Below are 72089 nucleotides of genomic sequence, written 5' to 3'. Positions count from 1 at the left end.
CCCAGAGCGGCGCTGCGGGACCAACCGGCAGCGCCCCAGCTGCTCTGCCCCAGGGTCCACAACAGAAGCCTGGTCTGCTGGGGGGGGGGGCACACTAGCTGCGCCCCCCCCCCCCCCCAGCAGACCAGGGACACGGGTAGCAAAGCCACAGCAGCGGGGTGCCTGCCTCTGAGGCTTTGCTCTGGCGCGGGACCTGCCGCCACTGCGGCTTTGCTCGCGGTGCCCCTGGTCTGCTGGGAACCGTCTCCAGCAGACCAGGGGCACCGCGAGCAAACCCGCCGGGGCTGCGGCTTTGCTCCCGATGCCCCTGGTCTGCTGGAGACGGTCCCCAGCAGACCGGGGCACCGGGAGCAGCTTTTATCGCCCCGGAGGTCGAGGTGGCTGACCGCTGCCTTTGAGCTCCAGGGCGAGAAATCCCCGTTCGTAAGTGCAGATCCGACGTAAGTCGGATCCTCGTAAGTCGGGGACTGCCTGTAATTCATTTAGCTGTTAAGCATTTTTTTTCTTTTAAACCCTTGTTATTATAAATTAAGTTAAATGTTGAAATAAACATCTGTTTCAAACAAAAAAACCTGAAAGGTTTGCTTACAAAATGTTGAAATGGGAAGTGACGAAAATATTGGTACTTTTTTCAACTTTTTTGAGTCAGGAGATTCAGCTAAACTGAATCTTTCCCACAAACAGGGTCAGATTTGTTGGGCCTACATTTTTTTTAGGAGAAAAATTAGTTGCAAAATTCCTAATCAGTGTGGTTATGATTCCTTTATGTAAAAGCAGCCACTAATCCAGAAGAAAGTGACTATTCCCAATGAAAGTCAGAAGAAGCCAGTGGTAAAAACAGCAGTTCACCACCCAGCAGCAAGAAATGACATATTCCCAAGTATATTTTGGTAGCCTGAAGGGGGAGAATCAGGAACAGGAGCACTAAATGTGAGGTAAAGCTGTGTTCACAGCTTTTACAAGTAGACCAAGAGAATAAAATCATACACCTGCAATTGTGAGTATCTTATCTCCTGCTTTCTTCCAAAAGTACTTTTCTTATTCCTCAAGTTATCACAAAGGATGACATTTTAAAGTTTTATAAAAACCTAAGACCTGAAGTGGAATCAGATCTTCAGCTGATATAAAATGATATAGTTCTAATGATTTTATTGGATTGTATACCATATAAGGATCTGCCTATGGTTTTGGAGGTCGTTTTTCATGTTTGATTCCTGTTCTGTAGAACTGCTGAGAGTTGTACTCTTTCTAGATTACCTCTGCTTAGTTCAGTTTAGGTTGAAATGAATATTACTGTCATGCAAAAATATAAAACTGGAATTATAATGATCTATCTAGTACTTATGGGGAAAAACTCATTAGAAAATCTAACTTTCTCCATGAACACAAACATAATGATAACCTGAAAATTCAAAGTTAATATTATACTTTTAATAAAACAAAAAATATGGAAAAGCAAAATTATCCAGTTAACTGTGAGCTTGTTTCCTCATGACTTTTCACCTTGTGTTCTTTTCAAAACATTATTGTAAGACAAACATTTCCATTAAAGAGATTTTTAATTAAGACTTTAAGATTTTTGCAGGTTGTGGAGTTCTTGAATTGGAGTGAAAGAACACTGAAATACATTGCTCTATTTTGATATATATGAGTATGATACATGAGATTCCTTTTCCAACCTTTGTTCTGGTTGGTAAATTACTTAATGATTGCTATAATAAAAAAGAGCATTAAGATAAGTTAAAGATAGGTCTATATTAGTTAGTCATAAAAAAATGCAATATATGAAATGCCATCATACATAGGAAATTGTCCATAAGCATTATCCTGAATGTGGTCACTTTTACTTAAGAAATATTTTTAAATCATGGCTCTTCCTCTTGATTATGTATGGCCTCAAGGAAAACAGAAGTAGTGTGTTCTAATAAAGGTAGATGCTTTAAACTTTACAACTACAACCAGTTTCAAATGCACTAAGTACAACCTCTCCATCATTAACACTATATTTCAACAGGCCAGCAAGTATAATAAGATCTGGATGCATCCTCATTCAATACACTGGATCATAATTGATTTTGTTTTTATACAGAAGCAGGATCTTTGCAATGTCAGGCTATCTCAGGTCGTGGCAGGTGGTGATGGCTGATCAGACCATAAAGTTGTGAGAATGCCCCTTCGTTTTGTTCTCAAGCAACATAGACAGTGACTCAAATCAATGAAGAAAATCAGTGTTTCAAGCCTAGAAAACTGTGACCAACAGTCTGAATTCTAACTGAAATTTATGGAAGTCTTAATTAATTACATCTGCTGATGTTGAGACAGTTTTTTTTTTTTTTTAAGGGCATCACATGTAATAAGACTGTTGAAGTTCTCAGCTTCATTCTCTGGAAACATCAGGTCTGGTTTGATGTAAATAACCCCCAAATATGTTGGCTTTTGAATTCACTGCATATCATGCATTGAGCATTTGTTTTGCTTGATCATGCACATATATAGATAGCAGATAAGAATTCAACAGCTAGAAAGGTTGTGTATGATCAATCAAGCAAAACAAATGGTTTAGATCAAAATTCAGCAAATGAAAAATTAGTGTTGAGAAAAGAAAAAACTTGAAGTTGCAACTTGTCAGGGGACCTCAGAGGCAACAAAAGCTTTTTTTATTCCTGGCCTTCATACTGTGAATGGTCCCAAGTGCAATGACAAAGCAGCTGTATCCACATTAGACTGCAATCAACTCTCAACTGACAAAGAAGAAACGCATGACTGATAAAGGAAACATTTCAGTTTCTTTCTCAATCATCCTTCCAACATTCAATGAACTAATTAATGCTCTTCCACAACATTTATTAAAAAGAACTTTCTTTAGTCCCCATATTATATGTGACGATGGCAGCAATCAAGTAGATGTTATAAGAGAAAGCAGCTAGTTCTTCTGTGGTATAAGAAAGAAAGAAAGAAAGAAAGAAAGAAAGAAAGAAAGAAAGAAAAGCTATGTCTAGACTATGGGGAAGATTCGAAAGAGGATATGCAAATTCTGCGGGAATGTAAGTCATTGCCATATGACTTGAAGGATGCCAACATTATCCATCTCTATAAACGGAAAGATGGTAGGGCACACTGTGATAACCACTAGGTTATTTCCTTAATCTGTTGCTGGGAAAATCTTGCAAAAAATCATAATGAATAGACTTTCTGAATCTCAGAGTGGATTTCCAAATCTTACTTCCAAATCTCAGTGTGGATTTCAGTCTGGATGAAGACACAATAGCCTTGATCATCACATCCCATCAGCTTTAGGAAAAGTGCCAGGAGCAAAATTTTGGTCTTTATATGCATTTCATAGACTTAGATCATCTTTGTGACTCTGCAAATTGTGACTCTGGAAACTTTTGTTCATCTTTGGTTAAGTTTATTTCTGTCACTTAGTCTTCTGATGGCTGGAGTTGGGGGAAATTGCATGATAGCAAATGCCTCTCCAGTTATTAATGAAATCACACTTTCATTTCCACCCTCTTTTGGCTATGCTTATGGATGCCTGTCATTACATTGATAGTGGAGTGTTTATCCAGTTCTGCACTGATGAGAAGCTGTTTAATCTGCAGCATTTCCATGCTTGCACAAAAGTGGCAGATTTACTGTTTAAGGAGCTTTTATTTGTTGGTGTCTGTGTACTGGTTGCTCACTCAATTGATGACATTCAGTTTATAACTGATCACTTTACTCATGCAGTCAATCATTTCAGTTTTACAATCAGCTGAAAATACTGTACGAGTCTGTGCTGGAGGATCCAATTATGTCTATCCAATTATGAAGATCAACATCACTCCTCTCAAGTCCATAGAGATGTTTTCCTACCGAGGGAGTGTGCTGTCACAGAATGCCACAATTGATGAGATTACCTATTGCTTAGCCAAGGACAGCACTGCATTTGGAATGCTCTCATGCTGCCTTTTGGAATGAGAGGGGTGTCAGAATAAATTCCAAATTAAATGTCTATTGGGCAGTTGTGCTTACACTGCTTCTATATAGTTGTGGTCCCTGGACTACATATTGCTGCCAGATTAGAAAATTTGTTCAGTCCCATGTGCGCTGTCTTCAGTTTTTGCAGGATCGGAGGATGGGGGGAAATTCCAAATGTAAAAATCTTTAATTGTTGTATGTCTGGCATTTTAGCATGTGATAAAAGCTCAGCTATGTTTGTCTGGACATGTTACTTTTCTTGCCAACTCGAGCATACCCAAGGCTATATTTTATGGTCAGTTCTCATGGCAGCCATCATTAACAATGTAAAGGCAAGGTGAAGTCAGGCTTGGAAGCATGTGGGTGTGATCCCAGGAATTGGGAAAAAACAGTCCGTGATAGAGTAAGGTGACAATAGAGTCATCATATTGCTCTTAGCCACTTTAAAGCAAGAGACATTAGCACCTTATGTGAAAACATGAACAGCGCAAAGCAAAGATGCAATAGCCAACAATGTTCGTGGACATTCCTGTTAGTCCTGCACATACCCATGTTTGTAGTTCTTGTAGTAGTCTGACCTTACATCTTCTACACCAACACTGATGTGAGACTCTGTCACTATGATCATTTCTGTAAAATGTGTCCATTGGAGCAAGGATCACTAGTTAGATCATTTCTGTAAAATGTGTCCATTGGAGCAAGGATCACTAGTTAGATCATTTCTCAATTTCTAGAGTCATTGATGCAATAAAGATATGCATATTTTTGAATCCTGGTTTCTGTTCAGTAGGTAACAACAATAACATTTGTTGGATGAACTTCAATGGTGAATTTCCATATATTAGCTCTGTTGTGGTAGTTTTTTGCTTTCTTTTGTTAAAAACAACATAAACTCTGAGTTTCCAGGCTTTGTAATATTTTGTTATGAATGGAAACGGCAATATTCTCTGAAGATATTTTTTTTTCCTTTTTAAGTAATTGACAGAAACTTACAATCTGAATTCCATTTTAACAAATTCGATAAGGTCCATCCTAACTCATGGTTTGGCAACTCAAGGGCTGTTTGTGACTCAAAGTAAATAATAGGTTTCAGCAAGAATGTTACTATTCAGCTGAAGGCTGTGCTAGTCAGATATACAAAGCGTTGTCATGATATCTAGTTTTTTCTAGTCTATCATTTCTGAATCCACCATAGTCTAGGGCAGGGCTAGAGTAGAAACTGTTTAAGTGGAAATATATACAATAAATTTTAATATTGTAGGATAATTTTCTGCAGATACAGGGTAATAATGGGTATTGACAGGAATATTTGGTTGAAAGACAATACTTAAATTAATTTTGCCTACCCAGAATATGAGAAACACAAGATTTTTATGTAGCACTGCTAAATTTATCTTTAAAGGGTCATTTTCTGAAGCTTCTGGAGAAGTTTTGATGAGGCATAGGGTAGGTCCAGTTGAGGACAATGAATAGATATGGAGATTGTGGGGCTTCTTTGTGCCTGCAAGTTTTTGAATCCCCAAAAATATGCTCTAACCATGAAGGTATCCTTTTCACTTGCTACCAGAGAACAATAGCACATAGGCCTTGTCTATACTTACCCAGAGATCAATCTTCTGGGATTTGATTTAGTGGATCTAGTAAAGACCCACTAAATGGAATGTGGACGGTGCCCATGTTGACTCTGGTACTCCACAGAGTTGTGAGGAGTAAGGGAAGTTGATTGACCTACCACAGTGGAGCTGCTGCAAAAATTTGATTTAAGGTGTGTCAATTCCAGCTACATTATTCTTGTAGCTGGAGTTACATAGCTTAAATTGAATTTCTCCCCCAATATAGATCTGGCCTTCAAAACAGACTAGCTACCCCCATAAGTAGAGCTGTCACTGAAATCATGTCTTTGCGGTCTAGGATATGTGGGCAATTACAGTTAAGCAGAGAAGGGAAATATATTGAGCCAACTTGAAACTGAAAAGAATTTCATGGCCCCTCAACATCAGATCAGGAGGGAATTTCCCCCTGAGGTTAATCATGGGTCAAGGTGGACTAAAATAATTAAGAAAGGGGATAAAAAAAAGTGTGAAAAGGGTTTAGGTCTGATGGTTTTTTTAAAAAATAGAGAGCTTAGGGGACAGTCTTAGAGTGGGAGGCTGTTTGTGAATATTGGATCCTGCTTAGAGCTAGGGAGTACTCAAGGTAACTGTTTTAAGGTAATGGGTCACTCATCTTCGAAAAGGGATTTTATTTACTATGAAAATGCAAAGCCTGAATTTATCTTTGTTTCTCTTCTCTTCTTCACTTTTCCTTTCTATTTCATCTTTGTGTCTGTTTTATTATTATTATTATTAAATAAATGCTTTTGCTGGTGTGCACACTGTGTGGAATCTGTGTGCTAAATGGGTGAGTGGCTGGTTTCACGCTTTTAGGGATGACAAACCAGAGGGGAGAATGGTCTGAGTGTCAGTGAGAATGAGGATATATCTGGGGAGTCTTGGGTCTGAAAGCGCTGTTGATCTTTTCCTGAAAACGGTACCTGGGCCAATGAGAACAAGGGGGAGGCCTTTTGCTTGTGACCTGTTTACTGGTGTCAGGGATCCAAACTATAGCTGTGAAGCATAAAGGCAAGGTTATAAGGCAGTGGTGAGAAAACTGCTTAGTGGTCTAGGTGGGCCCCAGAATGTCACTTTGAGATCTGTCATTAGCTATTTCAGTCACTGCTCCCAAAAGGGAACTCTCAACAACACTACATGTTGCAGCAGAGTGGTCATTCCAGAGTTGGCATTGAAAGTAAGAGAGTAGAGTCAGCATAAACAATCAACAAACTTAACTAAACACTTCACTGAGATATAATAGTATAGCTCTATCAGGAGTGTTAGTATCAATAAAAAAAGCCATTTTAATAACCTAAGCCAGAAAAAGTGACAAGGAGTCCTGTGGCACCTTATAGACTAACAGAGGTATAGGAGCATAAGCTTTCATGGGCAAAGACCCACTTCGTCAGATGCATGTTTATGCTCCTATACCTCTGTTAGTCTATAAGGTGCTTCAGGACTCCTTGTCACTTTTGCAGATCCAGACTAACACAGCTACCCCTCTGATATAAAACAGAAAGGTCAGACATATTCAGGTGTGATAGCTACTAAAAGAACAGTAAGTGGCTGGCTGATAAAAAGTCCAAATTAAGACACACGCAGGTTATGTATACACTATGGGACAAAATTGACTCAAGATATGCAACTTAGCTACATTAATTGCGTAACTGACGTCGTAGTAGCTTAACTCGGCTTTTGGCGCAATCCACACTGTGGGAAGTTGAAGGAGGAACATTCTTCCTTCAACTTTCCTTACTCCATGTGAAAGCAGGATTACTGGCATTGATCGGAGTGTCCCTCTCACTTAGAATTAGCTGTCTTAACTAGAACGCTAATTGGAACCCTGGAAGATCGGCAGCTTCGATCTTCCTCTGTATTGTAGATGTACCCACAGGGAAAAGTCTATTTAAATAGTTGTCTGTGCTCTGGGTTGCTTGGAATGAAATCCAGAGCTAACCCTAGGCATTTTGCTGGCCATGACAGAAAACATATTTTAGCGCCCTCCTCCCCCGGAGTGTCCAAGCATGCACACATAAGTAAATAATAAAATAAATAAATAAATGGAGAGACAATCACAAAAGCAAACAAAAAAAAATCTCGCAGCCTATTATCTCCGGTACAGCACTTCCTGGAATCAGGCACACAAGGCCCTGCTCACCTAGCCCAAAAAACAGTCCTGATACCTTAATTTAAATCAATGGCAAAACTCCTGATGACTTCAGTGGAGCCAGGATTTCACTCTTGGTGATAGATAGATAGATAGATAAGATTAGATTAGATTAGTTTTATTATTTTAATATTATTTTAATCCTCTTTCTGCTTTTCCCTTGCAGTAAATAAATTTGATCACTGTTTTTCCTTCTCGAAGAAGCATGTTTCATGATTTTTTTCATGCTATTTTTGTCACAAATGCTCTGAAAATATTCAGAAAGCTGCAAACAATTTTTTGGCTGCCCTATTGCTGCTGTTGATCATTTGCTTTACCCAAAATCTAGCTATGGCCGTAAATATTTAACTGTTTCAATAGATTAAATTAATAGAAGAAAAATATTCTCAAATGTATATTTTTCATAAGTAGCTTATTAAAATAATATTTTACAGGAGACATCAGTCATTTGTACAAAATCATACTTGACGTCAGAACCTTTGTGAGAGATGGTTATTTTATCGATAAGGCACTTAGATTTGTTTTGGACAAGAGAAAGCACATTGTTGTCTCTAAGCAATTTAGCCAAAGTTTTCAAAAGTGACTAGCACTTGCCTTCTAAAATCAGACCTTTTAAGTTACCTCAAGCTGAGTATCCAAATGAGTGGTTGCTTTAGAAAATCTTGGCTTCAGTGAATTATATCACAATCTTCAGCAAGTATTGTGTGTTCAGATCTTGATGTAGGAATTTGTTGTTCTACTAATGAGAAACGGGGCACTTCAAAAGTGTCATTCAGAGAAACATCCAAAACTTTAGAAGCTGTAAGAAATTATCCAAGCCTTTTAAAGTTTTGTGTCTTTTTGAATGGCTCTACTGTTCTCCCCTACAATCCTTCTAGTTGAAACAAGACCCAGAAACATTCCCAAAGTGATTTAAGATGGCCAGTGCGGGGACCTGTCAGCCCCAGACTATTGAAGATTAGTAGCCATAGGAGTGGGATTGTATACAGAGCAGAGATTAAACTCAGAAATCATTAAACAATAATGCATATTACTTTTCTGCATTATTATTTAAATGAAGCGGCCTGAAAGGGGGTTCATTTTTGTTGGTTTTTTTTCGTTTCATTTCTTATTCTTTTCTGTGGTTTTTCTCTTTACATCTCAGTTGGTATTGGTTTTTCTCTTTACTTCTCAAATGCTGTATTCAGGGTCCTGTTCACCACCCAGACTGTACCATTTGCTATCCCCCAATTAGTGCTTTGAGGGATGTATTTGGGTCTTAGTTTAGTGTCTTGCAGCCTGGTGAGACGAAGGTCTTGTGGGAAAACAAGACCATCTCAGGCTCAGGTTGGGTAGGTTAAGTATGGCGGCTGAGTTAGGAAGGAAGCACACAGTTGCTGCTACAAGGAGCTCATGGTCAGGAGAAGGTGGCTGCATTGACTCAGCTTTGAGTTAGGTCTGAAAATGACTTAACCCTCTCAGTGTTGGGTCATCTTGTGTTGGGTTTGGGTCCAAGCTGAGCTTTAAAATTAGGCCCCATCTGATATCTATCCCAAATGGTGTATTTGGGGCCTCCTTTAGGGACAATATTGTTTTGGAGGTTCCTGTTAATGCCTCAAATTGCAAATGTTTTTGTAAAAGTACTTAGTGGTGAGTCTGGGTGATGGGATAGAGGAAGGGTAGAGTCTACAAGCTGTCCCCAGAGCATGACTGGCACAGCACTCTTTCTGATAGCCAGATCATCGGAGCATGCTATGCAACTAACCCAGCAGAATCACAGTCACAAGGGAAGCCAACATACGGTAAGAATATTCTTGCTGTGGCTTGTAAAATCTCTATCCAGCAAATCGAAAATTCCAAATTTTCATCAACCCTTCCTTGTTCTGTGCCCCCTAATTGTGTATTTTCCAAATGGGTTTGATTGCCATCCGCTCTTGGAGGCATTCCATAGGACATGTGTTCCGTTGATAAGTGATACTTGGGAATGAATCCTCCATGTTCAGGTAATTTCTTATTTGAATTTTACACATTCATTGGCAATTTTTTCTTTAAAGACTAAGGAACATCATTTGTTACACTGTAGATCCAAAACATTTCTGGAATAAGAAGTCTGTAAATTGGCCACGAGTAAATGATTGACATTTAGAAAGGAGTTTCTTTTTCCAAAGGACTTCCTGGAAATGTTTTTTTTTAAGAGTAAGAGAAGTGAAAGTGTGGGAAAGTCAGAACCACTGTGCCCTTTTCCACCATGGCATAGAAAATCTCCTGATGTTACACCAAGAGTACTGTGACTGTACCATTACAGCTATATAACACAACCCTTAATGACCATGGCAAGATTCTTTGTGAATTCCAGGGGAAAGATATACTATGCTATGTCACAGCAAATTTGTATATTGCTAAAGCCTGTGAAGTATCTTGTCAGTTGCGCGATCTTGTACTACTTTTAAAAATCCTATTTCTTTATAGTTTTGATCCAAATCCATGCATGCTTCTAAGTCAGAATGGAGCATGTCCCGTGACATGTAAGAAACATCAGTTTTCAACAGGAGATAGAAACAATAATTATTCACAAAGCTGGATGTTTTCCTCATTGCTTTAGAACTTAGATTGAGGTTCATCATGTCTTTTAGAAATGAGGAGACTATCTCTATGGGATTTCCTACTGTTTGTTACTCCTTTTTCTTTAAATTGTATCTTCAAAAGGATTCTTACATTTAAGAACAGGAGTATCTCTCTATTTCTGCATGTGGCTTATGCATAGCTAATTAGTGTTCTTAAAACTGCTTAAAACTGTTTTCACATACATTGTAAATTGTTCCTTGTAAACAATAATAATGCATGTAAAATGATTATTTGTGCTTCTGCAGCTGTTTTTTTTTCCTGTCAACTTTCTGCCCTGTTTACATATCAGGGCATACTTTTCCAAAGTTCATCCCAACTTATTTTTTACTCAAGCAGTCTACGTTCTAAAAAGCCATAGCTATCCACTTGTAATGAGAGTTAACAGCAGTCCTTAGTAGATTCAATTTCACAGCTGTATTTATATGATCATTAAAATGACCCATATGAAGGAAGACAAAAGACTATAAATAAATTTCATTGGAAAAGTTAGTGAGAAATGGGACTAAAATGTCAATTGCTTTTTACATGGCTGCAGGAAATTATTTAAAATAGGCAAATTCATACTCTGGTACTGCCTTTTCTATTGATTATTCTTTGTATTTAGTATTTAAACAGTATGCTTTCCATTTATTAGGTTTATCTAGCCATTAATGTGTTCCTCTTGACATCTGCAGGACACTTTAATGGAAAACATCATTGACACAACTGTTTTTTCAAGGTGTAAAATCTAGAGCGGGGGGAAATGATTAGTCACGGTGACAGCATGAACATTTGGGAATTACTTTTCTGTGCATATCATTAAAAAATCAATAAGATGAATATATAGAGGCCAATACTATTTACTGTAGAAAAGCAAGGGAAAACAGAACAGCCATGCTTTGCATTACTGAGTTTCTCTGTGGTCTAGTCTTCTTGTGCAATGAAACTTTAAGAAGGACGTGTATTAAAGGTCACCTTTATTGGTTGTATCTCCTTTGTCTGTGGAAGCCTAGTGCATCCAAATCCTAGGCAGAATAAAAGACTTCATTACTTAGGTTTAAAAACAAAGTTACATTCATAAATTATGTGTGGAAAATGATTTCCTACAATGAACCAGGAGGAAATAGCCTTTTTATGGGCTATTTATCATTGAGCCTGTTAGGTGAGTAAGCGAAATTTTATTTAAACTGTGTGGCTTTGGATTTGGTACTTACAGTTGAGATTGGTCTTTGATGTTGCCTGTTCAATCCTTTTTATATACATGTAAGTTTTAATTAATACCTTATTGGCAGTGCTATAGAAACTGACTTTCCATCCTCTGGAGAAATGGGAGCGACTTTGGGGCCCATTAATCAGATGATTAAAATTGTGCCTAATGGTTCTTGGAGACAACAATTTCTTGGTCACATTTGATACATGAAATAACATAGAGAGAAATCAGACAAAAACCCAAAAGCTACTACTATTAACTGCAGTCCTATGCGGTATATAGAAGATAATGATTCACCAGCATTCCAAACAAGTTATTAAGAGTCTGCAAGCTTTGATTCATGGGCTGTGTGTCATTTGCCTCTTGGGTTTATCCAAAATATGATTATTTTGGTTCAAAATAAGTAAGTAACGGAAGGCTTGAAGGAAGGGAACACTATAATAAGTAGGATTGTATTTTTGATCTTTCTCTCTTTTGAGAAAAAGAACCAAAATAAAAGTAAAATTCTGCACAAGAGAAAAAAAAGGAATAATTACAGTCTTTTCTGTAAGGACGCCCACAGCTGACCATCATTGTCAGTAGAACCAGAGGTCTTTATTTCATTAATTCAAGCATTTATGGCTTAAAGGTTTTTTTTAAGTATTACTCTCTAGTAATAGTGCCTGTATTAGTTAGGAGCAGTAATAGATTCTTATCTTCCATGTGAACAAACCAATTCAGGAGCATGTGGCATACTTAAGCACTGCGTTATATTGCCATAATGCAGGCATATTACCCAAACCTATGGACAGTGTTTTCAAAATTCAGAACGTATCGTTATGTCCGCAAACTTTTGTGTGTTTAATTCATGTTCACAAAACACCTAACTGGGAATATGAATACAGAAATCCTGATTTCTTCAAGCATGGTTAAATAGTTTTGTATGTTCATTAGGCCCATGCAAATACCCATACTCAGCTGCATGCACCTAATTTAAAAAAATCTGGTTTATAATATTCATAGACTTTAATGAATGACTGTGCCTGAGAAGAGGATGACTTACCCCTAAGCATAAATTAATTATACAATTTGTGGTATATTTGCCTGAATTACTGGGATAATCTAGCATGCAATAATGATGTCAGGTACTTTTGGAAATGTGTTATTTTAGAACCGACATCAAGGCTGCTACCAGGTAGGAAAAGAGTATATATATTATCTTCAGATAAGAAAATAACAAAGTATATGTGTAGTGATACCAAAAATATGACGACACAAATAAAAATATATGTTTAAATCTACCTTACTGGAAGTTTTTAAATCTCTGAATACTGAATACTGTTTCAGAAATGTGGTTTTGTTAAAATCTTAAGATTTTAGAACTATGTGGAAGAGCATTATCTGGCAGAAGTTCTGCTGATGGTATGTTATACAATGATCTGTTGAAATTCTAACCTTATATGCTACTTCTAAATAGAGGGACAATCCTCTAGTCCAGGGGTAGGCAATAATTTTTAAGCAGGTGCCACCCTGGAAGGGGTAGGATCTTGGTAGGAATTTAATAGTAGGACTTGAAAGGGCTCATGGGGAAGGCATGTGCCCTTTAAATAGAAGTTATTGAAAGGACTTGCAGCTCTGCCCCACACTAGGCCATTGTCTGGAAGCCAGGGATATGAGCCCTTTCAACTGTTTCTATTTAAAGGGCTTGTGCCTTCCCTAGATGGTACTGGGTCCTGCCATGAGGGCAGGGGACTGGACTCGATGACTTCTCGAGGTCCTTTCCAGTCCTACTGTTCTGTGGTTCTATGATTTCCCATAGCTGTCAGGCAACAGCCTCAGGGAAGGCACGAGCCCTTTGAATAGGAGCTGTTGAAAGGTCTCACGTGTCCCTGGCTCCCAGGCAATGTGCTAGCAGCAAGGCTGGGAGCAGTGAGCCCTTTAAATAGCAGGAATTGAAAGGGCTTGCAGTGCCCATCTCCAGCTGACATGAAGCCTGGCAGCCACAGGGAAGGTGCAAGCCCTTTAAATAGAAGTTGTTGAAAGGACTCATGCTGCTCTGGCTTCCAGGCAATGCACTAGGGGGTGGAGCCTGGAATAGTTGCATTAGGTGGGCCAGATCCAGCCCACCGAGTGACTTTTGCCCAACCCTGGTTTAGTCCCTACTTACATATGAAAATTTGGCCTCTACATAAACTGCATAACATATTTCACAATGGATGTACGTGTATGCGTGTGTGAATGCCATACACTGTAATTTTGTCTTTCCCAGCCCACAAAATGGTAGTCTAACATTTTTAACTCTGATGGTGTTTTTTTACGGTAGGCAGAGTGGTGGTGTGGCTCTCCGCTATCCTGGGAGGGGAATTTATGGCAGAGAACATGACACTAAAAGTACAGTTTCCCATGGATCTCTCTGGCACAAATGCTGCTATTTATGAAGACTGCTGCCTCCTGCTTCCCTGGCCAGCTTTGCTAGGAGGGAGGGAGCCAATGAGTGGATAGATGGATATTGCACTCTGGCCCTTTCACAGAAGACACAAACTGAGGACCCTCGTTGTATCTTCCCTTATGCCCCGTGTGGGGGTTCGGGGTGCGATCACCCCCTCTCCATGGGAGGGGGGGGGTCTGCGAACCCTCTGACCCCTTCTTGATCCCTTGTTGGGTCCCGGGTCCCTGCTAGGGGGCCCCTGATCTGGGTGCGATCACCCCCTCCCAGGCGGAAGGGGGGGTCAGCGAACCCTACGATAGCTACCCGTCCAAGCGGGGTGGGGCGCTGAACCCTGGTCTGGGTTTCCCCTCTCTGCAGGGTCCGCCTCGTAGTTCTCCTTGCTAGGGTCGTTGGGAGCAGGTTGCTCCTACATGGGAGGAAGGGGGACCCGGTCCCCCCCCCTCTCTGGGTCCCAGCCCAGGGCCTTGGGCACTGGGGCTTGCTAGTGCCCCGGCGCGGTGGATGGGGGGAGGAAAGATTCACTCCCTCCTAAGCTCGTCCACCCACGGCCGCCAAAAGCGCCCTGCCCCGGGCTCCTTCCTCCCTCCGGGTGCCTCCTGTGGATCACGCCCGGTGCCCCTGAACCTACCCTGGTTCGGCGGTCCGCGGTGTCCGGTGTCCGGGCGAGGTCTCCGGGGCGGGTTCTCTGGTCCCGGTTCGCCCCTGGCTGTCCCATTCCCTCCTGGTCCAGCGCGGCGGGGTCCGTCCGCCGTCCGAAGAGGGGCTGACCGATCGCCAGGGGCAGTGGCTGTCCCGGAGGCCTCGGGACCAGCGCCGGGTCGACAGCCGGGCGGTGTGGCGCTCGGGCTCCGTCCTGTTGCAGGGGCTGCCCCTCCGCCGCTGCGAGGAGCTTGCCCCCTGTCCCGTTGGCAGCGGGCCCTTTTGAACCGGCCTGCCACTCCGCCCGCCGCCCAGGGCTCCGCCCCTTCCGGGCACGTCCCGGCATGCGGCCCTGCCAGATAGCCGCGTCCTTCCGCCCCGCCATCGCCATGCAGGGCCTCGGGGGACGGGCCGTGCTCACGTTGCCGGCACAGGCGCGGTGGTAGTGCCCCCGTTCGCCGCCCCCTCCTGCTCGCATTTGGGAAGTACTGGGGGATCCGAGCCTGGCCGTCAGCCCCCTGCCGGCGGGGACTCCGGCCGTCCTAACCCCCGGGTCAGTGACGGCCCGTCACACCCCTATATGAGGGCAGTCACATTTTGTGTCCTTGCTCTTCTTCACAATGTTGATTATTTGAAAACAATATTTTCACCCTGTCTAGTTTTCAGAGCTTGAAATGTTTGGATTTAGGTTCCTGGTAGCACAGCTGTTTATTCATTGCAGTTACTTACAGTTTTCTATTTCTCTTACTTTTTCTGTAGTATTTACAGGCTTCCTGGAGTCAGTGTTTTCTTAAGAACAATTCCTGGATCATCCAGGAGCTCCATGATCCCTGAAGTTTGATTTTTATCCTGATTAGCTGTGTAGGACTCAAACTGTGATGTAAACTCACCCTCAGTTCCCCCCTGGTGTGTTGAGCTATGGTGCTATTTGTTAACTCATTTAAAACTCAGCAACACAACAGCAAGATACAGAATATTCTGCAGCTAAAGAAAACATATAAATATACTACTGCCATCTTTAAGGGAAAAATCCCTCCCTTCGCACAAAATAAAATTGGGGTTAACAAATGTACACTATAGCTAACATTTATCACACTTCTATACAAACTCGTCTACAGAACAACCCTCCACACCATTGAAATTACAGTGAATATTTTATAATAGGAAGTGACACATATTTCAGGCTACATTCAGAGTACTTCATAAAAGAAATGTAAAACTTTGAAACTCTGGCGTTCTTTTTTAGTCTCTAATGAGAACTCATCTCATTAAAAATTAACACCTTTTTATTATACCTAATTTACTTATAAATCTTATTGCCCCTCATTATCAAATTTCATGGACATCTCAATCAACCTCATGATTAAATCTGTTTTATTCAGGCTATTCTTTCCCTATGATTTTAATTCTACCTTAATGACTTTTTCTTTATTCTTTGAGAATTCATTCAAGTTGATACTTTCTACTAGTTTTATGTGCATACCTTTAAGCTTTTATTGGTTCATGTAGTCACCAATTGGTTGTTTTATTAAACCTATACTCTGTATGTTGTGGGGAAAAAACTTCTTGCTCTAAATAGTGACACATATAAGGACATTCATCATAAAAAGTTGTTAACTTTATCAGAAAGTTAAATGTAACTGACTAGCAGCAAGTTAGGTCCTTCCACCCACCTTTCTGGCAGGCAAATGAGACCCTAGTTGAGACATTGTAGTTAATGGAGTCAGTAGATATTGAGATAATCATATGACAGCCAGGATATTAACCTTAGTAAATCTGACCAAGGTCAGGTGGAAGTTAATCTGAACTAAATCCTTAGTTTGGATTAACTGTTACACCTCATTGCAGGAGGAGTAACAGTTAATCCAAACTCAGGATTTAGTTTGGATTAACTTCTGACTGCCACGTGTAGTCAGTTAGAACTAAGGGGATTTAAAAATGGTGCCCACCCAGGAACATGCAAATGAAGCCTGGGATATTTAAATCCCGGTCTTCATTTGCAAGTTTGAATGCCTACATTAGCCACCCTAGTTCGAACTAGGAGGCTAGTGTAGACATACCCTGACAGATCACACACTCTGAGCATTAGTTATAAAGTGCCTTTGTTTTTAATGGACATTAAATCATCTGTTATATAGAATGCTTTCTTTTTCCTTGGTGTATCACATACTTCCATCTGACAGGCTGGGTCTTAGTGCTTTCTAAGACAAAGGTGCTTCTGATTCTTTGGTAAGGTAAGTAGAAATGAGTCAAGCAAAGGAACTAGTGATTGAGAATGGCACCATTCCAAGAGCTGCCTTTTTCAGTTCTTCCAACCAAGATGGCCAGGTGTCTGCTTTTCAACTGAACCCCCAATTGAAAAGGCACCCTCCCCATACTCATGCAGCCTGGTGAAAATGAGTGATTGAATGAGAGTATGGGAGAGTGAGCGAAGGAGGGTGGGAGGGTGGAGTGACCTTTGGTGAACTAAGGGGCAAGGATGTTTGGTTTTGTTGACTCAGAAAGTTGGCAACCCGAAACAGAGAAGGTAGATTGAGTAGATTTTTTCCTCTCAGTTGTAAATTTGTAGATTAAAATAACAGTTTATCTCCATGTAGTTATTCAACTAGGGAAGTAAGTGAGACCAACATTTTTATCATTGAGAGCAGATAAAGAAAGATATAGCACCACCACTAGTGGAAAAGACTTCTGTGAAAACTCTTTTGAAAAGAGAACATCTTTAGTGCACACTAGCAGGGTCTACATGGACCAATTAATGTATAGCACATTGCTGCACTTGAGAAATCATATCCGGGTACCACATCTTATGCCACCATGTAGACAAATCCTAGTCTCCCAAACAGTCACCACTTCTGTTGGTTTTTCTGTAGAGCAGGTACTGCCTCACAGCTTCAGGTTTTACCTTTCAATAGCAAGGTAGAAAAGTATTCAGCTTCTGGCCTCATATCAGTGATGTGACTAGAGAACAGTGTCCCCTATGAGACATGAAAGGATATGTTTCTATTATGATCCTTACATGAGGTGCAATGAAATTTAAATGTTTGAAGTTAGCAAACATCCCTGCTTATCACCCAGTGCGCTCCGGCAGGTCGTTACTGTCTAGTCTGCATCATGCCCCAGTCTCTAAAAAGCATACCTGACTGCTGCTGCTGTTTAAACTTTAGACATATCTCAAAATTGCCTCTTGCTATTTCTTTTTTAATAATGGCATTTTGTGATGGGATAGGAAGAGTTGTTAGTTTTAGCCTTCCCTCTTTTCAATAAACCATCTCTAATTGATCGTTCCATTTCTCTTTGGGACAAAAAGGAAAGATATTTATTCAAAAAAGGAATGAAAATTCCTAGAATTACTTTTAAGTAAATATTTCTATAATGAATATATGAGTAAAAATATGGATAGGGGCTTGCAGCAGAGAAACTCGGACACAGCTCCGCTTGAAGGCTATGAAACTGAGACTTATTGAGACTTTCTCCACAAGAACTTGAATACCAGAAATTACCAACAAAAAAAATGCTTTGATTCTCCACTATACATCGGGAACAAGCAATGCCAACAATTGCAGTTCTGTTCTCTAAGTGCTGCCCAAGCATGTACTCTTGTCATGAAATTAAGCCACTTAGAATGAGTATATATTTGCCTAATTGTCTAGCATGACAGTTAGACAGTGCACTCTCCAAGGTTAGCAAAATATTTTACAGACTACACACTAAAAATAATTTTAAAATAATGAGTTGTATGTGTACATTTTGGAGGTAAAATGAAGTGTCAAAATTAAGCATTTTATTCTGATATAGTAGAGCAATTATAGGTTATATCATTTGATAATGAAATAAACCATGTACAGTATGTTTAATAGGTGTACAAGAGATCAGCTGAGATGGAAACTTAAAGTCATATTAGCAATAAATGTGTAATTACATTCACAATAATGAAGTAAATTCATCATGTTGTTTCAGGCCTGTAATTGGCATTTATTCATAAATGTAATTCTTTGAGACAGCTCCATTGCATCTATTATTGTCATATAGGGACCTCTAAATTATTTTTATCATCTTGAATCAGTATGCCAAGGAATTTATTAAATAAATACGACTTGCTTAAGGCCAAAGCCAGCAGTCTGGAAAGCAAAAGGAATCAAGAGATGCGGGACCAGAATCAGCCCTGGTGTAAGCAGGTACAGCTAGTAGATAATAGGAATTGTATCTGAATATGTCAAGGTAAATTTTGTTCCATAGTATGTAATTTTTGTGTCAAAGAAGAACTATGGTAGAGAGATTTTGATTCTTACCTTTACCATTCCAAGGTCATTAAATTGGTTCCACACATTTTACCATGGAGAGATTTGTCAATGGAGTCATTAAATTATTAGTTCCTTACTGCTCAGTGAGGTCATTAAAATACCATGACAGATTTTTTTTATAAGAGGAGGGAATAGTACTTGTTACAATGACCAAATAGTTTCTATGCTATCCACGTTAGGCAATGAGCTATATGTTAGCCATCCACCCAGCTGCTACTAGGTGACTGTGTTGTAGTGGTACCATGTATACATTTTAAAGTATTTTTTATTTTTTTTCCAAATGAAAGGCACTATATAGAGAGTTGTTGTTAACGGTGCTAAATCCTGCTGGAAAGGGATAACAAGTGGAGTTCCGCAAGGGTCTGTTTTGGGACCCGTACTATTCAATATCTTCATCAATGATGTAGATATTGGGATAGAGAGCATGCTTATTAAGTTTGCAGATGATACCAAACTGGGTGGGGTTGCAACTTCTTTGGAGGATAGGGACATAATTCAAAATGACCTTAGCAAGTTAGAGAAATGGTCAGAGGTAAACAGGATGAGGTTTAATAAAGAGAAATGCAAAGTGCTCCACTTAGGAAGGAACAATCAGTTCCATACATACAAGATGGGAAGCGACTGTCTAGGAAGGAGCATGGCGGAAAGGGATCTAGGGGTCATAGTGGACCACAAGTTGAATATGAGTCAACAGTGTGATGCTGTTGCAAAAAAAGCAAATATGATTCTAGGTTGTATCAACAGGTGTGTTGTAAGCAAAACTCGTGAAGTCATTCTGCTGCTCTACTCTTCACTAGTTAGGCCTCAGCTGGAGTACTGTGTCCAGTTCTGGGTGCCACATTTCAAGAAAGATGTGGAGAAATTGGAAAGAGTACAGAGAAGAGCGACAAGAATGATTAAAGGTCTAGAGAACATGACCTATGAAGCCAGGCTTCATGAACTGGGCTTGTTTAGTTTGGAAAAAAGAAGATTAATGGGGGACATGATAGCGGTTTTCAAATATCTAAAAGGGTGTCACAAGGAGGAAGGAGAAAATGTGTTCCTCTTGGTTTCTGAGGACAGGACAAGCAGTAATGGGCTTAAAGTGCAGCAAGGGAGGTTTAGATTGGACATTAGGAAAAAATTCCTAACTGTCAGGGTGGTCAAATATTGGAATATATTTTCAAGGGAGGTGGTAGAATCTCCCTCTCTGGAGATATTTAAGAACAGGTTAGATCGACATCTGTCAGGGATGGTGTAGACGAAGCTTGGTCCTGCCTTGAGGGCGGGGGGCTGGACTCGATGACCTCTCGAGGTCCCTTCCAGTCCTATGATTCTATGATTCTATGATATACATTTGTGGCAATAAGTAACTGTTATCACACAGAATGTGAGTGGGACTTCACACTAAACTGAAGACATTATGGTCTTGTCCACACTGTCAAATGTGACACCCCTAATTCATTACTCAGAGAAGTGGTAGAAGCAATAGGGAAAGCTACAGGACTAAATGATACAGAGGCACATAAGCCTAAAATCATATAAACCCTGTCTATGGTGGAGTTCTACCATTGCTGCTAGTGGAGCTGTAATCAGAGGTGCAGATCCCATTTTTTACTTTATCTATTCTGATCTTTAGTTTTAATACTTAGGGGTGAACCCTGGAAGCTCTTATCAGAGTGGCTATAAAATCAGTGCCTGTTTTAGGGGGCAGTATAGAAAAAGAAGTGGAAGGAGAAATATGTAACATGGAAGACAATTTTCATTGTCATATTATTGAATTTAGTATCTACATTTTCACAAATATAATGCAAAGTAAGGCTACCATAGTTAAGGTGAAAAACAATCACTTTTAGACTTGTCTATGTTGGCCCAAATAGGGAAATTAATCCAATTTAACAAAAGGCGTGAATTAGCTGCACTTCATCAAATCCTTGTGTGAATATTCTCATTCACAAGTGAAGTTGACTTAGTTCTGGAAAATGAAATAAGAGGAGTAAGGTTGTATTTTCTGTCCTTTCAATAATAATAATAATTAATAAGTCTACTGGCGCTTAGACAGCATGAGGGAACAAAATGCTTGTTTCAAATGCAGAGGAGACAAGAACCAAACTTGTAGGAAATCAAGGAGAGTAGATTGAGTGTGAGACCAGTGGCTCGCTTTCAAGTTCATATACTTATCTTCTGTCAGCATAACCCTGTGTACGTGAGGGGAAGAGGGATCAGATCAGTATAATTATGTAGCTCGGGGCATGGTTTTTTCACATCCTTCAATGATGTAGTGACACCAGTCTAAGTCTTTAGTGCACACCTGGCCAGTGACCAGAGCCTGGCAGTGTGAGGGACAAACGAAACCAGGATTAGGAGTTGGAGTGAGGAGGCTGGTCAAAGAGAATGGAATTGGTAGCAGGGTGAAAGGAAACTATGACTTGCTGAGCAAAGGGGATGTAGGTTGGATGAGATGGCTCTGGTGGAGACTGGAAATAATATGTGATCATGTATCTTGACCAAAATCTGTATATGTCTTCTCTCTAGCCCAGTGTGTACTTCGGTTTTCCTGACTCTAAAACAGATATTCTAATACCCAACAAAGATGTTATAAGGTATTTTAAAGTATTTTATATTTTCATCAGTAATCTGAGTGTATTATATGGCCATGATTCTATCTGTCTAATCTATCTATCTAATCTACCTATCTATCTAGATATTTTCTCTGGCTCTTATGAAATGGAAGACTAAATAATAAACTTCAGTCCCATTGATTTCATGGGACTTAAGCACAAGCTAAAAATTGCTTAAAAGTTTTGCTGAACCTAGGCCTCTTTGCCCATACTTATGTTTAAGCACATTAGTAGTATAGAAAGTATTACTTTTCACTAAATGAGCACAATAACTACTCTATTTTTGCCAGGCAAGGAACATAACAGATTCTATTTCTGAGACCATTTAAGTTTTTACCCAGAGACACTTTACACTACATGGAGAATCTCTCTAATATGTGAATGTGTTTTTTCTTTAAGGATAAAATGTCGCAAAAATGCATTAAAGTCAATGCAGCATTCGGTGAATCATTGGCTCCAAATAAATGTCATCATTTCCCAGAATGTAAATAGCAAATTGCTAGTCTGTGTGGGCTTGAAATCATAACATTACTGAGCCTAACTATGGAATGATTCTTCCATTTAATATAAATTGTTGCCACTAGACACGTATTCTTGCATATTCTCCTAGGAAGGAAAAAGAGTGAAGTTATAAAAGATTTTAAAAAAAGTACATAAAAAATCCCTATAAGACTATGGCTACACTAGGAAACTATTCCAAATTACTAAATTTGACTTAATAACTCATGATTTTACAAAATTGAAATAACATGTCCCCACTACGGGGAAACCTCGAAATTAGTCTGACCCAGGCTCCCTTAATTTGGATATGCTACTTCTACTTAGAGCCCCAGGAATCACTGGGGAGTAATTAGTTCGAATTAGTCTAGGGAATGATTATTTAAAGAATAGTGGCATTGGCATGTCCACACTAATGCTATTTCAAAATAACTATTTTGAAATTGGCATTATTACCCAAGAAAAACAGAAGTACAGATTTTGAAATAAGTGGCCCCTTATTTCGAAATAACAGGCTTGATAGAGTGGATGCTCCACTTATGCATTTGACCTAAAGGGGACTATTTTGGGATAAAGCCCTAGGGCTACGTCTACACTGGCCCCTTTTCCGGAAGGGGCATGTAAATTTCATGAGTCGTAGTAGGGAAATGCGCGGGGGATTTAAATATCCCCCGCGGCATTTAAATAAAAATGTCCGCCTCTTTTTTCCGGCTTTTAAAAAAGCCGGAAAAGAGCGTCTACACTGGCCCCGATCCTCCGGAAAAAGTGCCCTTTTCCGGAGGCTCTTATTCCTACTTCAAAGTACTACGACTTCAAAGTAGGAATAAGAGCCTCCGGAAAAGGGCACTTTTTCCGGAGGATCGGGGCCAGTGTAGACGCTCTTTTCCGGCTTTTTTAAAAGCCGGAAAAAAGCGGCGGACATTTTTATTTAAATGCCGCGGGGGATATTTAAATCCCCCGCGCATTTCCCTACTACGACTCATGAAATTTACATGCCCTTTCCGGAAAAGGGGCCAGTGTAGACGTAGCCCTAGTGTAAACCAGGGCTAAAAGGAATGCTGTATTTCCTATTCATTAAACATGTTCCATTTGGTGTCTTTTACCTATGAATGTTTTAATTGACAAACTTTGGAATGTAAAACATTTTGGTTTTCTATATATTCAGCTCATATGCTTTATACACAAGGCTGTTATAGGCATAGGCTTATGTGCTACAGTCACATTCTTATGACTGCAGCTGGTGGAGCATATGATGACATAGGAAACACAGCTTTCTTTCAACATAAAATGTTTCTAGCCCTCATGGTTGTGAAGAAAATATTGAACATTTGGGATCCCTTTTCACTGATGCAATGTAGTCATAATAACCAAAAACTGTATAACTTATTATATAATCACTGAAAATGATGGTAAGTCTGAATCCAATGCATGTACAATGCATGGATGGTATATGTATGGATAAACAAATTATTCACCCACCTATTAAATATAATGGAAGGTAAGTGATTACAAAAGTTGTATTTTTTACTGCAACAAACATAAGTATCAGAAGTAAGCATGAGAATTCCACTTTTATTCACTCATGCTATGTCTAGACTGCAGGGTTATACTGGAAAAAGATTTGCATATCTTTTTCTGCTTTTTTTTTTTTTTTTGACAAGGTTTTTCCAAAATGTGGCCCATCTACACGGGGCCAAATTTCAGAAAAACCTCCTCTTTCAGATCATTCCTTATTCCTCATACAAAGAGGAATACAGGAATGCCAAAAGAACGCATCCACTTTTTTGGAAATTGTTCCAAAAAAGCGGATGCATTCCTTGGACCCAGCAGACATAGCCAAAAACACTCATGTGCTCACATTTCACAAGTTTGTGGGGATAGATTTATTAAAATCTCAGTAGCCATCATTTACATCCTTTCCACAAGGAGTCATCATTTACTTCCTTTCCACAAGGAGAACAAAGTGACTGTACAAAGGGGACCTGCCAAAGGCACATCCCAACTGTTTTTTTTGCAAACTTCATTCCTCCCCTTTTTTCCTCCCTTGAACATTGCAAAATTCATGGCTGTGTTAAACAGCACACAAATGCTTAGGTGAGATTGAACTGTGTGGAGAAGAGAAAGTACAGACAGAGAATTGGTAAAACAACTCTAAGTAACTGTGAAAGGCCAGTTAAGGTGAAACAGAAACAGTCCTAATAAATAAGGGTTGGATCTCAGTTGGACTTGGATATTGATTGTGAAATGCAGGTGACTTACTAACAGAAGTGAAAGAATTAAATCCAACATGCCATTGAGTCTATGAAAAAAGGGCTGTATGAAGGAGGAAAAATTAGACCTAGAAGTGTGTATTTTAGATGAAAGTTGCCAAGACATGCCTTGCTACAATGCGCTGTAGTATAAATACTTATTATTTTGGCATACCTACTGCCAATGAGAGCAATGCATTTCCAGGAGTTACTACTCCAGGGTATGTCTACACTACCCCGCTAGTTCGAACTAGCGGGGTAATGTATGCATACCGAACTTGCTAATGAAGCCCGGGATTTGAATTTCCCGGGCTTCATTAGCATAAAGCCGGCGCCGCCATTTTTAAAAGCCGGCTAGTGCGAACCCCGTGCCACGCAGCTATACGCGGCACGGGCTAGATAGTTCGAACTACGTAGCCATTCCGAACTGTTCCACGAGGAGTACAGATAGTTTGGAATGGCTACGTAGTTCGAACTATCTAGCCTGTGCTGCGTATAGCTGCGCGGCACGGGGTTCGCACTAGCCGGCTTTTAAAAATGGCGGCGCCGGCTTTATGCTAATGAAGCCCGGGAAATTCAAATCCCGGGCTTCATTAGCAAGTTCGGTATGCATACATTACCCCGCTAGTTCGAACTAGCGGGGTAGTGTAGACATACCCGCAGATAGTAGTAAAGACTTAGGCTATGACTTCACTGCCAACAAAGTGAGCTAGGTAATGTGAGTTAACTATCTTCCTTTAAAATCATAGCGCACACAAGGTGCAAGTGTTTTTTACCTCTGTAGCTAAGCACGATCATTACTATACCTCTTCTACCTGCAGTTGACCTTGCCTTGTTACACTGCTGTAAAAGCTATCTGCACCTTGTATTCATTACACAGCAAAGTTATTTAAAAAAACCAGCTGTTATTTCGAAATAACTTTACTAGGGTCTACACAGCCAAACCGCTATTTCGAAGTTAATTCGAAATTGTATGTATAAGTGTTATAATTGTGTGGAAATAATATCCAGGATAAGTACAGTTAAATGGTATTGAATTTGTAAAGATACTAGAAGCCAAGAAGCAAAGTATGTTATATAAATCGAACATTAAGCTCTGGGATGCTGTAGTAAATAGGTTAATGGAATGTTGGTTTGTATCAAGTAGGAGCTGTTACATTAATCAGGACTATTGGGTTACTGCTTAGTAAAGCACTGGTTAGACCGGAGTTTCTCAAATGTGACCAACATGTCTGCATGTGTGCTCCATGGTTTCTTCCTCAAGCCGGGGTACTGGAACAATTTTTATAATGGGTGAATTGACAGCTATTAAACCAGATTGTAGAGCCTATATATAATGGAACCCTCTTCAAGCCAGGAACGCGGTTCACCCAGCACTCCTCAATCCAGCACTATGCCTGTTATCAATGACAGCTTGCTAGGTAGAGATGGGGGAGGAAACAAAGCAGTGCCCTCTCTCTGAAGTGCCAAGGGTGGTCTTCAGACATCTCTGTTTGTCTTCAGATGGGGGACTATGAGGGTGGACTTCAGCCTCTTTCTCCCAGTTTAGCCTGAGACTCTCGTGATGGGCTTCAACTTCCCCTCCCCTTTAGCTGCATGATTCCAGATACAGGCTTAACCCTCCTCTCCCACTTCAGCTATGGTGCTCTGGAAGCAGGTCCAGGCTTCAGTCCCTGCCCCCATAGGTTCAGCTAATAGGTTCTGCATTTCAGGCCACCATGGTGGCAGGGCTCTGGTCTGACCTGCCATATCCCAAATCCAGCCATGGGGTTCCAGGTCTTGGCATCACCCTAGGTCAGTGGGGCTTCAGCATGGCAAGTCTTACCAGGTGCTGTGGACAGGAGGCAAGGAGAGAGGTGATCCATTGTGCAAGGCAATGGAAGGGACAATGGGACAATGAAGGGGAGAGTAAAGCAGGAAGTCTCTGGGGGGTGATGGAGTCTTGGGGTGGCAGTGAGGATCAGGGAGAGGCAGTGGGGGGATGGAGGATTTTACTTTCCAGAAGGACTTTTTATCTGTGACTTAGTGCTTCAGCCATCTAAAATCAGGAGAAATGCCTGGATTAGATGTGGTATGAACCAAGGGTGCTGACTACTTCTTTTTTACATCAACTTTGCGGTAAATCTGTATATATGCTGTATGGAGTTGGTGTGCATTAAAAAGTTGATCTTTTTAAATGTAAGCTGTTATTTTTCTAACCATTTGACAACCCACATAAATTCAGAACTGCTTTTATGGTGCTTTTCCATTATTTTTTGTTGCTTGCTAATTACTTTTCTTGCCCAATTTCATTTGCAGTTTAAATAAATAAAGTGTTTGGTTCTGCCTTCGGGTTATTGTAGGAATAGTCAATATGCAGCTATAATAAAATCATAAATTTCTTAGAACAGGCAATTTCCAACACATCCTTTCATGGGGTTTTAAAATTTCTGTTGTTATAGAAGCAACTTGAAAGTTGAAAAGTTTCAGAGCTAATTCCTGAAGTTTGGAATAAGTGAAAATAAAACCAAATTATATACTATATACTCCACAGGATAACGTATACATTTTTGTTGTCAGTCAAGTAATAATGGCTCCAAAATATACTGAAGTGCATACTGTTTAGTGTTTTGATCCCTTTTTATCTAAATTCAAGGAAGCCTTGATGAAGAAAGACACAGTGAGAGATTGCTTATTCACTCTGGGCCAGATCCTGCCATCCTTAGATTGAGTAGCACCTATTGTCTGAAAACTCTCCTTTTCCTCAGTGGCACTACTTTTGAGACATTTCTCAATGTGAGCAAGATGGCAAAATATGACATTATATCATTTTTGTTCTCCATTTCATAGTCATTTTTCCTCTTACAAAAAATCCCTTAGGCATTCTAAATGGCTCTCTTTATTATTGTGGTAGGATTTGTCTTCTGGCACACTGACGAATCTGTTAAGAAAAGAAGTCCTATTAAATTATGTTAAAGTTTCTGTGAAATTAAACATTAATATTAAAGGATAGGAGAACTCTTAGGCAAAACTAAATACTCTTTGCCAATGTTGTGAGTGATGCGTTTTGTAGCAGTAGCCATTAAAAGAGGTAAATCCTTTATTTAGCATCCAGCCCAGGTCTGGCACTGGGCGGATGAATGGGAGCCTAACAGTGGGGAGAATTATCTCTGAGTTTTTTTTCTTAGTTTCTTTGATAATACCTTAAATAAGAAATTTGTTTCATTCATAGAAGTTTTAGTTTCATCGCATGTTGATATTCTCCTAGAATTTATTCATGAATCATTCTAAATATAATTTATTATCATTATTATGTTTTCTAGTGATTGTTAAAGTGAGAGTTTTAGAATTTTGGGGCCCTATTAACACATCTTGGTGAACTCTTCATTAGCCTCGGAGCCTTCTTATCCCAGGTTCTTTTTTCAGTTCCCTCAAGGCCTCTCAATTCATAGAAAAGAAACGAAAGATCATAGAAAAGTGAATGGCAGATCCAAGTATGAACTTGAAGTTAATATATTTAATTTCAATTTGTCTAATATGTACATCAGTACAAACACATTTGCATTTGTCACACAAAAAATGTGACTACATTAACTGTGATATGGTATATCAAGATACCAGGAGGAATTATTACTAGCACTATAAATGCTAAAAATTACTTAGGTATATCTAAATAGTCACAAAGTTAATTGCTTTTTTAGCTGGCACTTAGCTGTTTAATATTCTTTAGAGGTCAGTACACTAAGCCAGATGTATTACTACAGTGTGCAGAGGCAGTTTATAGGAGCTGTGAATAACAGTAATGTATGAAAGACCTTACAATATATAATTGTTAATAGGCCACCAGTGGCTACCAGCTCAAGAATACAAATTGGAATATCTCATGAAGAGTAATACACAGCTGTTCACTGTTCTACTGATGTAACGTGACCTTGATCTCTGCACTAGGAAAAGGGACCATGGCGGCATAGAAATTAATTCAGCTCGGTTAGTCTGTATTAGTGGCGATGGGTGAGGTAATTTGTCAGGCCATAGCAAAGTTCTCTGACTAAATTTCCTCTCCTCCTCCTCCCTCAAAATAAGAGAGGGCTAGTAGGGTCTTTAGCTACTGCATCTGGAGAGATTTATAATCATTGTTCTGTTCTGCCTGCATAATATATAAGTTTGGGGAATATTCCAGCTATGTGCTTTCCTACCTGCCATAAGTATAATATTTAGCAAAAATGAATTAATAGATATTTAGCCTGTTTGGGAAGGAGGGTTTTTTAAGGTCAGGGTCACAAGGTCTACAGTCTTAGAATCCTGACCCATCATTATTTTGGGGCTTTTAATTTAAAGTCAAACCCTGTAATCTAGCATTGCTATTATCTTAATAGTATTTGTGTCCAAAAACCAACCGAGTGCAACATAATGGGCCAAATCTCTTAAAAGCTGAAAGCTTGAACTTGTTGTGACCTTGATGAATGGTGCTGCATTCTGAGTAGCATATGATTCTCTGTACCATTTCTCAACCCATAGAATGTTGGTGTTTTTCTCAGATTGCAACCAAATGAACGGCAGTGGAGAATATATTACATTTTTTCAGCCTTTATAATATTAAAGATGGAAAGATGAAGCTGAATGGTGTAAGGGGGAATCTAAAATCTAAATCAACTAGGCTAGCCAATGATATAAGTGTTATAGCCAGTATAGAATGGAGTCTATTTGTATAACCCCCTTTTTTACGGAGTCTATAGAACTTTAACTTACTAATTTTCATGTTCAGTTCTTTTCGGATCATCTTGTAATGTGAAAAGTATTTATCAATTCAGGATATTTAGTTATGCTTAATAAAAATGTACGAATTTATCCAGACCCATATTACTATACAATCAATACTTTACCACTCAAGTATAAACAAAACCAATGCTGTAGTACATCCAATATAGTCTTGCAAGCAATTATCACAGACTGGAGTTGAGACTCATCAATTATACCACGGACCAATGCAAATTGCCTAGATTTCTTATTACATGTACTTACAATAATCAATTTTCAATTATTTAGTACCTAACACATTTTTAGTATCCCGGTTTGGCTAGGACAGTCCCTTTTTTTAAGCCCTATCCTAGCTGTCCCAAGTTTTTTGACAAATGACCACTTTTGCCAAAAACGTGGGGTGCAGAATCGTGCGGGGGAGCAAGCAGTGATGCCATTCCCAGGCAGAACAGGAGGCAGAGCTCAAGCAAGCAGCAATGCCAGCAACTGCCTCACACAGAGAACAGGCAGGGCTTGGGCCACCTTCTTGGGAGGAGAGGACAGGACTTAGAATAGTAGCTTGGACCAGCACCAGAGGAGTAGCGGGCTTTAGGCTAGCCCCATGCGGTGTCCTGTTTCCTCTTTGGGGAATATGGTTATTCTATGTCACCCACACACCTACTGGGTGTGGTTCTCTGTCCTATGTAGAGGCATTTAGACCACTTACAAAGAGAGAGAACCAGTTTCCTCAACATCCATAGCTGAGAACCAGCTGGCTTTTAACTCAAGCTGTAGAGGCTCGTGCACTAAGCTCCCAGAAGGCCTAGGTTCAGTTCCATTTGTCAGCATTACAGACACACATTTTTGCACACCTCTAAGGATGGGCTTGTCTTTAAGGCATTTTTAGAGAGTGTGATTATTATTCTTTGAATGGATCGGTCCAAAAAGGACAAGTTTACAATATCAAAAGCAATTCCTTGAATTTATTGGTTTCAGTCTCTGTCAGGCTGATTTTCTTGTAGCTGAAATCTAAAATATGGTTACTAGGTCTCACTAGAGAATGCAGACTTTGCCAAATAAACCACAGTTATTTATATTAAGGAACAGAAGGGGAAACACAATTTTTTGGAGGGAGGGGCACACAATGAAATCTCACCACATCTTATTCTCTTTGTCTTGGGACTGGGGAATGGTAGTCCTTTCCACTTGGCTGGTCTGAGCTTCAGTAACCCTTAGAATTCTGGAACTACTTCTAGAGCACAAGAATTATTTACAATAAACCCCAACGGAATCCTTTATAATCCTTTGGAGGAAACGTTCCATGCATTCTTTGATTCTACAGAAGCATTTCATATTATTAAGGACAAACAATAGAACTAGAAATATTATCCATACTCAGAATGAGACTTCTCTAAGTCTCAAGGCAAACAAATGTGTGACATCTAATTTGAGGTGAAAGACTATCCATGCTATATTGTAGTTACAAGGAAAACCATGGATAATTTATAATTTGGGGTGAAAACACCTGGCTTGGATTTCTGAGGATAACAGTAGAGTATGCAATTTGACCTTTAATCTTACAACCCATCATTTCTAAATAGCTTAATCTTCATTGTCTCATCCCACCTCTTGATCTCCTCGCAATGTGAAATGAGGAAAGCAGGGTGCTGGCCTTGCTTGGTAACTCGGGGTTCTTCTTAAGAAGGTTGAGAGAAAGAAAGTATCCATGTGCAAATTATGAGCGATTCTTGCCTATATGATATACAGTATTCTCATTTAGCCTGTTTATTTTCTGTTCTTGAGGTGAAGAACTCCTGAACTAGGCTTATCTACGGGTCCTTAGATAAAGCGTTTCACATGATGTGAACCATTTCTCATACTTTCTAGATGGAACCTATTTTGGGATAGCTTTTCTAATATTTGAGGACCAAAAAGAATCAGTAATTATTCATCATTCACAGCATATCTGTATAGATCCCTAACAATGTATACACCTGCCTGTTTGTAGGTCCTCCCATGTGGAAATTACTGCACCGGTGCAATTACATACCACATAAGGGCTCTGAAATCCTTGTAGTGTCACGTGTGACACTAGAACAAATTCATTTCCCCATTTAGAGTGTTTCAGTGTGAACCATAGCACATTTTTCATCAGGATGCTGTTGAATTATGCATAGCCCTCTTGCTTGTTCTTTTGCAATATGTAATTGGTCTTTAGTAATGGAACAATCATATATAAGCTGTTTAGGACAGGAGAGATCTAGAAATCTGGACTCACTTGAAAAATATACATTTTGATACAGCCAAATACCAGGGAATACATATGGGAACCAAAAATAATGCAGTGCTTAAGAGAAGTAATGAGATCTTTGGACATATAAGTAGGGGGATACAGAGTAGAAGTGGGAGGTGATATTCTCACAGTATATAGCATTAGTGAGATCACATCTGAAATACCGTGTCCATACTTTAAAACAGAATTTGACAGTTAGAAGGGGGTTGGAAAATATCTTCAACAATTACTCAATGCCTGGAAAACCTGCCTTGGAGTGAAACTAAAATGGTCCATCTGTTTGATTCATCAATGGGAATATTAAGAGGGGAGATGATCCTAATGAAAAAGTAGAGTCATGGAGAGAAGACATATTAGCCTGATAAAATAATTATTGGGTGGATTTCTATGCCTGTTTTATATGGGTGGTCAGAAAAAAATTATCAGAATGGTTTTTACTGGTCTTAAAACATATGAATGTATTAGCAGTCCTTACTTACATATACCATCTTTCTGCCTCAGTGGGTGAGAGAGTTAGATAGAGGCAGCAATGAAGTAATGAGATGGCAGCTCTATTAGTGAGGTAATGTATTACTTAATTAAGGACCTCCATGCTGTTTGTAGTCTCTGGTGTCCATAGGCCAGTTGTGGGGAAGGAGTTCTGATTGACTAGTAGTTCTTCACTTCTCTAATTTTACTGAGAGCAGAGACCATTTGGAACCTATTTTGGCTCCATTCAAGCAGCCCAACTCTGAAGTAGTAAGGGGAATCTGGCCTGAGAGATGTTGCAGGTCTACCCAATTGCCTTGATTTGTGGTCAGGGAGTATTTTTTTTTTGACATGGGCCAGGATTGACCTCCCCTGGTCTGGCAAACTCCCTTGTTCAGGACCAGTCAGATCCCAAGGGTGCAGGATCAGGGAGATCCAACCTGGGAACCAGTCTTCCCACAGAGTCAGGCAGTCTCATTAGACTCTACATTTTACCTTGCCATCTCAACAAACTGGACTTTGTGATAAAAGATCTCCATCATTGTGGAATCTCCATCATTGGAGATATTTAAGAGCAAGTTAGAAAATCATCTATCAGGGATGATCTAGATGGTTCTTGGTCCTGCCATGAGTTCAGGGGATTGGATGTGATAACCTCTCGAGGTCCCTTCCAGTTCTAGTATTCTATGATCTCCTAAATCAAAAATCATGCCAGATCAGTTTTCTTCTAACCCCACGACACTGGTCACTTACCCCAGATCAATTGATATTTCTGTGCTGACTGCTCAGACAGTGCTGGTGGTGAATTCTATAGTAACATAATTCAAGGTTTATTAGCTAAAAAAATGAGAGTTATTGAGAGGTTAAAGCACAGGTGAATCACACTTTGTAATTCCAAAAGGTGGCAGTGATGTAATAATTTGCCAGTTTCCCCAAAATCTTTTCAGGATATCCAGATTGTCTCTGGGGATTTCTGCTTCACATCTGGTTTATTTCCCTGCAAGAGTCCACAAAGTCCAGAGAGGCAGGATCTTTCGTTGAATCACTACTTTTTGTTTCATCTCACAGAAAACCATCTGTCAGTTTCTCTACTCCCGAGATCTTTTCCTTTGATGATAGTCAGTGAGGAATGTATTTAAGAGTCTCTGACCTCTGGTCATCACACACAGTGACCATTTGCTTTTGAATTAGCACTTTTCCTTTTCAAGTCCTTCATTAGCATTCCACATGACTTCTTAGATATCTGAGTTATTTAGTTACAGGGGAATTAACAATGTACATATTTGTTGCTTCATTGCAGTAGGATAGAAATAAGACAAAAAAATGCACGTGCCATCCTATTAGATTTATGAAATGTTAACACCCAATACATTTAAACATTTAACAATCACTTTCATATATACTGATACACAATTTAATGGGGCTGAATACACTCTAAAATGACCTGTTCTGCTAGCATCATGCAAATGATATAGTATTACTACATGTAATATTCCCCAATGTAGTATATTTACTATAATTCACAATAAACTGTGTAACACAAAACTTATAATAAGCCACTGAAGTAAACTATGTACGTAATGCACATTACAAAATAGTTTATAGGCTGAAATTTATGATCGTTCCTATAGTGAAACTGTAGTTAGACATATAAATCAATCTAAGGAAGCAATACTGCATGTGAAAACATGTGTGAATAACTTTAGTCATGTGAGCAAAATTATGCACATGTTTCAGTGTTTTCAGGGTTGGAGGTCTTGTTAATTTAGTGATAGAGATGCACTGTTTTCTGAAGGATATGGATGGAATCCTGCACTCTTTTCTGAAGTCCATGGAAGTATTGCTGCTATTCATTATTTCACTCCAAATCTTTAGAATTAATATTTATTGCTGGTCTCAAGTTGGGACTGTTTTTATCAATGTGTACAGCTTCCCTTAACACCAGGGACCCAATCCTGCAAACACTTAACTATAGTCTTAACTTCATACATGGGACTGGTCCCATTAAGTCAGTTTTGACTGCAATGTTGGAAATGAGCAGCTGTTTTATCTAGAGTACCAGTTTTTTCTCTAAATGCAAAAGTCTTTCCCATGTCAGGTTCTCCCTTAGTGATTAATACGTGAGTTGATTCACCTTCCCACAGGAATATTTTCATTCCTGATGGACTTTGACATTTTAAAATATAAGTCTTCTAGAAGCAACATAAGATAAAAACTCTAGGAGACAGAGGGCTTTTTTGTTATTATTATTTCATTAAAAGATGTCAGTGAAAGTACAAAATCCTAAAATTATCCCTGCTTGTGAACTGTTACTAACCCAAGAAGAAGGAGTTTTTGCAGTACTTGAACTTTGAAATTATTTTGTAATTTAACACTCTCAGGTGTCACTGTAAGATAAAGAATCCCATTCAGAATTTTAGAGTGTATCCCTGGCCAATGTGAAAATCCAAGCCTGATGTAATTCTGATACGTTAAAGTGCAATGCAAAGTTCCAGTGTAAAAGTATGATTCTAATTTTTTTTTCATTTTGCTCAGAGCTAAAATTCTAATTTAAGATTTTGCAAAGACTGTTCCCTGGGAGGCATGTACTTCATTTATTTATTTTCAGAAAAGAAGAAAATATTTGAGTGAGTCAAAGAGAAACTAGTCTGCAGTTCACAGTTTAAACCCTCTTGAAATGGATAGAATATATATATCCCAGAGAGGTATAATTGACAGTGTCAGAAATTAGGATATATTTTATAGATTTGGAAAATCTTATGTTAATGTTACCATTTATTTTTGGTGGTGCAGAATAGTTTAAACAATTTAAAATCTAAAAGTATGTTAACTCTAGCTTTCCATTTGACTATGGCAACACTGAGTTAGTGAATCTGACTTTAGCTTCATAATTCACTAATATCTTCCACTTATTAAAGCAAACTACATATTGGAGTTGAGTGGGCCATGAAAAGCAGAAGAAAGAAAATTCTTTATGCATTTGTGAATGTTCTGAATGAAGATTTTTCCTCTCTAACATAACCTTCTTTTCATTGGACTTCCAGCTCTAGTGTATTATCTTGTTGTCACACAAGTTATTGGATATGTTAAACAGCAGATGCCCATTAATGAGAAAAGATTGACAGGAAATCAGAAAATGATGAGTGTGTTTCCCCCAGCAAAGTGCTAAGAGAACAGGTATGGCATGGCTCTCATTCAGACTAAATCTCCTTATTGTCACTATGGTGATGGTGGGTGTACATGTAATTAGCTTTAATGTTAAAAAGACTTGAGTCTGGCATGATGTGTCATATGAGGTAGACACAATTCTTGATACAGGTCACACATTTTGATTAGAAGTCTCTTGTGGATCCTGCTGCTCCTAGTAATGCTGCGAAGTATGTGCAGCTATTATGGAACACATGCAGTTGCAAACACAGAGTCATTGAGAAACTATCATGTGCCCGGGGGGAAGGGCCAGAATGATAGGGTGAAGGGTAGAGAAACTGAAGAGGAGCAGACAGGCCAGTCCAAGAAGGAAGTTGCAGTTGCATGCCAGTCAGCTTCTCAGGTTGTCTATATGAATAATATAAAGCTGTAGATCGTATAAAATGCAGCCAGGATTATTAAACAGCTATCGCCATTGACATAATTTCTCTGCTATATGTTAGGTAAAGTATTTTTCATTGTAGATGCCTTTCCCCTCCTGTTTGAGGAAAATAGTAAAGAGAAAACATATCTAAAGTCTCCATAAATGACAGAGACGACAGAAACTCAGTTCTAGATTATGAATAAAAGACAGCATGGCAGTGGACTCACAGCTCTCCTCTCAGTGGGCAGAGATACTCTGTTCTTTGTGAAAGAGCAGTGCTCACAGAATAGGAGGATATTATGCATATACCAGAAATGCAACTCTGGTGACAACAAAAAGTGGTGTTTTATTGCTCCGAAAGTGGCTAACATTACCATAAAATCATAGATTGTAAAATTTGGAATAAAGCCCATGATAAAGCAAGAGTGCTGTAATGACTACCTGCGTTTTTGTACTCCTTTGTCTTTTTACCTCCTCTCAACAGCTTTATGTCATTTCTTCAGTCTTTTCTAGTAGCTGCGTTCCTCCTCTCCCCCCCGGCTAATTTTCTGTAATTTCCAATATTCTTCAATTGTTTTCCATTTTTCCTTCTAAAACACTATCTTAATCATCATGCCATTTCCCCCTCTTCCTAACTTAGCCTTTATTTATCAATCTATTTAATTTTTCATATGGTTGCCTTTCACCATGTCATCTGAGAGCCATCATGTAGAAGTAAATGCTACAAACTCTCTTTCTCCCAGTCCTTCTCGCAGGAATAAACCTAACTACTGGCAAGGGCTATTTTTTTTTAAAAGTTTATGTAAATACAGTTTATGTAAAGTGACGACACTGCTGTGATCAAAAGTATTATTAAAAGAAAGCTGTCAGAGAGGGTGTTTGAACTTAGCCCCTAGTTCTGTGGTCTGCTGTGCTTGTGCAAAGCTCTGTTGACTCCAGTGAAACTTCACACAGGTGACAAGGTCTGCCTCTGTGTTGGAAGTCACAGAAGCAGGGTATTATTCATAATATGGTAAGAGCTAAAGGTTATTCTGTCTAATTCTGCCATCAATATTCATTCACTTACTTTCTCACACACACACGTGCAACACACACATTTTTACTCCTGTCTGTCTCTCCCCTTTTGTATTCAGTCTTGTTTTTTCTCTCCTTTTTGAGGGGACACAGTCTGGCATTCTGCATTCCATTCCACTGCTGCATTCAATGACTGTCGATGGAGTTATTCTGAAGTTATGTCATCGTAATTAAGTGGACTGTTTCTATCTTTTTAATGAAAGGATTTTTGAAAATAGCAGAAATTAAAAGGTAAGAAACAAGTTCTCCATATTCCTTCCGTTGGCACCCACTGCTAACTGATTCAGGGGGATAAATAATTCTGCCATGTAAAGAGTGATTCCCACTGGTCTGATGTTCTCATTCATGTTGCTATAGATAAAATTAAACTAATAGTAGTTCTATGACATTTATATTATTATTGTGGCTAGAGTCCAACCCAGATGGGGTCCTATGGTGTGAGGCGCTATACAAACATATAGCAAATGATATTCCACATGCAAAGAAGTTGCTATCCACAAGTCAAGAAGAAATAACTGGTGGATGAATGAACGAGGGGATTTATGGGATGAGGAGGAGGGGTAACTAGGTTAATGAGGGTGACAATAATAAGATGTTTACAATTTTTAGCCAATTAGGAGCAGAAGTCACAGCTATCCACATGAAATTTTCAAAAGAGGGGAGTTTTGAGGAGTGCCATGAGTACAAAATGGTGTCTTTTCAAGCTTTGACTGGGAGCTAGAAGAAAACATATTGAAATTGAGAAGTGGAGATGGAGGCTGACATCACTGAGAGAGCATGAGCTGACCTTGTGATCAGATAATAGGGCTGATAATGAGGGACAAAGAGTTTGTATTTGATGTGGTAGAGAGGGGGAACCAGTTTGAGGAGGAATCAAGCTGAGAGTAACCTAATCAGGGTGGTGATCTAGGAACATGATCGAAAGAGCCACATTTTGCATGGATTTGAGGGGTGAGATTACAGGCTTCAAGACTACAGAAGAGGAATCAGAGTATTGAGGTGCAAGACTATCAGGATTAATCTGATTTTTAGCAGTGCACACAGGGAGAAAAATACAGATCCTGAAGATGGGGTGTGTGCAGAAGTGGCAGGATTTATATCCACCCTAGATCTGGAAGTCAAAAGAGGGGGCCAAATCAGAGATGAAGGCAAAATTATATGGTTAACTGGCAGATAGGATGGTAGTGATGCCTTCTATGACAGTGAAAGCACAAAAGTAGGAGAACGGGGTTAACAGTTGGTTAAAAAAAAGGTGGTTTTAAGGAAAAACTATTCTGAATTGTAACTACAATAATCATGTATTTGACTCATATTCTGATAATACAACGGCATTCCAGTAAAATTAACCGTCAGTTTTAGAAAGACACTGAAAATGCAGGCCTGATATTTTCTACAGCATATTTATTCATACATATATATACAAAATATAATGTTAAACTAAATGTTAAATATGCTTCTAAATCATGTTTCCACTAAAGGCAAATTTAATTCTTGCTTCACCCTTGTGTGTAACATATACAAGTAATATTGAGAACTGTGCATGATAAAACTATCAATATGAAATGCTAATGGCTCTGTGTGGGTAAATCCTGAAATCAGCATACAGATTTTTCTCATTTTGTCTTGCTGCAGTGCTCATCATCCCTTTTCTAAACTGATTTCACTGTGAGCTGATAGAAAGTTCTAACCCACTATGAAACCGTTGTTCTAGGGCTTATTATGGCAAACAAAGTCTCTCTAATACAATCCATGCTTCTGACAGAGTACGCTTTTCTGTTTTCCTGTGTTTGCCATTGGCCTACAGTCACTTACTAGGCTTTTAATGAAATCCTCGGTAATGGAAATAGTAGAGAGCCTCATAAAATGTTATGAAATACACTTAAAAAAGCATAAACATAATCAAATATGTCACTTTCCTTATTTTTAATACAAAACTAAAGAGAAATGATTTTGCTAATAACATAAGCATTTCAGTATTGTTTAAATAGTTGGGTGAAACAACTATTATGTAATTCAAACCTAGTGTGTAATGTCTACCATTTTGCAGTTCACCACTAAACATAGCAAAATAACAAAGCTCCTTCTTGGAAAGAAAGAGGTGTAAAGACCTGACAAAATCTAAAGGCTAACTCCTTTCCTACATGGATTATTGCTACATATGAGAGTGGAAATTACACAATTCAATTCACAGGGCATGATGTTTGTCTCACTTATCTGGGTATATCTTCAACCTAATTCCATTAATATCAGTGGAATTGCTCCTGATTTATATTAGTATGGGGCCAAACCAGAAAAAAACATATATGCTTGCATAAACTTAGACACACGAATAGTCCCAAATGGGAAGTCTTGAAACCAAGTTGGCTGTTTAAAATTTCACGTGTGCTTCTGTATATTGCAAGATCAAGTTATAAATAAGAGGAAAATCACACCCAGATTCCATCTGCCATGGAAAAGGTATCTGTCAGGTTACAGGCATGACCATGTTTAAATAGGGTTGCCAGGTGTCTGGTATTGAACTGGACAGTCCGGTATTTTCACCTCCTGTCTGGTAAAAAAAAATTCAGAAAATACCAGACACCTAAAATGTCCGATATTTTCTGATATTTTTCCTGGCCAGGAGGCGAAAATCCCAGGTGCTTACCGGGTGCTTACCGGGTTCCACAGGGGAGCTGTCCAGGCTAACGCAGAAAGACAATATAAGCCCATTGCCCTTTATGTCTTATCAGAGGTCAGGGAGATTTTTTTTTCTCCCTCCTCCTTGTTAACACCCTTTGGGTATGTCTACACTAGCTCGTTATTTCGAGCTAGGTAAGCAAATGAGGTGACCAGAGTTGCAAATGAAGCCTGGGATTTAAATATCCTGGGCTTTATTTGCATGTTCCCATCAGGTCGCCATTTTTAAATTTCACTAGCCCAAACTCACTGCCACGCGGCTACACGCAACAGTGAAATGTTAATTTGAACTAAGTCCTTAGTTCAAATTAACTGTTACTCCTCGTGGAATGAGGCCTAATCAGGACAGAATAGAGCAGAAGAATGACTTCTTGACTCTTGCTCACAACACTCTTGTTAATTCATCCCAGAATCATGTTTCCTTTTTTTGCAACAATGTCACATTCTTGGCTCATATTTAGCTTGTCATCCATTCAGATCCCTAAGATCCCCTTCTGCAGTACTCCTTCCTAGACAGTCATTTCCCATTCTGTATGTGTGAAACCGATTGTTCCTGCCAAAGCGGAACACTTTGCATTAAACTTAATCCTATTTACCTCAGACAATTTCTCCAGTTTACTTGCAACCCCAACCTCTATTTCATTATCTAAATCATTGATAAAGATTTTGAATAGAACTGGCCCCAAAATGAACCCCTGTGGAACCCTACTTGCAATGCCCTTCCAGCATGACTGTAAACCAATAATAACTACTCTCTGAGAATGGTTATCCATCCAGTTATGCACCCACCTTATAGTAGTAGTATAGGTTGTATTTGCCTGATTTATTGATAAGAAGGTCATGCAAGTCTGTATCAAATGCTTTACTAAAGTCTAGGTATACTACATCCACCACTTTCCCTTATCCACAAGACTTATTATCCTATCAAAGAAAGCTGTCAGATTGGTTTGACATTATTTGTTTTTTCAAAATCCATGCTGTCTGTTCCCTATTACCTTATTTTCTTCCAGAGGTTTGCAGATGAATTCCTTAATTATTTGCTCCATTATCTTTTTGGCACAGATGTTAAGCTGCCAGATCTATAGTTTCCTGGTTTGTTCTTATTTCCCTTTTTATAGAGGGGCACTATATTTGCCTTTTTCCATTCTTCTGGAATCTCTCCCGACTTCTATGACTTGTCAAAAAAACAACTGAAGACAGTTGGCAGTTTTTTAAAGGGACATTATTAAGGGCCCAAAAGAAAACTATTTCACTGCACAGGAAAGATAAAAAGGCTGGCAGGAGACCAACATGGATCAACCAGGAGATCTTACATGATCTAAAAATCAAAAAGTAGTTGTATAAAAAGTGGAAACTAGGTCAAATTAGAAAGGATAAATATAAACAAACAATACAGGTATTCAGGGGCAAGATTAAAAAGGCAAAGGCACAAAAAGAGTTAAATCTAGCTAAAGACATAAAGGCTATGTTTACACTGCAGGCTTCTTGCACAAGAACTGTTTTGCACAAGAGTTCTTGTGAAAAAGGTCTTACACAAGAGCGCATCTATGCTGCCATGTGCTTTTGCGCAAGAAGATCCATGGCATTGTGGGCGCTCTCTTGCGCAAAAAAGCTCTGATGGCCATTTTAGCCAAGAAACCCCTTTTGCCTGTCCACACTGCCTTCTTGCACTAGAGGGCTTATTCCTCATGGGGGGAGGAATAATTCTTGAACAAGAATAAATTGCCAAGGGAGGTGGTGGAATCTCCCTCTCTGGAGATATTTAAGAACAGGTTAGATAGACATCTGTCAGGGATGGTGTAGGTGGAGCTTGGTCCTGCCTTGAGGGTGGGGGGCTGGACTCGATGACCTCTTGAGGTCCCTTCCAGTCCTATTATTCTATGATTCTATGATTCTAAGAAGCCCTCTGTTCTGACACTTTACTGTAAATTTATTTGCGCAAGAACACAAGTGCAGTGTATAGGTATGTGCAAGTTTCTGCGCAAGAACGGCCATTCTTGCGCAAGAAGCCTGCAGTGTAGACGTAGCCAAAGGGTAACAAGAAGACATTCTACAAATATATTAGAAACAAGAGGAAGACCAAGGACAGGGTAGGTCCATTGCTCAATGAAGAGGGAGAAACAATAACAAGAAACTTGGAAATGGCAGAGATGCTTAATTACTTCTTTGTTTTGGTCTTCACCAAGAAGTCTGAGGATGAAGGCATGCCTAACATAGTGAGTGCTGGTGGAAATGGGATAGGTTTAGAAGATAAAATAAAAAAAGAACAATTTAAAAATTACTTAGAAAACTTAGATGTCTGCAAGGACCAGGGGTTGATGAAATGCATTCTAAAATACTGAAGGAGCTGATAGGGGAGGTATCTGAGCCTTTAACTGTCATCTTTGAAAAGTCATGAAAGACAGGAGAGATTCCAGAAGACTGGAAAAGGGAAAATATAGTGTCCATCTTTAAAAAGGTAAATAATAACAAACCTGGAAACTACAGATCAATCAGTTTAACTTCTGTGTCAGGGAAGATAATGGAGCAAATTAAGGAATTCATCTGCAAACACCTGGAAGATAATAAGACGATAGGTAACAGACAGCATGGATTTGTAAACAACAAATCATGTCAAACCAATCTGATAGGATAACAAGTCTTGTGGATAAGGAAGAAGCAGTGGACGTGCTATACCTAGACTTTAGTAAGGCATTTGATATGATCTCGCATGAGCTTCTTATCAATAAACTAGGCACATACAACTTAGATGGGGCTACTATAAGGTGGGTGCATAACTGGCTGGATAACCATACTCAGAGAGTAGTTATTAATGGTTCACAATCCTTGGTCCTGCCATGAGGGCAGGGGACTGGACTCAATGACCTTTCAAAGTCCATTCCAGTTCTAGTGTTCTATGATTCTATGATAGCTAATGGCTCAGATACCTCCTCTATCATCTCATTGGGTATTCTAGGATGCATTTCATCAGGCCCTGGTGACTTGAAGACACCTAACTTCTCTAAATAATTTTAACTTGTTCTTTTCCTATTTTAACTTCTAAAGCTAACCCATTTCCACTAGCATTCACTATGTTAGGCATCCCAGTCATCCTGAACCTTCTTGGTAAAAAACCAAAACAAAGAAGTTGTTAAGCAGCTCTGCCATTTCCACATTTTCTGTTATTGTTTCTCCCTCTTCGTTGAGCAATGGGCCTTGATCTTCCTCTGGTTTCTAATATATTTGTAGAATGTTTTCTTGTTACCTTTTAGATCTCTAGCTAGATTGAGCTCATCTTGTGCCTTTGCCTTTCTAATCTTGCCCCTTACATAACTTGTATTATATAACATAACATAAGAACAGCCGTACTGGGTCAGACCAAAGGTCCATCTAGCCCAGTATCCTGTCTAACGACAGTGGCCAGCACCAGGTGCCCCAGAGAGGGTGGACCAAAGACAATGATCGAGCGATTTGTCTCCTGCCATCCCTTTCCAGCCTCTGACAGACAGAGGCCAAGGACACCATTTTATCCCCTGGCTAATAGCCTTTTATGGACCCTAACCTCCATGAAATTATCTAGCTTCTCTTTAAACTCTATTATAGTCCTAGCCTTCACAGCCTCCTGTGGCAAGGAGTTCCACAGGTTGACTACACACTGTGTAAAGAAGAACTTTCTTTTATTAGTTTTAAACCTGCTCCCCATTAATTTCATTTGGTGTCCTCTAGTTCTTCTATTTAGGGAACTAATAAATAACTTTTCTTTATCGGCCCTCTCCACACCACTCATGACTTTATAAACCTCTATCATATCCCCCCTCAGTCTCCTCTTTTCTAAACTGAAAAGTCCCAGTCGCTTTAACCTCTCTTCATATGGGACCTGTTCCAAACCCCTAATCATTTTAGTTGCCCTTTTCTGAGGTGAGGAGACCTAGTACCAGCCCTATGTACTATCTGTACATAGTATTCAAGATGTGGGCATACCATAGCTTTATACAGGGGCAGTAAATATTCTGTCTTATTTTCTATCCCTTTCCTAATAATTCCTAGCATCCTATTTGCCTTTTTGACCGCTGGTGCACACTGCGTGGAAGTTTTCAGAGAACTGTCCACGATAACTCCAAGATCCCTTTCCTGATTTGTCATAGCCAAATTAGCCCCCATCATACTGTACATATAGTTAGGGTTATTTTTCCCGATGTGCATTACTTTACACTTATCCACATTAAATTTCATTTGCCATTTTGTTGCCCAATCACTCAGTTTGGTGAGATCTTTTTGGAGTCCCTCACAGTCTGCTTCTGTCTTGTGTTATTTGCTTATATTCATCCTTAGTAATTTGACTTAGTTTCCACTTTTTATGACTCCTTTTTTACTTCTTTTGCAAATATCTTTTGTTATCATCTGACAAAAGTTTATGAATGTGTTTGCCAGTCCGCGGTATAAAAAGTCGCGGCCCCTAGACCCCCTAGTGCCAGCCCTAATCCCTGCAGACCCTCACCCTCCACTACACGCCCCCCCATTCCCAGCCACTGACTACAGAGTCCTCTGCACCCAAACCACCCAGTGCCAGCCTCTCACCCTCAGAGTTTCCTAGTACCAGCCCTCCTTCCCCAAATGCCTCAGTTCCAACCTCCTTTTTCCTGAGCCCCACTGCACCCAATCCCCCAGGTCCCCTGTGCCAGTCCCCAATATTAGCCCTGTCCCCAGTGCAAGCCCTGTCCCCCGAGCTCCCTCACTACTAGCCCCACCCTCAGAGGACTCCCCCCCCCCCCCAGTGGCAGTCACAGTCCTGGATGTTACAGTGCCCCTCAGTGTCAGCTTCCCCCCCCCCCCCCCCCCACACACACACCACTTGGAGGCCTCCATCCCCAGAGCTGAGGCCTTTAAACTAAGTTTGATGGGGGCAGGTGAGCAAAGCTCACAAGTCAGTGAAAAACATGAAGACCTGAGTGATGGGTCAGAAATGGAAGGGAACATGTGTGTAGGGGAAGAGGGCATGGAGAAACTTTTTCCTCCCAGAATAACAAACATCTAGGATTCTATTCTAGCATTAATTTGAGAGCTGAGGAAGGAATAAGTATTTTTCCAACTGCCAGACCATAAAACATGAAGTGTGCCAGCAAGGTGCTGTTATGCTGGAAGCTATTAATGAATGCCCTCAAGCATGTCTTTGATGTATAGGCAATCATAGATCAAAGCTGATAGAGATGATGGCCAGCCTTCTTTCAGGGTAAATTGAAGTAGTTAAGCTCCTTAGTGGAAATAAATTGCTTGAAATTATAAAAAGGCTCCATGCAAAGCACAGAGCCACATGGAAAAGTTGAACATGAACTAATTTAGCCATGGTAAGAGGGATTTCCCTGGGACTCACTGAAAACAAGGGTCCTGGGTGTTGATTGGTTGCGGTAGCTGTATGACTCCATGTAAGTCTAGACAGAAAGTCAAGAGACAGGCACCAGACAATTGTAAAGCAGTCATGAATGTGGCCCTAAAAGAGTGACCTACACAAATTGGAGGATTGGACTGAAAAAGATCTGATGAGGTTCAGCAAGGACAAGTGCAGAATACTACACTTGAGATGGAAGAATCCCATGTATGGGTACAGGCGGGGGACTGACTGGCTAAGTCACAGTTCTGCAGAAAAGGCCCTGCGGATTACAGTAGATGAGAAGCTGGATATGAGTCAACAGTATGCCCAAAAGGCTAAAACATATTGGGCTTCATTAGCGGGAGGGAGTATGGCTACTCATTGTTAGACCCTAAGAATGCTTTCTTGCTTGCTGCCACATACAGCTCATACAGCAAATACTCTATTGAGAGGTGTACATTACTCCAGTTCAAAGGATTAGCAGTGTTTCCTCTTGCAAATTTTATGACTACCCCTTTTCAGTAGCTTCAGGGAGTAGCCGAGTTAGTCTGTTACAGAAAAAAACAACAAGTGGTCTGGTAGCACTTTATAGACTAACGAAGCACAGGTTTCTTTATGTTGAAGGATGTGTTTCCTAAACCATAATAGATTGTGTATCTTTTTGTCAAAATATATGTTGAAAATTTTCCATGGTTCCTTAAATACCTGTCACCAAAATGTCTGGATTTGTCAGTAGTCACAGGAAATCTGGGAGGACTAATCTATAGGCCTCATGTTCTCTCCAGTGGAATTGAAACAATTTGAGTTAATTTTCATAGTGATTAGTGGTCTTGGGGCAAAGGATATGACTGCTACCAGACAGATTATTTTTACAATGTAGAGGAGATGGCTTCAAATGTGAGTTTTGAGGATTTCCCCAGAGGCCTATGCTATCTGAAATTTCTGCTGCTTACTTTTGTTTTATGTCTGTATGTATTATAGAACTGCACAGAGAATGTCAATTACTCCTTATATTTTCCTGCTTCTTTGCATTATGCAGTTTAGTTTTGGATACGGACTTGGCCTGTAGTATGTCTGCTTAGTCTGTGCTGATGTGGAGTTAATGATTCTGCTCACTTGAATAAGTGCCGGTCCTTCCATAACTTTAAATGCAGAGCTGGTCCTACCATGAGGTGAACTGAGGTGGCCGAGACTGTGGAGGGCGCCACTAAGACCCAGAGTGTTGAAAATTATGTCTTCTGCTGGTGCATATGTAGGTAGCAGAACAATACAATGAGGGGAGTAGAACAGGAAGAAGGCAGAATTGAGACCTTTCAAAGTTTTGGCCCAAGCGAGCGGGTATGGGGGCGTCATTTGAGCTCCCCGCCTCAGGTGCCAAAATGTTATGGGCCGGCCCTGTTTAAATGTGCACTGGACCAGGCTTTGACTATAATTGCTGGACTATTTTTATAATATTTGGAACTTACAGATTTCCCACTCAAAGTTCTTTGAAGATTTAATTGCTAACTGAGTGTTTACAGAGCTCCTCTAGGTGAAGGAGTTGGGTCTTTTTAGTCTGCAGAAGTGAAGAGTGAGGGGAGATTTGATAGCAGCCTTCAACTTCTTGAAGGGAGGTTCCAAAGAGGATGGAGAGAGGCTGTTCTCAGTAGTGACAGACGGCAGAACAAGGAGCAATGGTCTCAAGTTGTGGTGGGAGAGGTACAGGTTGGATATTAGGAAAAACTATTTCACTAGGAGGGTGGTGAAGTACTGGAATGGGTTACTTAGGGAAGTAGTGGAGTCACCATCCCTAGAGGTGTTTAAGTCTCAGCTTGACTAAGCCCTGGCCGGGTTGATTTAGTTGGGATTGGTCCTGCCTAGAGCAGGGGGCTGGACTTGATGACCTTCCGAGGTCTCTTCCAGCTCTATGGTTCTATGATTCTATGAATTATTTTATTGGCCTCCCATCTACAGTCTCATCAAATGAGGCAGGGGAAAAGACAGATGTCCAAAATATTTACCAAATGAAACTGTACAGTTTCTGCACACAATTTCTCTTTTATGTGCTTACATATAATTGAGAGAGTTTAATCCAGAGGTTAATGTATATTTATGCTTTTATTTTTGTGGGATCGTCTAGTGTTGATTTTTCACTGTGTGTTTGCAATGGCTGATTTATGTACCTTGAAGATGTGAGTTTACCACTGTATAAAACCAGAGTATTAATAAGATATTACATATATATTATATAATATACCAAGGATGCTGAGATTGCTTGTGCGGTGCCATTTAAATACATGTGCTGATGTTGGATCTGCAGAATTTGCACATGCATGAGTTATGACCACACACACATTTTCGTTCATAGATGATGAGTATATGTGCATACACAAAGAGGTAGCTCTGCCCTGAAATAAATACTTGTATGTATTATCTCCTTTTGGAAGCATTTTTGTCACTTGTACTTTGAAAATACAAGATTTATGGGTGAAACAGGTACACATTTTTTGTAGTTGCATCTTAGGAACTCAGTTCAAAAAAGAACCCTTACTATTTGGCATGAAAACTATTTTAAATTTAGTCTGTTCTGTTCCTAATGCCTTATAATTTGCATACATATGTTGACCATTGAGAATGATTGAGAATGAAAATCTTTCACTTATTGAGTCCAGTTGGGATGTAGGCACTGATTTTAGTTGAAGCAAGATTGAACCATACTTGTAAACTTAGAAATTTAATTTCACCTCACTTGTGTAATTACACACCACTCAAATGTAGAACAGGGAGAAATCCATATGCTCACAGGATAAATTCAAATGTATTTCCAGTAAATTCAAATGTATTTCCTAGGGGGAACCAATTGACTTTAGGAATATGTTTCACTAGTTCTAAAACTTTATATATATACACGTATTCTTTTGCTAATCTCTTACAAGTTTATTAAAATAGTAATTTTAATAAGAAGGTAAGAGATTAGCAAAAAAAATAATTTTCTTTTATGAATAACTAGTTGCTGGGTAACACCATGAACTGTTTTATCAATGCAATAGCACTAAATAAAGTGACTGAGGGAAGGAAATAAAGGATATCCCATCTTCAGCATACCTGAATGGTCATATAATAGAAAGGTATTGCATTTCATAACTTGGGATCCCCATGCTGCTTACACTGAATGAGAATGTTGTGTTTAAGTATAATGGACCTCATTCACTTTTAGAAGCAAAATAAGTGTTCTAGGCCCGAGCAGGCAGAAAGTCCACTGAGGGTATGTCAACACTGCCACCCTAGTTCGAACTAAGGTGGCTAATGTAGTCATTGAAACTTGCAAATGAAGCCCGGGATTTAAATATCCCGGGCTTCATTTACATGTTCCCAGGCACCACCATTTTTAAATGCCCGGTAGTTCGAACTACCTGCCCCCGGCTACACGCGGCATGGGCTAGGTAGTTCGAATTAAAGCTCCTAATTCTGCAATGAGGAGTAATGGTAGTTTGAATTAGGAGCTTTAATTCGAACTACTTAGCCCGTGCCGCGTGTAGCCGCGAGCAGGTAGTTCGAACTACTGGGTATTTAAAAATGGCGGCGCCCAGGAACATGCAAATGAAGCCCAGGATATTTAAATCCCAGGTTTCATTTGCAAATTCGAATGACTACATTAGCCACCCTAGTTTGAACTAGGGTGGCTAGTATAGACATACCCTGAGAGAGAGAAAGATAGTTCACACTACCCATCATCCATGGTCTATCAATTGGCTCAGAGCTGGCCAGTACAACTGAAAAAGCAGAATTAGTTAAGAGGAGGAGAAGCCACAGCAGTCAGTGTATGTTCTAGTTTACTCATGCCCCAGGAAACCCCAATCAGTGGTCATCTATAAGACCTTTTGAAATGAAGGCTGTTTTACTCCCTGGCACAACTCTTGGGAATGTGTAATTGCACAGTGGTTCTTGATTTCCCCAGGGGTGAAGGTCACTCTGTAGATGCAAAGAAGTTCAAATTGTACCCAGATGGGCCCTCAAGGGTGAATAAAGCTGAATCCATTTGCTTTGAATATACAAATTTACACACACGCAGACACAGGGAAATCTATGTATGCTAGCAAAAATGTAATGAACTATAAATGTTTCCGAAGAAGAAATAAAGCTGAGGTGATGAAATGCAGTGTGATAGCCATTTGGTGATATACAATTCTAATATCAGTATAAAACAGAAAGGAGTAAAAACATCAAATCCTCTGCCGGGTTTATTTAACAAACAGAAAGTGGACTTTATTGTCTTATTTATTTTAATCTTCAAACCTGTCAGGATAGCATGATGGCCTTTTGAAGCTGTGGTTCTTAAATAAGAGTCAATATAAACCAAACCGTGTGGGATTATATATCTTTAGCTAAATGGATGCAATATGATACAGATCATTAACTCTAAACAGCTTATCCATTCATCTTTAACAACATACATATTGAGGTTGCTGGATTGAGAAATGCTACTGAGGGTACAGACCATCCATTTTTAGCAGTGATGGGAAAATAAAGGAGATAAAAAATGAGGTTACTCGTATGATTTTTTTTAGTATAAATAACATTTTCTATAACTAAACCTTCTCATAAAGTGATAGTATACATCACCCTGAAATATCAAATAGGGTACATTTACCGAAATGCTGAAAAAATATTTTTTTCTTTCCTGTACTTGTTATACATTATATCTCTCTATATATCTTCTACTAACAGACTCATGAAATACCCAGAAGTCGTTTTTTGGCATACTACTAAATACATCTATTAATGGTAGGTTATAGTTTGTCATTGATGCTAGCCTACAACCCTAAAAATAAATTTCAGGAACTTCCAAAACAAGGAAAAATCATATTTATAGGCTTCTCTAGCCATATTTCTTTTCTGCAGATAAAAATTTGTCACAGGAAAAAAACAGTACTTTATAATATAGATTTGCAACTCTGGTGTACTGTTTACAATTTAGTATATAAATTTAGGTGTAAGTACTTCACAGTTCTTTTTTATCATAGAAGAAATAATCTAAACTTACACATTACCCTATGGACTTTATATTCACAATGTCAATTTATTCAGACTTTTTGTCTGACCTATAGAAGCATTTGTTCCTCTTAAGCTAAGGTTAAATTAGTTCAGTGTTAAATAAATGAGGGGGAAAGGACTGCTATCCAGGTTGGTACAGTTATATAATGTAAAATACTAAAATAAAACAGGAGGTGAACAATTAAAACTTATCTTTTTTATTTACAAAAATCAGGCACAAAAACAGATGACAGTTAAAATAAGACCCACAGAAAATGGATATTGAACATTGTGCTTAGAGTTTATTAAGAAAATAAAAATCAGGTTCAGAGTTTGTTATTAACCATATTTTTTCTTGAACTTGTATTTTAAGGGCCATAGTCATATTCTGCTATGGTACAGAATGATTTTTGGCGATGTGTTGAGGATCCTGAACTTGCCCTGACTCCTTCATATATGATATCTCTGTAGTTAATGTATAACACACACAGTTATTTGGCTTTCATAAGGTGCCAATAACTGACTCCCATAATCTGGAGTGATACTCTTTTCTAGGAGTCATTTTGAAACAGCTTCATGATTTTCTTGATTACTTTATTGGATTATGCATTATATGGATTTATGTATTGGTCATTGTACTTCAAATTAATAATTGTCTGTACTTGATTGTTACTGTGTTTCTGCTGTATTTAACTTTTAGCTCTTTGCAATGATACTGCTTTTAAGTCCAATTCATTTCAGTTTGGCATTTCAGTCTCACCTGTTTACCAGTGTTCCCTGTAAACTGAATGCTTGAGCAGCTACACAGGAGAGATTGAGATATCATCCAGCTGATTAGCACTGTTCCCAGAGCCTCCCACAGCTGGCAACATGTGCTTTTATGGTGGTGCACAGCCACACATGCCTTGGTGCAATGCACATCAAAAATTATTCTGCATATGAATGGTAAAAATTAGAGTGCTCCCTCTCTGCTATGTATGTGATAAACGTCTAAAACAGTTTCATTTAAAGGAAATGTTTTGTAATTACTGTAATTATTGTACATCCATTATTTCTCTGATTCCTTAGGTGCTTGATTTCCTTGGTGCTAATAAGGGCTAGAATTCTGATTGGACACCTAATCTGGGCCTCAAGTTATATAGTATTGTTTTTGCTTCCCATAGTCTTCAAAAAATCATCTTTACAAGATTTTATAGATATTTGTTTGAATGGAAGTATTCATAAAATATTCAAATTCAGAAGCAAATGAGTTTTAACAATATTTTTCTTTCTACAAATATCTTTGCAAACAAAATTTCACATAAATGTTTGTGAAAGCAAGTAAAATGATTCAGAAATATCACAGAACTGGGGGTATGTCTACAATGCACACTTATTTTGGAATAAGTTTATTCCGGAAGAAATATTCTGAAATAGCTTATTTCGTAATATCAAGTCTACATTGCAGGGAAGCCTCAAAATTAGTTCGAGGCAGGTTTCCCTAATGTGTATGTGCTATCTCAATTGAGAGCCACAGGAGGCACTGGGGAGAAATAACTTAGAATGGCACTGGTGAGGGGCTATTTTGAAATAGCAGCACTGGAGTGGCTACGCACGCCTTATTTCAAAATAGGCATTATTCCTTATAGAATTAGGCTTACAGACTTCAGAATAAGCCATCCGTTATTTTGAAATTATTTTGAAATAATGGAATGGCTTTGCAATGACTTTTCGCATTGTTTAGAAATAATGCTAGTTATCTCAAAATAACGATGCAATGTCAATGCACCCTAAGTAACAGAAGTGGCGAGGAGTCCTGTGGCACCTTATAGACTAACTGAAGTGTTGGAGCATGAGCTTTCGTGGGCAAAGACCCACTTCGTCAGATGCACGAAAGCTTATGCTCCAATACTTCAGTTAGTCTATAAGGTGCCACAGGACTCCTCGCCGCTTTTGCAGAATCAGACTAACACGGCTACCCCTCTAATACTAAGTAACAGAGGGTATGTCTACACTACAGCAGTAATTCGAACTAACTTAATTCGAATTGGTTAATTTGAACTCAGCTAATTCGAACTAGTACATCTAGACCTAAAAACAAATTTGAATTAGCGTTTTGCTAATTCGAACTAGCACATCCACATTGAGTGGACCCTGATCCAAAGTTAAGGCTGGCCGGAAGCACTGCTGGAAGGGCATCAGGTTAGGACTTAGAGCGTGGAGCTGCTGCCTCAGGCTAGCTGAGGGCTGTGCTTAAAGGGACCCGACCCCCACCTCGGACAGACAGTTCTCATGGTTCCCCGCTTGCTTGTCTACCTTGATGAGGGACAACAAAGCAGTCCTGTCTTGAAGTGCCCTGAGTGGCCGCACTCTGCATATCACGGCACTCAGCCATCAGCCCGGCTGCACTTGCCGCAGGCTGCCATTTGGGGGGATCAGTTGGGGGGTTGTCAGGATCCAGGAGGCCCTGCAGGAGAGCTTCCACCCTGAGGAGACTGCAGAGCCACCCCAGTTCTCCCCATCGGAGGCTTTTGCCCCATTCCTCCTTCACTTCCTTCCATTTGCCCCCTCTAGCCCCCCTTCCTGATGTAAAAAATAAAGGACACGTGTGTTCAAAAATAGAAACTCTCTTTATTTAACAAAACTGAGGGGGGGGGGGGATAAACCTCTGGGGAGACTGGGAAAAGGAGGTGGGAGAGGGAAAGAAAGAGGGTGGGAGAGGGGAGGGGGAAACCTGGGAGGAGGGAGCTGGAAGGGAGAAGCCAGGGGAAGTATAAAATTATGATACGCCATATCGTCAGTACAGTGTACAGACGTGATCTCATCACCTCAAAAAAGATGTTTTGGCCTTGGAAAGGGTTCAGAAAAGGGCAACTAAAATGATTAGAGGTTTGGAACAGGTCCCATATGTAGAGAGTCTAAAGAGACTGGGACTTTTCAGCTTAGAAAAGAGGAGACTATGATAGAGGTATATAAAATATATGATAGAGGTATATAAAATCATGAGTGGTGTGGAGAGGGTGAATAAAGTAAAGTTCTTCATTAGTTCCCATAATATAAGGACTAGAGGACACCAAATGAACTGAATGGGTAGCAGGCTTCAAACTAATAAAAGAAAGTTCTTCTTCACAAAGCAAATAGTCTACCTGTAGAACTCCTTGCCAGAGAAGGCTAGAACTATAACAGAGTTTAAAGAGAAGTTAGATAAAGTCATGGAGGTTGGGTCCATGGAGTGCTATTAGCCAGGGGGTAGGAACGGTGTCTCTAGCCTCTGTTTGTGGAAGGCTGGAGATGGACCTTTGGTCTGACCCAGTACAGCCGTTCTTATGTTCTGGGCTCAGGGTCGGGGGTCTCACTGGACCAACTTGATTTTCATGCAAACCTGCTCCTGGGTTCACATGTGGCCTTTGGTGGCCAGGCTGGCAGCTATCCTGCCCCAGACGGGCACTTTCCTGTGCCTAGTGCGGTGATTGTGGATGTTGGAGGCCTCCCTCCTCCAAACCTGGATGGAGTCCACAATCTCCTCACTAGACCAGGCAGGTGCCCGCGTATTGCGGCCCAAGACAGGCCCCTGGGAGCCACCAGCCTGGTCCCGAGAAGAGGTAGAGGGCTGGGTGGCAGCGGGTGGCTGGCTCATGCTGTGCCAGGTGCAGGGTCTGCTGGCTGGGTGCTGGCAGGCTTGCAACTGGCACGGGCACTGTAGCCAGACCTTGGCCCTTTAAGGGTTCTGGGGCCGGGGGGGGGGGGGGGGGGGGAGGGTGCAGAAGAGTTTCCCTGGCTTGGCCCAGAGAGGCCACCAGGGAAAGCTGGGGAGGGCTAGCCTCCAACTAGTTCAAATTAAGTGGCTACACAGCCCTTAATTCGAACTACTTAATTCGAACTAGGCGTTAGTCCTCGTAGAATGAGGTTTACCTAGTTCAAATTAAGTGCTCTGCTAGTTCGAATTAAGTTTGAACTAGCGGTTTGTATGTGTAGCGCCTATGAAAATTAATTCACACTAACGGCTGTTAGTTCGAATTAACTTTGTAGTGTAGACATACCCAGAGTTATTCATACAACCTTTTTAAAATTGTTTTTGGTGATAGTTTTCCAGTTCTTTTACAAACAACCCTGGGTTTTCCAGCACATGAATGGGCAGTGTGTTCCTTCTAAGCTGGGCAGAACACAGCTTACAAGTGATCAGTCTCAGGGCTCTGTGCATGGAGCTAACTGAGTGGGTGGGGCTGATTAAGGGAACACTGATGGGCAGCCTCATCCAGTAGTGTGTTTCGATATTTCATATCAGAGAAGATTCTCCAGCTGTTTACAGGGATGGAAACAGTCCTTGAAGAAATATGTTGCATTATTATGGGTTCATGATGGGGAATATGATACCTACTACCTCTTATATCATAATTTTCAACAGTAGACCTCAAAGTGCTTTACCGAGGAGGTCTGACTCATTATCTCAATTTTTTACAAAGAGGAAATTGTGGCACAAAGTGCTGAAACTACTTACCCAAGATTATCCAGCAACAGAGCCTAGGATGCAGCCTTCCATGCTCCATAAAGCAGAAGAGTAAATAGTAATGCAATGTATTTATCTCATTGTTTTATGAAAATGTCAAGACACTATAATAGGATTGTTAGCTGGGGTTGTTTTTTTTCCCAGTCACTCTAGTTTTGTTGCATGTCATAGCACTTTAAGCATACATTGAACCATGACAACTCATACTAGAGAAGGGTCTGCTTTACACCGGGTTCATCCACCTACATTAGTGGTTTGCTCTGTGTAACTGCTCTTGAGCAGTTATTCCTACTATAGATTAGCTGAATCTGCTTCATGTTGAAGAGGCCATGCCCACACTGTAGTCATTTTACAACCAGCAGAGCTCTAGTTAAAATATATGCCTGGTTGTTTTGCCATTGTTTATATTTTATGGTATTAGTTATCTTTCCTCTTCTGTTTACAGATTGCAAAAATTTAAATCCCTTTTTAATATACTCTCCTCTTTTCAAAGAAGCTATTGCAGTCCCCTTGTGAGTTGGCTTAATAAAAACATAAGTGTGAAGTTTAGGATTACAAAAAAAGGCTTTAAAAAAGAATCATGTCCCAGCTGTAGATAGCAGGGAGCAATCTGTATGCCTGGTGACAGAGAGAAGGAAAATCTTCAAACCTTTGTGGCTCTATTGTACTTCTGTCATGTCACCTGCTACTAAAATCCCTCTGAAAAATCTTTTGACCTACTTTCCTCCCTCCCCCACCACCTCAGAATGACATTGTTTAACTCTTCCTGTTCTTGTCAGCAACATTTAGACTGTGAATAAAAATGACACACATTTAGGCTGTCAGTACTCAAGGTATCTGCTATGAACAAGTCCTTTCCTGGAATTAGTGATCGTGTAAGTAATTATTTCAGTCATTGTGCACTTATGGCCTGATCCAAAGCCCCTCAAATCAATGTGGATCTTCACTTTGGATTTAGATGGCCCTTAGAAATAGCTTACCTGTACCTTTTGACTTGTCTTCATTAAAAGAAGGATAAATGGGCAAGGTACCAGGGTAATCTTTTTAAAGTGCCATGCAGGCCCATTGAGAGGGAGGGTAAAGAGGGCAGATGTCCCAGGGCCTGGTGATTCAAAGATGCGCAGGATCCCAGCTGCCACTTCTGCTACTGTCACAGTGGCAGCGTCTAGAACCTTGGGCCCTTTAAATCGCCCCTGGATTGCCACACCATACATGCCATGTGGCTCTTAGGGTTGCGGGGGGGGGGGGGGGGAGGGCACTGTATCTCTGCCCCTTTTACCTGAGGGCCCAGCCCTTCCATGAGTGTTGAGTCACTCCCTCCCACTTTGCCAAGGGGCCTGCACAGGATATTGGCTCTCCTGGTACCATGGAAACTTTCACCTGAGAAAGCAAAAAGGAGCTCAAATGAATATATAAACATAACACTATCAGAATAGGCAATAAGAGCTTCAGCATGGCTGAGAGAGAGATAGTGGGTCTACACTGTACCCAGAGCTTGAAATAAGCTACATAGTATGAGCTACTCAAATTGCATAGCTTATTTTGAGTCAATTTTGAAATAATTTATTTTGAAATTTGGCCTTGTCTACACAGCACTTACTTCAAAATAAATCTCTATTCTAAAATGTCCCTTACTCCTTGTGGAATGAGGTTTACAGGGACATTGGAACAGCAAGCCCATTACATTTCAAAATAACGGGCATGCTCAAAAGACATGGAATATCTATTTCGGGATACATCCAGTATCCCAAAATAACACTGCAGTGTAGACATAGCCAGAGAGAGCATCTTAGCCTCATTGAAGTAAATAGCAAAACCCCTGTTGACTTAGCTCATTTCAGATTTTCACCCCGGGTCCTGATTCCCACTTCTTTGCGACACTCTAGCAGTACAAAGAGGCCTTCAAATGAAGTAAAATAATGTACTCCATTTTAAAGTTGTCAGACTGATGTAAAGTAACCTTAGGATAGGGGAGGATCAGGTCCCCATAATGAAAATTGAAGAGGAAAAACAATAATATCAATATTCCCTGTAGAAAGTCTTTGGTTAAAGTTATTTGGCTAAAGCACAGATGTATCCATGCAGCCAAATAAAATAAAGTATCATCAGAGAAAAAATAATGACAGTGAATAAAAAAATAAATTTGCTACATCTCAGTGGGTTATGGTGATAATCATGGAGTGCTTTTTAAAATCAACTTGAAATACTTTTATTTTCTAAGGATTCAGTAACCGAGAAATTAAATTAGGGTGACCTAAGTCCATTTTGAAAAGGTCATTACTGATAGAATGCAATATTGATGACTCATGAATGTTACTCTTATTTATAATATTTGCGCTGATGAGAAATTGTTTGCAATATACACACTCTATTGGAATATTGTTATGAGTGGTTAAAACATTCCAAGATTAAATTTATAGAATGTTCATACATTATGCTTTTTTAATAATATTGCTAATCATACATCTTTCACACAAACCTGATTAGTTAGGCTTCATGTTACCTATTTAAATCACCACTACTCCTCTATTTCACTGTAACCAAGAGCTCTGGGCAACAATAAAATGTGAGTAATGACCCTTTTCATTTCAGCACTGTAAGCAAAAGACAGAAACACTCACCATTTATGAGTAAATTGTGATTGGTGGAATGAAAAGTGGTAATTGCTCTGCATTAAGTAAACAAAGAAAACTATCTTATATTAATGCACTCAATTTTATTACAGCTCAGTCTGATATTCAAATCAAGTGTGACAGGAACTGAATGGTTTGGCTGCACCTACAGGTGCTGTTTATTAATTTATCTTAACAAATAATGATGATGTGTCAAAGTAAATTTATGTTCCTTCATATGTTGCATGTCTGTATTGAAATACTAGTAGTGACAAAGATTTGTTCACTTGCCCTTCTCAAAATCAGAAGCATTGAATTAGCCATGTGTTGTTGAGTTTGCATGTTCCACACTGCTTTTCTGCAGATTACTCATAAGATAACAAATATAAATGCATATGTTCTCAGCCGCTATCGCATATTTTCCTGAATTAAGATAGTTAAATTCCCTGTGAATTACCATTGGTTATTATTAATTGGGTGCTTAGGAGCAACATGAGATATCAGTGCCCTGCTATGAACACAGTAGCAAACAGTCCTTGACCTTGTAAACTCTTGTGTTCAATTTAAATTATAGGCAAGTCAACTGAATTTTATAGATGGGGAACTGAAACAAAGAGAACTGAAGCTAAAGCTCATAAACACGGGCAGTGGGTATGCTAGGCAGGGAAAGGCATGCTGAAGCTGAATGTTGATACCCTTGAGCACCCGGCCTCTGCATGCGCTCTGTCTGGGGAGACTTGGGCCACGCACTGCCCTCCCACCCCAGTGCTCTGGGGCTGGTGAGGCTCAGGCCACGTGCTGCATACCCTCACAGTGTTGGGGCAGGACTGGGGGCTTGCATCCCCCAGCCCTACCTTTACCCACCACTCATGCTCACAAAGAGCGGCCTGGTTTACACCAGGGATGTTAAAATTTGGCTAATTTAATAGTCGATTAACCTCATGAATTCTTATTGGTTAGTCGACTATTCTAAAGTCTCTGGGCAGCCTCTATCCGGGGGGAGGGGTCTGAGCTCCTGGACCTGGCACAAGATGGAACTGAAATGGGCTGTCTGCACACCTGGCTCCTAATACACTTTAACTTCAGAACCGCAGTGGCGGTAGGTCCAGGACTCAGTGCAAGCCAGGACTGAGTTGGCCTGCTGGCTAGTCTGCTAAAATATTTACTGGCAAGAGGTGGGGGTGAGGGAGAAATGTGTGTAGTCTATAGAATTAACCTATAAGCTTTCCCTTATCGGTTAATCGAATAATCAACTACACTATTACATCCCTAGTCTACACAACAAAGATAGCTCAATGCAAGGCTACTTAAATTTATCTATCTATGCACGTTTGCACTCAGATATCTCTCACACCAGCATAAGAATCTTTGTATAGTGTTGTAGTAAAACTAACTTTCCAAATGGTGTGATTGTGAGTATAGATTCTGCATGACTTATGTTGAACCTAACAGTACTCACAATGCTCTCTGCTCACTGTTCTGGTCACAGTTGTGAACTCCACTGTTTTGGGGTTGTGGACACAGAAACCACTTTTTCTTTGTTCCTTCCTGCCTCCTCCCCGATAACACAGACACACACACATTATTGAAATATCTGTCCCTGTACACCTATCAGCTCTCCCTTGTTGTGTGCAGCTATCCAGACAACCGTGCTGGCTACATACTTTAGTCTAATGGTTCTCTACCTTTTTTCATTTGTGGACCTTTAAAAATTTTTGGACATATCGACCTCTTTGGAAATTGTATACATAGTTTGTGGACCCCCAGAGGTCTGTGACCACAGGTTGAAAAACACTGTTAGACACCCTACCGCATGAAGTAAACAAGTTACTGTGTCTTTGGGAAGATGAGGCTGGGCAGGCTCAGCTACTAAGCATCGATATAAATGTGGACCTCTTAAAAAAAACTGTACAGGATGCAAGTGAAAGGGTACAACTAGTGTTGCCAGGTGTCTGGTTTTGAACTGGACAGTTCAGTATTTGAGATTTCTGTTCGGGAAACAAATTGAGAAAATATAAATGAGAAAATATAAATGTCTGGTATTTTCTAAATAAGATGTAATATAGATTGTGATGTAATGTCAAGTGTGCCCAGTATTTTTGTTACAACCATCTGGCAACCCTCGGTACAACATGGATTAGAAGCAATAACTGCTGCTTTTACAACTAGCTGCAGGCTATATTTGGTAGAGACATCACCAGTTCCCTGCTGACCACCATGGATATGATAAGAAGCGATGGGTTTAAATTGCAGCAAGGGAGGTTTAGGTTGGACATTAGTAAAAACTTCCTGTTTTCAGAGTGGTTAAACACTGGAATAAATTGCTTAGGGAGGTTGTAGAATCTCCAGCATAGGAAATATTTAAGAACAAGTTAGATAAACATCTATTAGGGATGATCAGATTGTGCTTGGCCTAGGGATGTTAAAATAAGATTAATCATCTAATGTGGAATTTCCATCAACTATTTCCCCCCTTGCTGCCTCTTTCTGATAGAGGCAGAAAGGGGGGTGAGAAGCAACTACAGTAAAACTCCGATGGTCCGGCATCTGATGGTCTGGCACTCCTGATGGTCCAGCACCATCAGGAACCCAGAAGTGCTCCGGGCAGCCGGACCATTGGAGCTGCTCTGCCCCCAACTTCCCCTATTCAGCCACTGCTAAAACTGACCAGCGGCTGAATTAGGGAAGCCGGGGGCAGAGCAGCTGAAGTGCTGCCGGGTAGGTATTGTAGTGCTGCCCCCCGGGGCTGCGGGACCAACCCGGCAGCACCCCAGCTGTCCCTGACTCAGCTGCTACTGAAACTGACCAGCGGCTGACTCCAGGAAGCCTGAGGCAGAGCTGCTCTGTCCCGGCTTCCTGGAATCAGCTGCTGGTCAGTTTCAGCAGCAGCTGACTTGGGTACACCTGGGGCAAAGCAGCTGGGGTGCTGCTGGGTTGGTCCCGCGGCCCCGAGGGGCAGCGATACAGGACCAACCCGGCAGCCCCAGACGTCCCAATTCAGCTGCTGTTGAAAATGACCAGCGGCTGAATCCAGGAATCCCGGGTCAGAGCAGCTCTGTCTTGGGCTTCCTGGAGTCAGCCTCTGGTCAGTTTCAGCAGCGGCTGACTTGGGGACACCTGGGGTAGAGCATCTGGGGTGCTGACGGGTTGGTCCAGAACTGCCAAGGATCGGTGCTACGGGACCAACCCAGCAGCACTCCAGCTGTTCTGCCCCAGGAGTCCCCGATTCAGCCGCTGCTGGTCATTTTCAGCAGCGGCTAAATCAGGGATGCCTGGGGCAGAGTCGGACTATCGGAAGGGGGGGGGCTATGAGGGGGTCTGTGGTGGCATCCCCACCACCCCACTCCAGACCCCTCATAGACCCACCTCCCGATAGTCCAGCATATTTGATAATCCGGCACCCACTGGGTCCTAAAGGTGCCGGATTATTGGAAGTTTACTGTAGTTGATTGTCACTTACACCCTTAGCTCGGCCCTGCCATGGAGGCAGGGGGCTGGATTTCATGACCTCTCAAGGTCCCTTCCAGTTCTAGTATGCTATGAGTCTATATCTCAGAGCCAGAGATACCTGCTAAGAATAATGTAGAAAAGGAGGAGGAGGGAGATATGTTGGAAAAGTCTAGGTATGCCACAAGTTAGGAGACTCCACCACAGTCTAACCAGTCCTGCCAGCCAAACACGGATGAGCCTGATTCATTGGAAGAAACCTTAGACAAGTATATGCATCTAAAGATAGTGCCCAGTCTATCCCAAATTATCAAAGACTTTCCATTATTTCTCTTGAATGAGAATAGGTAGGGAAGCGACAAACAGAGCAAGAACTGGTATCTGCTTTCATTCCCTGTGGGATTAGGTAAAGACGGTGACACAGGGTATGTCTACACCACCACCCTAGTTCGAACTAGGGTGGTTAATGTAGTCATTCGAAGTTGCAAATGAAGCCCGGGATTTAAATATCCCGGGCTTCATTTGCATCTTGCTGGGCGCCACCATTTTTAAATCCCCGTTAGTGTGGATTCCGTGCCCGTGGCAACATGTGGCACGGAGTAGGTAGTTTGAATTAGGCTTTCTAATTCGAGGTGTAACGCATCTAGACACAAAAACTAATTCGAAATAGTGTTTTGCTATTTCGAAGTAGCGTGTCCACACTGATTGGACGCTGGATTGCATTTAAGGGCAGCTGAAACTGGTTCCAGCAGGGCATCAGGTCAGTAGTTGCATTGTGTGGCTGTTGTCTGAGGCTATCTGAGGCTCGTGCTTAAAGGGACCCCCCCGGACAGCCGGTTCTCAGTTTCCCCACTTGCTTGCCTACCTTGTCGAGGGACAGCAAAGCGTTTTCCTCTCCGCCTGCTTCGGTCGCTCTCGTTTGGGACACGCAGCACTCGGCACCATGGAGCCAGAGCAGCCCCTTGGCACTCTGATGCTCATGCTGAATGTCTTGCTGCAAGCCTGGCAACAATTGCTGGAGGCTGCCTAGCATCTTCTGCTACAGGACAGCCCCCTGGTCCTCTCCCTGCTCCCCCTGGAGGCCCTGGAGGAGTGGTGCCCGGACACCAGCATGCCCCACCGCATCTGGCATCTGGACACCAGCAGCGACTGGTGGGACCACATCGTCCTGGAGCGCTGGGGAGACCAACAGTGGACCCAGAACTTCAGGATGAAGAAGGACACTGTCCTGGAACTCTGCAAGTGGCTTGCCCCTGGTCTGCGGTGATGGGACACATGCATGAGGCCCACCATTCCCCTCCACAAGCGGGTGGCCATCGCCCTCTGGAAGCTTTCCACGCCGATCCGTGGGGAACCAGTTTGGCATGGGGAGATCCACCGTCGGAGCGGTGCTCGTGCAGGTACGTCACTCACCGGCCACTGGGCCAGGAGTGGGGGCTGCAAGGAGAACATGGGCTGCCCCAGGGAAAACGGGGAGGGAGGTGGTGTAAGTGCCCTCCCCGGGAGGGCTCAGTCTGTCCTGGCCATGCTACAGACCACTCACAATGGCCAGGATTGCAGCAGGAATTGCTTCTGGGAGTGGGGCGCAGGACAGTGGCAGGGAACGAACACTCCCAGCCACCTTGCGCCACAGTGACCCTCGGTTTTGTGTGTCTTTCTGCAGGTGGTGAAGGCCATCAACAGGGTGCTGCTCCGCAGAGTCGTCCACCTCACTGACCTGGATGTGGTCATCCAGGGGTTCGATGCCCTGGGCTTCCCCAACTGCGGGGCGGCAATCGATGGGACGCACATCCCCATCTGTGCCCCGGACCACCAGGCCTTCCTCTTCATCAACAGGAAGGGGTATTTCTCTGTGATCCTGCAGGCCGTGTCTGACCACCGGGGCCAGTTCATGGACATCAATGTGGGCTGGTCCAGCAAGGCATATGACGTACGGGTGTACCGCAACTCCTCCGTGTGCCAGAGGCTGCATGCCGGGACTTTCTTCCCAAATGCCACATCAGGGACATGGACATGCCAGTGTGCCTGCTGGGGAATGCGGCCTACCCCCTACAGCCCTGGCTGATGAAGCCCTGCATGGGACACCTCAGCCCCTCCCGGTAGGCCTTCAATGCCAGGCTCAGCAGGGCCCACATCGTAGTTGAGGGGGCCCTCGGCCGACTGAAAGCACAGTTTAGGTTCCTCCTCACCCGCCTCGACCTCTCCCAGCATAATATTCCGCACGTGTTGGCAGTGTGCTGTGTGCTCCACAATTTATGCGAGAGAAAGGGAGAGGCTTTCCTGCCAGCCTGGATGGCAAAGGCTGGCCACCTGGCTGGCAAGTACGCATAGCCCCGCATAGCTGCCTTCAGGGAGCTGTCCGCATCCAGGAAGCCCTGCGGGAGAGCTTCCAGGCAGTTGAGGACTGAAGTCTCCCTGGCGTGACCCACTGGCGCCTTGTGCTTTCCATTCCACCCCCACCTCCTTCCTCTTTCCCCTCCCTAACCCCCCTTCCTGATATACAATAAAAACACCTGTGTTGCCATAAAAAATCTCTTTATTGAACATAACTGGGATGGGGGGAGAGGGGGAATGAGGGTGGGAGACGGGAGATGGGAAACATGGGAGGAGGGAGCTGGAAGGGGGAGGTGAGGGAAGGAAGGGGGAGGGGAAGCTCAGGGTTGGGGGGTCTTGCCGCCCCTCCCGTCTCATAGCACTGTGGGTGTGGGGGCCTCAGCATTCCCGGGGGGGAGTGGGTATGGAGGGTGGGGCAGGAGGGATGGGTGGGAGTGGAAGAAGTGGGAGGAGGAGCAGGAGTGGGAGCGTGGCCGCAGGGGCTGGAGCAGTAGGAGGTAGCAATTGTTCCACCAGGGCCTGCAGGTGCTCGCGGAGGGCACGGCCCTGCTTCCGCAGCTCCTGCAAGCTCTCCTGCCACAGCTGCAGGTCCTTTTGCACCCACTGCTCCTGGCTGTGAACCTGCCATTCCTGCAACCACAGCTGCTGCCTCTGGAACTCCTCCAGGTTGCAGGTGCGCCTGCTGGCCCGGGTGCAGGTGGATGGTCGAGGCGGGGTGGTGTGTCCTGCACTTGCAGGTGCTGCAGCTGTGGTGAAACAAGAGAAGTGGTCAGTTCTCCCTGGGGACAAAGTGGGTGAAACCCAGCCCCCCTCTGCAAGGCGAGAATGGCAGGTCTCCGCACCATCACGTCCTGCTATCCCTGGGAGTGTGAGCTGGCCACGGACTGCACCTCAGCCCCTGGGCTGCCTATAGCGTGGTGTGTGGGGAGCAGAGGAGATGTGCCCTGACTCTGTGTAGAGGGGGTGTCTGGAGGGAGGGCAGTGTGCAGAGGACAGGTCAGGAGCCTGTCATGTGCCTTCATGCGTAGACGCGTTTGGGGAACAGGCTAGGGCCCCTGCATGGCACCCAGCTGGGGCTACAAGTCCTGGCTGGCATGTTAGAAGCATAGGTTGCTGCCTGCTCCGTGGTGGGCAAGGCCGACGCGCACGGTCCCTGAGCTCCCCCTTCCCTTCCCGCCTTGCATAAGGGGACTGTGATGGCACTCACATGTGGAGGCCTCCATGGCCTCAGATGAGGCTGCTGATGGGCTCTCCAGTTCGGCTCAGGGGTCCTGGGTGCAGGGCACACTCCCTGCCGTCTCCTGGTTGCCATCGTCCTCCTTTTCCTCCTCTTCCCCTGTGTCAGGGGCCAGGCCCTCTGCCCCAGGGTTGATGATGACCAGGAGGGCATGGACCATCTGACCCCCCAGGATGTGATCAAGGGCCTCCAAGTGCAGGCAGTCCTCCGAGTCAGCCCCTGGTTGGGAGGCCCTGGCATAGGCCTGCCGTGGTTCTTTTATTTTGCTGCGCACATACTCCTGGCTGCGCATGTGGCCTCCGGTGGCCAAGTTGGCAATCATGCAGCTGTAGACGGACGCATTCCTGTGCCTAGTGCGGAGATCGTGAGTATTGGAGGCCTCCCCCTAAACCTCAATGAGGCCCACGATCTCCGCATTAGACCAGGAAGGTGCTCTCCTTTTGTGGTCCCTGGCAGGCTCCTGAGAGACGCCAGCCTGGTCCTGGGGAGCGGTTGAGGGCTGGGTGGCAGCGGGTTGCTGACTCATCCTGTGCCAGGTGCACGGTCTGCTGGCTGTGTCTGGCAGGCTGGCAACTGGCACAGGCACTGTGGCCAGAGTCTGCCCCTTTAAGGGCTCTGGGGCTAGGGAGGGAGCAGACAAGCTTTCCTGGTTGTGCCCAGAGTGGCCATCAGGGCTCCCTGGGAAGGGCTAGAGGCCCCCTAATTCGAAATAAGTGTCTACACAGCGCTTATTTCAAATTAGCTATTTTGAATTAGGTGTTATTCCTCGTAGAATGAGGTTTACCAAATTCGAAATAAGGCTCCACTATTTTGATTTTATTTCGAAATAGAGGTTTGTATGTGTAGACACTGTTAAAGTTCATTCGAAATAATGGCTGTTATTTCAAATTAACTTTGTAGTGTAGCCATACCCTGAGTTCAGCTCTAACTGGTAGTACAGACTTTTGTTCCAATCATCAGGGCAATAGGGGAACACGCTGCCTGCACAGAATGTAAGGTGTGTTTCACATTGCTATCCACACACACTGTGCATTAAACAGCTTTGTCAGAGGAATCTCACTGTGAAATAATTGTGAGAAATATTGCAGAAAGTCTTACAAGGATAGTCTTAAACTTTGTAACTACAGGCAGACACTTTCCGGGGTTGATTGTGACAATTGCCCTGTTATCACCAAAATGATTGACTCGAGTTGAAAATATAATTAGTAATTTACAGGGCCTCAAGCATTATGTTGAACTAATTATTTTCCATTATGCATCTTTTTTTTTTTCATCTGATCACTGAAGTTTACCCATGTGGAGCCTCAAATATCTAACTCAATCATGAAACTTTTCTTGGGCTTGAAACTTAGTATATGAGATCTTGAAATCAAATGAAAGAGTCTTGCCTCTAGCCTAGTCCCCAGGAAAGATTACAGCCCACCTCTCGGTAAGTTAAATTTTCCACTGAATTTTTATCCAACCTCACGGAGGCTACATCAACACTGCAGCACTATTTTGAGATTCCTCAGGTATCCCGAAATAGCTATTCCACGTGTTTTGAGTGAACCCATTATTTTGAAATATAACAGCTCGCTATTCTGATGTCCTTGTAAACCTAATTCCATGAGGAGTAAGGGATATTTCGGAATAGTGATTTATTTCTAAGTAAGTGCTGCATAGACAGTGTCAAATTTCAAAATAAGCTATTTTGAAATAACATATAAATAAGATGCAATTTGCTTAGCTCAAATTGCATATCTTATTTCGACCTTCGGTGCAGTGTAGATGCACCCTGAAAGTTTACTAGAATAAGCCATGTTCTTTCTCTGTGACTCTGTCAATTCCAGCTTATGGAAACATTGTCCACAGAAAACATTCTTGATTTTGACTCCATTTTAAAAGGCACAAGCTCAGCTCTCACTATTTGTTTATGTAGTGAGCAGGAGTGGCCGCTTACTGACCAAGAGGGGGAAGAACCCCTTTCCTAGCCTGTGTGGGTCGAGCCCAGTCCTACCCCTTTAACTCCCTGGAAGCTAAGGGGTGGGGCAAATAGTATAAAAGCCCAGGAGCTTGGTAAGTCCCCAGCCACAGGAGGAAGCAGAGGCCTGCCCCAAGACCCCGAGTGGGGAGGCTGCTGAAGACCTGGCTTAAGCTGAGGACTGGCCTGGATGACTGGGCCCCCACACCAAAGAAGAGACCATTGTACCCCTACCTGAGGGCTCAGACCCTGACAACCCTGAGTACCAGCAGCAACCGTGGAGCCAGGTATATTCCAAGGGGGAGTTTGGAAGTGGCCCAGGGAAAGCTGACAACAGTTGGGCTGACCTAATTGTCCTGTAGTGTGTCAGCGTGTTGCAAGCCAGATCCCCTCTGTCCTCAGTGGCAGCCAAGCTTGTCAATGTGAGGGTCCTGGGATGGAACGCGGTAGAGTAGGGAGGGCCTGCATCTGCCCCCTCCTCCCCACTACCCAACACACTGGGTGGCAGGATCCCCCTCTCTTGCCAGAGATCTACTGTTTGTTTACACTCCCTGCCCTGAACCAGGGCCTGGGCCTACTTGAACAATGAACTGCTGTCTGTCTGCCCTTACCTGGAACTGCGTTTGTATGCCTGCCCCGCCCTGTACTCAGGGCCTGGGCTTAAAGAGGACCACTGGGTGTTGGTTTACAAGCCTGAGCACAGGACCGAGGCCCAGGACTGAGCCAAATGGCCTACAGTTTAGTTGTGATATTATAAAATAGGACACATTTAGCAATTATATGAGATTTATATTCCCATCTTCTATTACTTAACATGAGTATTTGCATGGTGGATATATTAAAATGGCCTATTCATAACTAGTAATATTTGTGTTAATAGTTGCATAAGCTAGAAATGGGTCTAAGCAAAATCTCCAATTTTTTGAAATGCTAAACTTGGTTCTAGATCCACATTCTGCAAATGGCCCCTCTATTTACAATGAATTGAACCCCTCCCCCCATCTGATCACGATTTAATTATTAAGTTTGAACTTTGCTGCTTGAGGTCAGCTCTAATGTAACATCTGTGACAGATCAATAAATCATATATATGTGCTAAACTATTCATACAAAAGATGACACCTCTTTCTGCTTAAAGCCCATTATGGTTGGATGCCACCTGTACCCTAAAGAATACTGCACAGAATGGAAAGGGTCCAGTATACTTCCCCCAGCTCTGTGAACATGACTGAGTAGGCACATGGGGCCATGGCCACACTCTCTTCAGACACATAGCATATATATAGGTTTTAAGAAGAAACAGGGACTATGTTCCCTTGTAGAGTCTGGCTGTCCACTTTACAAAAGAGAAGGGAGGTACACCCCTTTCATTCACTCTAAGGGTATGTCTACGCTACCCCCCTAGTTCGAACTAGGGGGGGTAATGTAGTCATACGGAGTTGCAAATGAAGCCCGGGATTTGAATTTCCCGGGCTTCATTTGCATGAAGTCGGCCGGCGCCATTTTTAAATGCTGGCTAGTTTGGACTCCGTGCCGCGTGTATTCCATGCTCATGAATTTGATCAGTTTAAAGAAGAGAAAGGAACAAAGAAACAAGAACTTATTGTCAGGATTCCTGACAACCTCAAAGGCCTTAATCCATTATTGGTTCCTAGAATTGGGGCACTGAAAATTCCCACAAACTCTCCCCTTTATATTCCTCATTTCATGCAGAAGGGACTGTTAAAATGGGGAAAAGGATATAGTCCTGTTCTGCTTTTGGACTTTCTATTGGGCACAGTCTTGAGCAGTGTCCTTGTAGTAGCTGTAATTGTGCGAGTGTTGATCAGCAGGTATTAGGTGCACTAGAAAATGAACTGTGGCAACCAATGTGCTTTATGTACTATAGACTCTGGGATACCCATTAGACAGCAATAAATTTAGTTATTACCAATGTGGGATTGATTCGGTGATTTAGACTATGTCTATACTTTGAGCTAGGAGTCCCTGGTTCATATTCATAAGTTCATGACCCCTTGTCAAACTAGCAGCAGTAGTGGGATAGCCAATCCACTCAAAGTATGTATATGCATAGTCATATCCATATGAAAACGGGTAGCATGAAAACACTGTGATCTCGTTAGGCAGGCTGCTTACTTCCATGTTTGGAGTTGCCCATATTTTGTCAAACTGGTTCAGATATGTTGTTAGCCATGAATAAAGCACATTTTAATTAACAGAAGGAAATTACAACTGCAGGTATTTAAATCTTTAGTAGTCAATCTTTAGCTGTGTTGGGGACTTGTCAGAAGAGAGAGAATGGGTCAAGAAGAGCAAGGGGAATTGTTAAGTGTCAGCATCTGATATGGTGGTTATATTATACTGTCATAACAGTGCACAATTGCATTATGAACAGAAGACTGATTTTGTATTTCAATTTTAATTGAACTTTGAGTATTTGAATTCCATAGACATGTGTCTGAATTTAAGAATCATCATATACATATGCAGATGGAATGACCAAGTCAATTATTTCTCCAAATGTACTTATTAGGACATTGTTGAAGGCACCCAAATACTAATGGGAACACATTCACGAATATGCACTGTGTTTCCAAAATTAATGTCGACCAACCTTAGCAGCATGCATTTTGTTAAATAATTATTTCTAGATTGTGAGGTATTTGTGTAGTGTTTCAGCTAATATGTCTGAGTGACTAAATGAACTTACAATTCCATCTGAATTGCTACTATATTTTCAAAGCCATTGGACATATGTCTTGTTTGGGAAGCCAAATCATGGAGGTCACCTGTAATATATGGTATCAGTGACTTGATATGTCATAATCCTGACTAAAAGGAAGCATTTAACATGTGCCTTCATGATGAGAGGGGCTAATTTGAAGAACTTCTGTATGCATGGGGTCCAACAGAATTTCCAGGTCCCTGGGCAAGGTGGGGAAGGTTGCTGACTCTACTCCCTGGAAGGGACAGGGCCTCATCCAGAAGGGCGGAGCTAGGTGCTAGCCTCCTACTGCCATTTAAAATATCTGGGACTCCAGCTGGGAGCCCTATGTACTTTTGATCTGCCAGACAGTTGTGCCCTTTGCATAGGGTTGCCAGGTGCCCAGTATTGACCCAGACAGTCTGGTATTTTTGCCTCCTAGCTGGTAAAAAATTCAGAAAATATCGGACACCTAAAATGTCGGGTATTTTCTGATTTTTTCACAGATAGGGGGTGAAAATACTGGACACCTGGCAACCCTAAGCAACCGGGTCCAGTCCGCCCACTTCCCCTCCCCCCCCCCCCCCACCTGGTTCTGCAGGGGAGCTGTCTAGTCTGGAGCAGGGAGAGAAGGCAGAGAAGATGGCCACGGTAGCCTTCCAAAAAGCTGCCTCTCAGAAAGTCATATCTAGGGTGTGCTGAGCATGTGTAGTGCATCACCAGCAGCCTGTTAAGAGAGGCAGAACCCATCCCCCGTTCTTAAAGGAGCCATGCTGGATTTATTTAATTTCTAAATTTATATATTTATTTGCTTAACAACTTTGCCCTCCCTCCCCTTTTATTCTTCAACAGAATTTTTTCCTGGTTTTTTGGGGGGGAGGGAGTGTTTGGTATTTTTAGTTAAACCATCTGGCAATCCTTCCTTTGCACCCCTGTTGGGGAGCCTGTCTCTATCGAATATTTACATACTATAATCTGTTCTATAGAATGCTTGCTATGTAATTGTGCAACACCTTGCAAAATCAAGAAAACATATTGCCTGATACTCAAAGATACTGAGCACCACCAGCCTCCATTGACTTCAATAGGCATAAAAAATTGCAGCTGTTTAAGTAATTAATTATGCATGTTTGTTGGGCAAACAATGAATACATTCCATGAAACCAGAGTACAAAGTGAGATTTATAAAATGTAACCTTTTGCCAGAACTAGGCAGAACAAAATGTGTGAAGTGCAAAAATGTCAGGAATCACCCTTGGGTAGTTTCACAGATGTTATCAGGGAAAAAGGCAGGTTTTGATGGTAAAACATTTGCTCAACACACACAATGCACCATTATCAGAAGACTTGGCCTTCACCCCTTCATCCCACTCCATTAATCTCCTTGCCTTTTTATCTCAGCCCTGCACTGACTAATGCCACAAAGAAAGCAAAGGGATGGTGCTGAAGAGAAACAATAGGTCTGTTATGGAATAAGATAAATGTAGTGGCACTTCTGCTAATCTTAATTTACTCAGAATTTAGTGAGGCTTCTTTTGTCACACCATCCATCACAGACAGATCTTAGAGAGAGAGAACTAAAAACATGTTCTTCATTTCAGGTATTTTGTGATTTCTTATTCAGTTAGGTTGAACCAACTCTTTTGTTCTTCTTGCCAACTATAAAATAATTTGTCAACTTTTAAAGTGAATTGTAGTGTTCATCAAAAGGCAAGCACTGACAAGTACAAAGACAGGAGAACCGTTTCTATCTGAGCAATAGTAACTTGAGTTTCCCCATGCTGCTTTAGTAATGTACGTCCACTTTGGCCCTGGGGAGCCACGGCTAGTAATGAAATCTAATATTGTGGCATTCAGCTCAGTGGGATTTCACATTGCACAGTCCACTTGTGGTATTAACTACCAGAGGAAGCCACCAAGTCAAATACTGTCACAGGATTTTGAAGAGGTTTGAAAGATTTTATGCACAGTAATGACAATCATAGTTATACAAGCTAAGATAATAAGTGTAATCAAATTTCATGCTCCAGGGAGTACACTGATTGCCTGCAAGGACCAGGAAAAATTCATCCATACACTTACCTCTTAACACTGCATCTTTCAACTGCATGGGGGAAAAAAAAGAGTTTCTTCTGGAACATCAGGTTTTGTCCATTCCTCATGGCAGGATTAGATAGACCAATGGTCTGATATGCTGTGCCCTATAAAAGAGAGCAATTTATCTATATTATTCTGTTTCTAAACATGACAAATGAGGGAAGGGGAAGATCCCTATAATTTAGAACATTTTGGGGCTGCCGGGCATCCGAGGGCGAGGATGCTCACACAACGCGCGCCGGGGTCAGGGCTGCCCATGCGCCGCGCACCTGGGGCAGGGCCGGCCCAGATCATTCCGCGGGTGCACATAAGTGCCCCGGTGGGCGCTATGGCGCCTGCGGGCACTGCTTTGGGGACCACTGATTTAGAGAAAATGGTTTGCATTAGACTCTTATTTGATCTCAGACTTCTGAATTGAATATACTTCATGCCAGGGCAAAATATCCTCCATTGGTCGGATCCAACCTGCCAAGCTACCAGATCCAAAGCGCAGACGCAGCCTCACTTAGACTCCCTGACTGCCCTCCACCTGCTTCTGAGAAAAGCAGTCATTTGAAAAGCTATGAGCCTGGGGGAGGATAGGAGACTTCACATACCACTCCCATCCCCAGCATGATCCCATTGGCCAGTTTCCAACCAATGGGAGCTGCCTGTTATCAATAAGCAGCTTGAGAAGCACTGCCCCACTCAGGCTGGTAGCTGTTCAGAAATCCTGTGGCCCCTGCAGCTAGTGTAGGGGCGAGGCAGGGAGTCTGCTTGAGATGGCTGCTGGCTGGAAGTCAAGCTGGTAAGTCTCCTAGCTAGAGCCTGGCCCTGGCATCTCAACCGTTTGCCCCACTACTCCACATAACCCAAACCCTCTAACCTATATCCGCTCCCAGATCGTGGACCCCAATCCTCTACCCCCTCTTGCCCAAGGTCAAAACCCAAACCTCTGCACCATAGTCCCCTAACCAAGGTCACAACTGCCTCCTTCACCCAAACTCCCTCCTAGACCCCACAGCCCCATCCTACACCCCAATCCCTTACTGCAAACTCCTTTCTGCCCCCAACCTCCATCCCAGACCCCACATCTCCTTCATTAAAATGCAGCCCTTAACCACTTTCCAAATTCTATGTGTGAGTGGCTACATCTTCAATGTTTTGTTCCTGATGTGGACAAAACACTGAAGATATAGCCACTCAAACATCTTTCTATTACTACTTGAATCCTTTTCATTCACATTTGAGGCTACATATTGCTTGATATTTCAATATATACCTCAGATTGAAGCACATTTAAAAACTTGCATGTATAGTAAGTTCCACTCTAATGTATTTTGGACTCAGACTAGGATTTACTTCAGGTGTCCTTACGTTTTGACATTTTGACCATGTTTGGTGAAAAAATGATGTTATTAATTTCATGTATTTTATCAAAAAGCTTCAAGGGGAAAAATGCATCTAAAATAAATATAGCCTAGCCAACATCTTTGTCAGATCTGAGACCTTAAACATAAGCCCAAGGGTTTTTTCCTGTGAAAATTGAGGCCTCATTATTTGAATTACAGTAAACTTCCGATAATCCGGCACCTTTAGGACCCAGGGGGTGCCAAATTATCAGATATGCAGGACTATCAGAAGGGGGGGCTATGAGGGGTCTGGAGTGGGGTGGGAGGGGATGCCACCCCAGATAACTCATAGCCCCCCCTTACGATAGTCCGGCTCTGCCCCAGGCGTCCCTGATTCAGCCACTGCTGGTCAGTTTCAGCAGCAGCTGAATCGGGATGCCTGCAATAGAGCAGCTGGGGTGCTGCTGGGTTGGTCCCGCAGCGCCGAGGGGCAGCG

Source organism: Pelodiscus sinensis, chromosome 9 (genome assembly GCF_049634645.1).
Source record: "Pelodiscus sinensis isolate JC-2024 chromosome 9, ASM4963464v1, whole genome shotgun sequence".
Taxonomy (NCBI): Eukaryota; Metazoa; Chordata; order Testudines; family Trionychidae; genus Pelodiscus; species Pelodiscus sinensis.
This window is presented reverse-complemented; position numbering follows the sequence as displayed.